The 56,161-nt window shown below is 44.6% G+C and overlaps 1 protein-coding gene and 1 long non-coding RNA gene across 3 annotated transcripts; one reads left to right on the top strand and one right to left on the bottom strand.

The window, feature by feature from the left end:
• The first annotated feature begins 21,720 nt into the window (after positions 1 to 21,720).
• LOC132539950 (uncharacterized) lies at positions 21,721 to 21,954 on the top strand. The gene is made up of 2 exons (XR_009551249.1): positions 21,721 to 21,804; positions 21,857 to 21,954. It is a non-coding gene; the product is annotated as an uncharacterized LOC132539950 (long non-coding RNA).
• A 4,051-nt stretch (positions 21,955 to 26,005) lies between these two features.
• On the bottom strand, positions 26,006 to 33,545 carry GSTK1 (glutathione S-transferase kappa 1). Of its 2 annotated transcripts, none has more exons than XM_007522309.3 (8): positions 33,386 to 33,545; positions 32,391 to 32,472; positions 32,116 to 32,244; positions 31,779 to 31,879; positions 31,613 to 31,648; positions 27,785 to 27,901; positions 26,529 to 26,622; positions 26,006 to 26,316 (listed from the first exon to the last, which is right to left on the bottom strand). In XM_007522309.3, exons 1-8 carry the CDS (start codon positions 33,455 to 33,457, stop codon positions 26,267 to 26,269), a joined length of 681 nt encoding a protein of 226 aa, XP_007522371.1. In that variant the 5' UTR covers positions 33,458 to 33,545; the 3' UTR covers positions 26,006 to 26,266. The 2 variants fall into 2 exon arrangements, with proteins under 2 accessions (XP_007522371.1, XP_060052727.1); XM_060196744.1 differs by having other exon boundaries at positions 31,779 to 31,849; positions 33,386 to 33,544.
• Positions 33,546 to 56,161: the final 22,616 nt, after the last annotated feature.

Below are 56,161 nucleotides of genomic sequence, written 5' to 3'. Positions count from 1 at the left end.
CCAGTGGGGGGTGGGAGTGGGCGGGAGGGATGGGTCACAGTCCTTTGGTGGTGGGAATGGTGTTTATGTACACTCCTAGCAAAATGTAGACATATAAATCACTAGTTAATTAATTTGAGAGGGGTAAAATTAATTGTATGTCTCAAAGTTTCTCAAAACACAAACTGAATCTTTTTAATATATAGGCTGTGTATTTGATATGCGGACTCTCTCAAAAGCCTAGACCAAGTACATTAGAAGCATCCAATAGCACAGCTATATACAAGATACTGGATACTGTACAGCAAACCATAACAAAGGGACTTTTCAAAGTTAACCCAATTAACAAATAATGTGATGATAATATTAACTATCGATTGTCTTTTTGAACCCTAAGACAGCAGGAACCTCACATCTCCACTATAGAGCCTCTACTTCCCCCAGTCCTGGAACCCTTGGATAGGGCCCACTTTCCCGTATGCCTCTCCCAATCCATATCAAATAATATTGCATCCGCCGATCACAACCTAACCAACGCAACGATTGCCACCTCAACATGCTTCACCTCAGACTGTGTCCAGAGACTTCACGTGTGGAATGACAACCCTTCAGCTTCATTACTCGGGTGAGACCTTTCCTTTTATAGTACACTCTAATTTCATCTCAGGTGGTTCACTTTCTAACAAAGTCCCATAACCTAGATATACACCAGTTTCTGTGAGAGAGAGCTTATGTGCACACGTATCCATAAACTACTGCAAAATATATACCTGAAAGCAGAAGTACACTAGAGTTTGCAGTGAATACCTACCTAACACTTCTTCTCCACTATTCCAAGCTTTGGATCCATGATTGCGTAGCAAATTGTTTGGCTTCATATGTTAACTGTCTTTTCAATCACCAGGTTCCAGATGCCACCAGGATGCTGGCCAGGCTTCCCTGGATTGAAGACCCCACCAGTGTGTCCTGGAGCTCAGCTTCCCCAGAGACACGCCCTACTAGGGAAAGAGAGAGGCAGACTGGGAGTATGGACCGACCAGTCAATGCCCATGTTCAGCGGGGAAGCAATTACAGAAGCCAGACCTTCTACCTTCTGCAACCCTCAATGACCCTGGGTCCATGCTCCCAGAGGGCTAGAGAATGGGAAAGCTATCATGGGAGGGGGTGGGATATGGGGATTGGGTGGTGGGAATTGTGTGGAGTTGTACCCCTCCTACCTTATGTTTTTGTTCATTAATCCTTTCTTAAATAAAAAATTAAAAAATAAAAAATAATAATAAAAGGGCTGGGAAGTGGCACACCCAGTTAGGCTCACGTGTTACCATGTTCCTGGACTCAAGGACTTCAGTTCAGGCCCCTATCATCATCTCTCTCTGTGTGTATGGGGAGCTTCACAAGTAGAGAAGCAGTGCTACAATGTCTCTTTCTCCTTCTTTATCTTCCCTCCCCCTCAGTAACTTCTCTCTGTCCAATAAAAACAAAAGGAATGAAAAATATTTAAAAGAAAAAGAAAGAATAAAACTGGATGTGAGGTAAAACTGCTGGTTGACTCCACCCTTCAATATATTCTTATTTATTAATTAATTTATTTTTATTTGTATATTATTGGATAGAGATAGAAAAAGAGGGGGAGATAGAGAAGGAAAGAGACAGACACCTGCAGCCCTGCTTCATTACTCATGAAGCTTTTCCCCTGCAGGTGGGGACCAGAGCTTGAACCTGGGTCCTTGCACACTGTAATATGTGTGCTTAACCAGGTGTGCTACCACCTGGCCTCCCAATATATTCTCTATTCCTATCATTTTTAAGTGTATTTTGTGAAAATCTTATTTCTTGGAGACACCAAAGTGTTACAAAAGACTAAACAGCTGAGGAAAAAGTCACCCACAGTACCGTTGTCTCAGCAGGCCCACTTACAGTCTCTAGACATTTCTCGCAGAGACCCAGAGAATGCTCTCCAGGGACTGCACATATGCTAAAGTGTGTGAGGTCTTGGATTTCGAACCCCAGAATCACATGTAGACAGTACCAGTGTGTGTGTGTGTGTGTGTGTGTGTGTGTGTGTGTGTGGTGTGTGTGTGTGTGTGTGTGTGGTGTGTGTGTGTGTGTGTGGTGTGTGTGTGTGTGTGGTGTGGTGTGTGTGTGTGTGTGTGTGTGTGTGTGGTGTGTGTGTGTGTGTGTGTGTGTGTGTGGTGTGTGTGTGTGGTGTGGTGTGTGTGTGTGTGTGTGTGGTGTGTGTGTGTGTGGTGTGGTGTGTGTGTGTGTGTGTGTGTGTGTGTGGTGTGTGTGTGTGGTGTGGTGTGTGTGTGTGTGTGGTGTGTGTGTGTGGTGTGGTGTGTGTGTGTGTGTGTGTGTGTGTGGTGTGTGTGTGTGTGTGGTGTGGTGTGTGTGTGTGTGTGGTGTGTGTGTGTGTGTGTGTGTGGTGTGTGTGTGTGTGTGTGTGTGTGTGTGTTTCTGTGTGTGTGTGGTGTGTGTGTGTGTGTGTGGTGTGTGTGTGTGTGTGTGTGTGTGTGTTCCATTGTGCCTTAGTGTCTCTCCCTCTGTCATTCTCTTTGTCTCCTCTTCCCTCTCGCTTTTTCTATAAGGATATAGATTTTTTTTTTTTAATTGGGCCTAGTCCTCTAATAGATCTCTCACTTCACCACCAGTGGTCACTTCCATTAAGAACACCATTATAAGCCCTCTTGTGGGCCTCTCCAGGACCTTGCCCTCAGTGTAGAACAACAATGGGAGGGACTGCCCCACTCTCTGAAGGGAGGCTGGGTCAGCCTACTCTGCCACTCAGGGAAGACTGGTTCTGAAATGAGTGCAGCCTAGAATGTTCCTAGCCATGACCATGGACTGTGAGCTCAGACTGACAGGGACTCAGAGGTCACACAGGCTCCTGTGCTAAATATGAATAGACATGGGCCCTGGGTTTACAGTTAGTGGTATTCATATGCTTTCACCGTATTTGGGAGGTACTTTCTGTCCTGATTCAGCTTTCTGGTCCTATTCTCAACTCTGACACCATCTTCCCAGACAATATTTTTAGTCCATCTGCATGTTAGCTATCAGGCTCAGGCAAAAATTACTAAAGTTGTGGGCTCCTTGGAACATACCTAAAATAGACTTCCTAACTTCTTCCCACATGAAGACCCCTATTTTCATCTGTTCTATTCCTACCTTTGGGCTCCTGTTTATTAAACAGTTTGCCCTGCTTTATATCTTATTGCCTTTCAGCCACCAAGTTATAGACACTACTATGATGCCATCCTGACTTCTCTGGGCAGATAACCATACCAGTGTGTCCTGGAATCTCACCTTCAGAACTCTTACCCCACTAGCGAAAGATAGAAACAGGCTGGGGGTATGGATCCACCAGCCAATGTCTATGTCTAGTGGAGAAGCAGTTATAGAAGGAGACTTCCCACCTTCTGCAACTCATAAAAAATTTGCTCCACTTCCAGAAGGATAAAGAATAGGGAAACTTCCAGTAACCCTGTCATCTTACAATCTAGTTCATTGTTAAATCACTAATAAAAAATTTAAAACTATTTAAAAAACAATGCTATTATGGGCATCCTTTGTGTAGTTTCCTTTTTTTGGTTATTTCCACCAGTTGACTTCCAAAGAACTATGATTATTCAGACAGGCACTCTGAGAACATGTCTCTCCAATGCCTCCAGGGGCTTTTCTCTTCCTTTTCCTTTTCCTTCATGGGCTTCACATCCTGAGCAAAACAGGAGTGAACATCTTAATCTGATGGCCATTCTACAGTCCACTTCTCCGGCTTCCACAAACCACCTTGCTAGTGGGTAGGACTCCCTCTCTGCCTAATATTCCCACTGGACTTTCAGGGCTGGGGCTGAAGAAATTGTGTGTGTGTGTGTGTGTGTGTGTGTGTGTGTGTGTGTGTGTGTGCAGGGGTCAGAGAGAAGCAGTGATCCTGGACAGATAAGGTGGGAGAGGTGGGCCTGGCCAGGTTGTGTGCTTCTCTGTCTGCGTTCTGGTGTAATTTTTGTATTTCTGAATTGAGATCTGCTTCCTTCAGTGCACTAGGGGCCAGACTTTAAGCTGTATCTAACAGTAATGTGTTAACTCTTATCACCAATCTCTTTTTAAAATTTTATTATAGTTATTTATTAGATAGAGACATCCAGAAATTGAGAGATTGGGGGGAAGAGAGGGAGAGAGAGAGAGGGAGAGATTGAGAGGGCTGTAACCCCGCTTCACCACTCAAAACGACTGCCACCTCTCCAGATTCAAAGGAGGTCTCGAAACTCTACATCAGGCTCAACCTGACGCTGTTGACTGGCTACGGAAGAAGGGCAAACGCTAGAAGAAGAAGACCACTCAAAAAGTTTTCCCTGTAGGTGGGGGCTGAGGGTTCGAACCTGGGCCTTTGTGCATTGTAATGTGTGTGCTCAACCAGGTGCGCCACCACCTGACCCACACCAAGTAATTAGCTCATAAAAAACAAGCTTCCTGACACAGTCTCCCATCTTCATTTCCCATTTATCTGCTGGCAGCACCTCTGTGCTGCCTTTGTTGTCTGAGGACCCACCTGTTCCCAGGACATCAGAAAACAGGGACACTCCTCCAGAGAAAAGTTTGCAGCATGTCACAAGTGGTTTTGCTTGCTTTTCTTTTTAAAAAATCTCTATTTATTTACTGGATAGAGACAGAAATTGAAGGGGGGAAGAGGAAGATAGAGAAGAAGAGAGACAGAAACACACCTGCAACCCTGCTTCACCACTTGCAAAGCTTTCCCCTGCAGGTGGGGACTAGGAACTTGAACCTGAGTCCTTTTACATTGTAACATGTGTGCTCAACCAGGTGTGTCACCTAGCCCCTCTATTCATCCCCCCCCCCCCAGAGCACTGCTCACCTCTGGTTTGTAGAAGTTCAGGGAACTGAACTTGGACTTGGCATTTATGCTATCATCCCACCCCACAGGTGTCTTCTTAGATTACCACTTGTATTGGATCGACCTTCCTGTGGTGCATCCCGTGAGTACCCATTCATTGGGGAAACTGACGATCCTTCCTAGCCGACTGAATCCACATGGATCCCAGCCACTTTCAAAGCCATTAACTGGCTACGGAAGAAGGGCAAACGCTAGAAGAACCACCTGTATATGTATGTCCATGGCGACTGGAAACGGTGTACTTGATTAAGCATTCATATTATCATGCCCAAGGACACAGGTTCAAGCCCCTGGTCCCCACCTGCAGGAGGAAAGCTTCAGGAGTGTTGAAACAATGCTGTGGTTGTCTCTCTATCTCCCCCTTCCTCTCAATTTCTCTCTGTCTCTATTTAACAAGAGATATTTATAGAAGAGAAAAACAAAAGACGGAGAAAGAGAGAAAGAAAAGAAGGAACAAGGACATAACACTTTCTCTCTTTTTTTTTAAATTTTTTAAATTTATTCCCTTTTGTTGCCCTTGTTGTTTTATTGTTGTAGTTATTATTGTTGTTGTTGAGGCTGTCATTGTTGGATGGACAGAGAGAAATGGAGAGAGGAGGGGAAGACAGAGAAGGTGAGAAAAAGATAGACACCTGCAGACCTGCTTCACCACCTGTGAAGCGACTCCCCTGAAGGTGGGGAGCTGGGGGTTCGAACAAGGATCTTTCCACAGGTCCTTGCACTTCTTGCCACATGCACTTAACCCGCTGTGCTACAACCCGACTCCCAGATATAATACTTTCAACCAAATGTCTCTAGAAGCCTCATGTGCAGGCAATTTCTAATAAGATGCTTTTGGTAATAAAAGTGTGTGTGTGTGTGTGTGTGTGTCTGTGTGTGTGTGTGGTGTGTGTGTCTGTGTGTGTCTGTGTGTCTGTTCAATTTCCATAATCTCACTGGCTGCATAACAGCAATCATACAGGTTGAGTCTGGAGAGCACTTTCATATCACGGAAGAGAAATCAGCAGTTAGAGAAAGTATCTGACTGGTTTAGAGTTGAATCCAGAATCTTGACCTTTCAACTCAAGTTGTTTCCGCCCTGTCACACGCAGTTCCTCCAGTGTTCAGGAAAGTGAATAAATGATCTCACATGAGCCAAGTCGGTGACAGTGCCAACGAATCGCAAACCCTTCAATGCGTAAGATAAATAGGTGTGACCACCCTTCATGAGTAGTTTTAATATTACACAAAGCTTACCCGGAAGGAGCGGAGGGAACAATGGCACTCCTAGTCCAGGTCAGTTCTTCAAGGTTAAACCACAATGAATCCTACCCTGGAATTTGAGGAATTGAGAAACTGAGCCTCCTGGTTGTCCAGTGACAGAACAAGCATTGTGCTTATTAGAAATGTTCACAGGTAGTAGCAACAGGCTTTACGGGAATGGCTCAAAATAGGAAGAAGAAAAAAAAAAAGAAAAGAAAAAAGGAGACATTGTAGATAAGGACTTAAGTACTTATTTCTTCTTTTTTAAAATTTATTTATTGCATAGAGACAGCCAGAAATTGAGAGGGCAGGGGAGATAGGGAGACAGAGACACCTGCAATACTGCTTCACCACTAGTGAAGTTTTCCCCTGCAGGTGGGGACTGGGGACTTGAATCTGGGTCCTTGTGCAGTGTAACAGGTATACCACCACCCACCCCATCTCTTATTTCTGGAGATGGCCAAACCAGATTTCAAGTCTCTGATCTACCCCTGACGTGCTGCTTGGCCTTGGGCAAATTACTTAATCTTTCTGAGCTCTAGCGTTTGTGAATGGGTGGAAATAATCCCAAGCTTTGCACTGCTTACTACGCTGCTCCTGCAGGGTGGGTCCATGAGCCTCACTCAAAGCCAGAGTGAAGGATCTCAGCCGCTGGATCTCACTGTGAAATAGTTGCCATGACGCTAGACATCACACATTGGAATTAGCAATCTTTTGAGCTCGTGTATCTGGGATTTTTTTTTTTTTCTGAGTTGTGGCAGCATGAAATACTGAGTTATGAAAAGCTTTTTGAATTTTAAAAGAGTTCCAGAGCAATGTGGAGGAAGTATCATTATGTGGATATTTTCACATTTCTTTAAAAGAAAAACTTCAGGACAAATTGCTAAAAATGATTATTTTTGTTGATTGGAGAAAAAAAAAACCTACTATATTCATGGCACAAAACTCAATAACCAAAAGAATCCTGATTTTAAAAAACTCAGTTTACTTCATACCTCATAAACTCAGTCTTTCTGTCCTTTCTCCTAGAAACCGTCAGTTTCCCCACTTTTTTCCTCCTGCCCCCCCATCACGAATATGCAAAAACAAGACTATCAGATTCTTTCTCTATGTTTTTGTATCCCCATGGGAACGTACCATAAGTATTAACATTCGGTTTTTTTGTATGCTTGTTTGTCTCTGAGTCTTCACTGCTCAATGAGGGAGGGAGGGAGGGGGCAGAGAGAGAGAGAGAGAAGGGGAAACTGGGAGCTGGGCAGTAGTGCAGTGGGTTAAGCACACCTGGTGCAAAGCATAAAGGCATAAGGATCCTGGTTCAAGCCCCTGGCTCCCCACCTTCAGGGGGTCGCTTTGCAAGCGGTGAAGCAGTGTGGGACTATGTGAAAGCTTGGTAGAGCTTAGGGGAGCTCTCCCATCCTTGGATGGAGGTCTGGAAAGACACCCCACTGGTTAGCCTCCCTCCTTAGAGAGATAAGCCAAGAGGGAAAAGTCTCCCAGACTCAGTTTCTCCCTGTTAGTCTCTCAAGCTCACAGAAAGCCTGCAGGCCTCTCACACTTAGTTTTCCCTGTTAACAGGCCAAAGGCTGCCTGCTTTAGGGTTCACTCAAAGTTCACACATCCACTTCACCTTTTGATCACAAAGGAGAACACACTCTATCATACACCCCTAACACCAGACAGTGAAAAGCCCCCCAAATCTTATTTCCTTTTGCTCTTTGATATCTATGATTTGCATCAAGTTTTGTTTTTCTTCTCTACCTCACCTTACTGGTTTAACCCCTATGTTTCTCTCAAATGCCTTTGGATAATTAAGGTGCCTGCATCATAGAGATTAATTGTTTTGACCTTTATGTATCTCATCAATTCTTGTCATACCAGCCCCCTACCATAGGTGCAAGCTGACCTTTAAGAAACATGTAATCTCTAACATATTTGAAAAATGTTCTTTGTTTAACTGTCTATATAAACCTGTAACCATCCCCAAATAAAACAAGTGTTTCCCCAAAATACTCCCTGAGTCCTCCTGTCTGAATCGCTGGGCCCTGAGAGGCCGCGAGGGAGGATCGGTGGCTTGCCCCTGGCTGGATTCCCCTGCATGGGAGTGCCAGCAAAGCAGGTCTGCAGCTGTCTATCTAGCTGTCCTCCTCTCTGTCTTCCCCTCGTCTCTCCATTTCTCTCTGTCCTATCCAACAACAATAGCAACTACAACAAGTGCAACAACAAGTGCAACAAAATGGCGAAAAATGGCCTCCAGGAGTAGTGGATTTGTAGTGAAGGCACTGAGCCCCAGCAATAAACCTTGGAGGCAAGAAAGAGAGAGAGAGAGAGAGAGAGAGAGAGAGAGAGAGAGAGAGAACAAAAACTCCCTTCCTGTTGTAGGAACTGGGCACACGGCAAAGCACGGCACTATCCAAATAAGTCATTTTTGCTGGCCCTGTTTTATATTGTACTTTTTCCGTTTAATAACATCCGTAGAGGTGTCTCCTCATCATACATGTGTGCCAACACAGACAGACCATGTTGTTGGATTCTTAAAAAGAAGCAGGAAAGAACTTCATAGTGAATAGCCATCCCTCTATTGCCTCCATTCTATAATGACTGTTTCACTATACTTGCTTTATTCCATGCCTATGGATTTTGACTGTCCGTCAAGATATTTTGTTTATTTGATTTTAATGTTTTTGTTGTCACTAGGATTTAACTTTTTCAAATGCAAAGAGACAGAGGGAAAGAAGCCCATAATAGCAACAAAACTCCCTTCAGAGAGCAGGGCCAAGCTCAAACCTGAGTGACATGCACCATAGAAGAGATATACCACCCACATTGGCTATCTTGTTAACCCATATTTGCCTTTCTTTCTTTCTCTCTCTCTCTCTCTCTTTCTTCTTTCTTTCTTTCTTTCTTTCTTTCTTTCTTTCTTTCTTTCTCTCCTCCTCCTTCTTCTTTTTTATTGCCACCAGAGTTATCTGTGGTGCAGGCACTATGAATCCACTCATTGCTCCTGGTGGCTTTTTTTTTCTATTCCTTCTCTTTCCTTTCTTTTTTATTAGGTAGGACAGAGAGAGATTGAGAGGCAAGTGGGAAATGGAAAGGGAGATAGAGATACACCCTCAGGCTTTAAGGTGATTCACATGGTGCTAGTTTTTGGGGGTTCGGATATCACGAGACCCTGGGATAGGAGGACTAATTATTATCAAGTAGGGAGCTGGGCTAGGAGGGAGACTCCTAGAAAGCTGTAGTTTCCCCCGGAATTCTGTGTTTCCTCTTTTCCGACCACCTGTGTTTATTTTGCCTTTTTTTTTTTTTTTTTGCCTCCAGGGTTATCGATGAGGCTTGGTGCTTGCACCACAAATCCACTACTCCTGAAGGCCATTCACCTACCACCCCCCATTTTTGTTGTTATTGGACATGATAGAGAGAAATAGGGAGAGGAAGGGAAGAGAGGAGGGGAGAGAAAGATAGACACCTGTAGACCTGCTTTACCACCTGTGAAGTGATACCCATGTAGGTAGGGAGCCAAGGGCTCAAACTGGGATCCTTATACCAGTCCTTGAACTTTGCGCCATGTGCCCTTAACCCTCTGCACTACCATCTGTCCCCCTTATTTTTCTTTATGTTATTTGTTAGGGACAGAGAGAAATGGAGAGGGGGACAGAGAGGGGGAGAAACACCTTCAGCACTACTTCACCACTCATGAAGCTTCCCTGCTACAGGCAGGGACTGGGGCTTGAACCTGGGTCCACGCACATGGTAATATGTCTGCTTAACCAGCTGTGCTCAAACAGCCTGGCATCTGTATGTCACAGAATCAGGAGCACAGAGGGGCCCCTCCTGACTGGTAGGGAGACTGAATTATAATGGTGGCCTAGTGAGGCTCAGAGTTACCTGGAGGACATGTCAGTTGTCATCTTGGTTCCATTTGAGTTCTCCCAGTTCTTCTTTACTATTTAGACCTTAAAATTTTTTATTATTGATTTAATAGTGATTAACAAGATTGTGAGATCACAAAGGTACAATTCCACACAGTTCCTACCACTAGAGTTCCATGTCCCATCCCCTCCATAGGAAGCTTCCCTATTCTTTTTTAATTAATTAATTAATTAATTAATTAATTTTGGAAGCTTCCCTAGTCTTTATCCCTCTGGGAGTATGGACCAAAATTATTATTACTGTTATTATTTTTTTTGCTTCCAAGGTTATCACTAGGGCTTGGTGCCTACACTATGAATCCACTGCTCCTGGTGGCCTGTTGGATAGTATGCCAGCTCCCCCTGGCTTCTGCTTAACCATATGCCTATATAGGGATAGATTTAATCCCATTCAAAGCTTTGGTCTATTTACATAAATCACTTTTACATTTACATAAAGCACCACACTCCCTCCAGGGCATTGGTGGTTTAGTGGTAGAATTCTCACCTGCTCCACCCCCTCTCCTTGTCACACCCTGATCCTCTCCTTGTCACACTCTGATTTTCACCAGTCACTTTTTGCTCCACCCTCTCTATATCACATCCTGTTTCCACCCTACTTGAAGAGTATAAAAACAGCTGCTCTTCTGATTAAAGACACTTGGAAATTGCTTTCCGGCTCCGAGAGTTCCAAAGTGTATCTCCTGTGAAGTTAGTGCATCACGAGTTCCTGATCCCTCTCCCACGCAGAAGCCTAGATCAGTTCCAGTTGAGTTCTCTCCAACCCAGAGAGCACTAGCTCGGTAAGAAGTACCCTCAGGCTATCCCAGCAGTGGCCATTTTTCATTTTTATTTGATGGGTGAGAGAGAAATTGAGAAGGGAGGGGGAGATAGGGAGAGAGACAAAAAGAGAGCTACAGAACTGCTTCAATGCTTGTGAAGTAACCTCCCTGTAGGTGGGGAGCCAGGGGCTTGAACTGGGATCCTTGCATGATTCCTTGCGCTTAGTACTGTGTGCTCTTAACCTGGTGTGCCACTTCCTGACCCCTGAATCAAAGTTCTTTATGGGGTGCAGAAGGTGGAAGGTCTGGCTTCTGTAATTGCTTCTCCACTAGACATGGACATTGGCAGGTCATCCATACCCCAACCTGTTTCTGTCTGTCTCTAGTGGGGTAGGACTGTAGGGAGGTAAGACTCTGAGACATATTGGTGAGGTCGTCTGCCCAGGAAAGTCAAGACGGCATCACAGTAGTGTCTGCAACTTGGTGGCTAAAAGGCAGTAAGATATAAAGCAAGGGAATTAAAAAAAAATTTATCAGTGATTTATTATTGCTTTACAAAATTATGAGATAACATGGGGACAATTCCCACCACCAAAATTTTGTGTCACCATTCCCTCCATTGGAAACTACAGCAGTTTTCCCAAGGTTACAGATATAAGTTGACTTTTTTTTTTTTTTTGCCTCCAGGGTTATTGCTGGGACTCAGTGCCTGCACTACGAATCCATTGCTCCTGGAGGCCATTTTTTTTTCCCTTTGGTTGCCTTTGTTGTTCATGGTTGTTGTCAATATTGTTGTTGTTATTGTCATTGTTGCTGGATAGGACAGAGAGAAATTGAGAGAGGAGGGGAAGACAGAGAGGGGGAGAGAAAAATAGACACCTGCAGATCTGCTTTACCGCTTGTGAAGCAAACCCCCTGCAGGTGGGGAGCCGGGGGCTCAAGCTGGGATTTTTATGCTGGTCCTTGCACCTCACGCCATGTGCGCTTAACCCACTCTGCGCTATTGCCTGGCCCCTGACTATTATTTTTATAGCTATCTCTCTCTCTCTCTCTCTCTCTATCTATCTATCTATCTATATATATATATATATGACAATTTTTTTCTATGGTCCTGCCTCTATTCCTTTCTTTTATTTTTTTTAAATTTAATTTACCTGTAAAATAAAAACTAGAAAATATCAACAAAACCATAGAATAAGAGGGGTGAAATTCCACACATTTCCCACCACCAGAGTTCCATATCCCATCCCCTTCACTGGAAGCATGGACCCAGGGTCATTATGGGGTGCAGAAGATGGGAGGTCTGGTTTCTGTAATTGTTTCTCCGATGGACATGGGCATTGACAGGTTGATCCATACTTCCAGCCTGTCCCTATCTTTCCCTACTGGGACAGGGCTCTGGAGAGGTGGGGTTCCAGGGTACATTGGTGAGATCATCTCTCTGGGCAAGTCAGGCTGACATCATGGTAGCATCTGCAACTTGGTATTTGGAACGTGTATTCCTTTGTTAACTCCTTTCTTGTGGAACTTGGTTCAGTAGTTCTTATAAAGTGGGGTTGATTCCTTTAGTTCTTGAATATTTGAGAAAACCATTATTTCTTCATATTTGAAGGATAATTTTGCAGGATACAATATTTGTGGCTGGAATTCCCTGTTCTTTAGAACTTTGAATATGTCATTCCACTCTCTCCTTGCCTCTAGAGTTTGTAAAGAAAAATCTGATGAAAGTCTTATAGCTCTGCCTTTGTATGTAACTTCTTTTATTTCCCTAGCAGCCAGCAAAAATGTTTCATCATAGACTTTTGATAATTTTACAATAATGTGCCTTGGTGTTGGTCTTTTTGTATTTATAAATCTGGGTGATCGTTATGCCTTTTGGATGAGAATATTCTGATGGTTTCCTAAGTGAGGGAAGTTCTCAGCTAAAACTGCTCTCAAAATGGACTCTGGGCTTTTGGCCTTGTCCTCCTCTTCCGATATACCTATCACTCTTATATTCAATCTTTTGATGGAGTCTGCAGTTTCACAGAGAGTTGCCTCAGTCTTTCTAAATCATTTCTCTCCCTCATCTTTGAATTGAAAGAGTAGGCTGGCCGTATCTTCTAGATTGGAGATTACTTCTTCTGAATGTGTGGATCTACTTCCTAAGCCTTCTACCTGGGCATGGATTGCAGTTAGAGAGTCTTTTACTCCCTGGAGTCCTGACTCAAGTTCATCTTTCAAGATTTGAAGATTCTTAATGATCTTTGTTATAAGTTCCTCTCTCATATGCTTTAATTCCATAGTAATATGCTCTTTTAATTCTTGCTTAATTTCTTGGAGAGTTCTCACAATGAGCCCATAATCAGTATGTCGATAAGAGTCTCTCAAAATCTGTAATTCCTTTGATTTTCTGTGTTTCATTTCTGTCTGGCTGACAGGGAAACAGAACTGTTTAGTAGTTTCTCTGCTTGCACATTTTTTTGGTGTTGGTTATTGATGGCCAGCAGGTGGTGCTATTGTGATCTCTAGGTTTCTCTTGTTTGTATGATCTGTGGAGAGTGGGATGGGGAGGAGGAGTGGTTTCTTTGGGCTGTCTTGTGGTCACAAATGCCCTGTTTTATGTTGTGTCCTTGCCTTGAATTTAGAAGGCTAAACCCTCCCTGAGTCAAAGACTGAGAGGTTTTAAGCCCCTGTCTCTTTTCTTCTGGAACTAGGAACAATGTTACTTGCTTGCTGCGCTTAAAGTGAAATCACCAAAACGGCACCGCTCAGACCTCTGATTGACTTTGCAGTTCTTCAGCCTGCGCCCCCTTTCACTCCAACCACACGAGAGCACCCGCCTGAGGCTGCAGAACTTTCAGCTGTAGATTATGACTTCAGTTGGGTCTCTTGTATTTATTTGTTGTTTTGGGAGGAGAGGTGATTTGGTTCCAGTTATTCCATGGTCACACTTCCCAGAAGTCCCAAGGCAAATTAAAAAATATATATTTATTTATTTATTCCCTTTTGTTACCCTTGTTGTTTTACTGTTGTAGTTACTATTGTTGTTATTACTGATGTCATTGTTGTTGAATAGGACAGAGAGAAATGAAGAGAGGAGGAGGGAAAGACAGACAGAGAGGGGGAGAAAAAGACAGACACCTGCAGACCTGCTTCACTGCCCATGAAGCAACTCCCCTACAGGTGGGGAATCAGGGGCTCGAACCAGGATCCTTATGCTGGTCCTTGTGCTTTGTGCCATGTGTGCTTAACCTGCTGCACTACTGCCCAACTCCCCCCAAGGCAAATTTTTAAATGAACATGAACCCAAAGGTAGGAAGAGAACAGATGAAATTAGGGGTCTCCATGTGGGAAGAAGCTAGGAAGTCTATTTTAGGTGTGTTCCAAGGGGCCCATGACTTTAGTAATTTTTGCCTGAGCCTGACAACTAACATGCAAGTTGACTAAAAATATTGTCTGGGAAGATGGTGTCAGAGTTGAGAATAGGGCTTGAAATCTGGATTAGAGCAGAGCTCCCAAATGTGAGGAAAGTCTATACATACTTGACTGTTAACCCCATTGATCTAAGCTAGGCCTCATATCTATTCTTATTTAGCACAGAAGCTTGTGTGACCTCTGAGTTCCTATTAGTTACACCATAAAGAATCAGTCAGTCTTTAAAAAAAAGAAAGAAAAAAAAGGGAGTCGGGCGGTGGCACAGCGGGTTAAGCACAGGTGGTGCAAAGGACAAGGATGGGTGTAAGGATCCCGGTTCGAGCAGGTCTGAAGGTGTCTGTCTTTCTCTCCCCCTCTGTCTTCTCCTTCTCTCTCCATATCTCTCTGTCCTATCCAGCAACAACAACATCAATAACCACAACAATGTTAAACAACAAGGGCAACAAAAAAGGGAAAATAAATAAATAAATATATATATATATAAAAAAAGAATCGGTCAGTCTTGTGTCCAGCCAGTTTGACTGCCATTTTATTGATATGGTAGTGGTGACTGACCCTCCTTCCAGACTAATCTAGTCTGCCTCAATAGGACCAGATTGCTCTTAGACAGAGCTGTGGAAGAAACTCCTGCTGATGAGTAAGTACCACCAAGGAGTACCTGCTTTCTTGTACCCAGGCCAGCAGTGAATTATTGAAGCTGCATGGTACCACAGAAAGCAAGCACTTGTTGGCTTTCTGGCAGGGTGATCTCCAGGAGAAAGGTAACAGACTGGTTCTTTCTCGCTCACACAAGGGACAACACAAAATAAAGACACCGGGGAGACTGCAGCGTGCTCAGATCTCAGATATCAGATCTCGTTTATTAGCAGGTGGGCAAAGGTTTAAATAGAAAACCAAACAAAGAACATATTTCAAACATGTCAGAAATTACAGGTTTCTTAAAGGTCAGCTTGCCCCTATGGTAGGGGGCTGGTATGACAAGAATTGATGCAGATACATAAAGGTCAAGAGAATTAGTCTCCTAATGCAGGCATTTAATTACCCAAAGGCGTTTGAGGGGAGAATAGGGGTTGAACCAGTTAAGGCAAGATAGAGAGAAGATAAGCAAGGTTTGATGCAAATTGAGGACATCAAAGGGCACTGCTAGGAGTGTGTGATAAGGTGGGTTCTCCTCTGTGAACTTTGAGTAAATGAACCTTAAGGCAGGGGCCATGTGGCCTGCATTAATGAAGAGAGGCAGTGAGGTTTCGTGGGCCTGAGAGTCAAGAAGGAAAGAACTAAGTCTGAGTTTCTCCCCTTTGCTCACCTCGGTTGAGAGACTCACAAGAGGGTACCTTCTCAGACCTCCATCCAAAGATGGGGAGTTCTCCCTAAGCTCTATCAAGCTTACACGTAGCCCCACAAGCACTGTCACACTGACTTGTGCAAAAAGAGAAAAAAAAATGCTTGCTGATCAGCCATTTGAGCCCAAAATAGAGGTCACAATGATGCTCAGATGAACCTCCCTACTTTGACCTGAGACAGCATTCACACAGGTAAAGGTAGGACACTGACACCCCCCCCCCCCCGTCTTCTTGAGTCAAGACCTCTTGCCTGACTGTTCCATGAACTTCCTATGAGAACAAAGCCTAGAGCAGGTCTTAACTTCTCTTGATTATTGTAAAGGTGCAGTGGAACTAGAACGGGAGTGGGGAGTGGGGGCTGGAAACCTGTTATTGTCCTTTGATTTCCCAACCTCAGTTCTAGCATATTAACTCTTTGTGTTTAACCAGAGTGCTGCTCAGCCATAGCTTATGGTGGTGCAAGGGATTGAACCTGGGACATTGGAGCCTCAGACATGAGAGTCTGATTGCATAACCATCACGCTATCTACCCCCATCCGCATATTAACTCCTGACAGCACGGAAAGTTATCATTTTTTGCTCAACTCAGTTAATCAATCTGAGGTCTCTCCCTCCCTGTAAAGGCCGTGTCAGACTTCCCTGTTCTTCTCAGAGTTACAGTTTCATTATTATTTATTTCCCCCTCCTAGGCTTTTTGTTGTGGTTCAGTGTCTGCACAATTCCACTACTCCCTTGGAATTTTGACCCCTTCTTTCTTAGGAGAGAAAGGGAAAGATACTTGCAGAAGACACTTGGAGTACTGCTCCACTGCTCACATCAATTCACGTCTGCGAGTGGGGGCTGGGGACTTGAACCTGGATCACTGAGTATGGTAATGTTTGTGCTCTACCAGGTGAGTCACCACCTAGTCCCTACAGTTTTATTATTCCAGTTGTGTCTAATACATGTCCATTATTCACATACCAGGGTGGGGGGGTCTTTCTAAGGTCTCTATACTAGGATTCGTCTCTCTCTAGGCACTTGCCAGAGCAAAGACATACCCAAAACTAGTTGCTCAATGTACAAAGTGACAAAGGTGGTGAGGTGAGCAGGGTGCAAAGTGCAGCTGTGGTTCTGAGGAGAGAGTCCAGGTGCCCAGAAGAATGAAAATGAGGGGGCGCTTCACAAAGCAGCATGGGGTTTGCATTCCTTTCCCAATCGTCAAGTTATTAGGTATAGACTAGATGGCAAGTAATTATTTCATCGTCTGTTGGTAATTAGTGAGTACGCACTGATGGAGCGATTCATTATCTTTCCAGCCTTTGATCCTTCTGCAGTTACCTCCCTTCACCTCTGCACAGATGATTCCAGTCTTTGGCAGTCTGGCATCAGCTAGAGACGCCATTGTATTGATCATGGGCTTGGCGGAAGTGAGAGGTGGTCCGAACCCAGCCCAGGATATTGGTTTTTCCCCAGCTCTCTCTAAACAAACAGAAACCATGGGTTTTCCAGGCTGGGATTAAGGGCACAGGACAAGCAAGGAGCTGTGATCTAGAGAACCACTTGTCATACCTTGGGGACCAGATGGCAACTACTTCCTGTTTTGCTTACACCTGGGGCCTGTAGTTTACTGAAGGGCTGTGATTCTTTGAATAGGAGAATGAGAAGTAACATCTTCCACCTGGACTCCTAGATGCTCTCTGACCCTTCTTGACCCTGCAAGAGTGCCATTTCCTGGATGCCTGTTACATTTTCTGCTCTGTGACTTGATCCCTCTCTCCTTTGACCCTGTTATCTGCTCCTCCTACGTGCTGTGTCTGTCTGTGTCCTTCTATCCCTCCCTCGCCCCCACTCCTCCACTCACTTTGTCTTTGCTTCAGCTATTTGATGAGCCTTTACTCAGCACTTGTCACGTACTTACAAAGATCACCCAGAGCGGTGTGACTTGGGGGATCCAGGCACAGAATGAAAATGCAGGGGATGCTCGCTCAATAGTATTAAACTTTTGTAGAGAATGACAGGTGAAGCTGGCTGTGAGACCCAACGGGAGCGCAGGTGTTGCGAATGTATGCAGCCAGCCCTCTGGGTTTATGGGCACAGCACTGTGGGCATTTGGCAAAACTGCTTGCTTTCACAGAACTACGGAATCATCACACTTTTCTCTCAGAAGCATTTCTTTATTATGTAAAGGCTTTAACACATCTCAGAGAGAAAAGGGAGTACAATGAACCTCATACTCATCACTCAACTTCAATGTTTATCAGTCTTTTGCCATTCTTGTTTATTGTTTCCTTCTATCTTTTTCTAAAAATTTTTTAAAATTTATTCTGTAGCCCACGAGGTGGTGCAGTGGATAAAGCATTGGACTCTCAAGCATGATGTCCTGAGTTCCATCCACAGCAGCACATTTGCCAGAGAAATGTCTGGTTCTTTCTCTCTCTCTCCTATCTTTCTCATAAATAAAATCTTAAAAAGAAAAAATATTTTTATTTACATGAGAAAGATGTAGACAGAAAGATACAGAGACAGACCAGAGCACCATTAAGTTCTGGCTTATGGTGGTATGAGGTACTGAACCTGGGGCCTTTGGTACCTCAGCCATACAAACCTTTTTTGTATAACCACTGTACTAGCTTCTCAGCACTTCTTCCTTTTGAAAGTGTTCATGCTGTCTATGGACATACCACACTGAACATGCCTGATCTTGGCTGAAAGACTTCATACCAAGTCTACCCTAAGTGTTTCAGTATGCAATTCGACATTAGAACTTTCCCCTCTCTCCCTCCCTTCCGATCCCCACCCCCACCCCTCTCTCTTTCCTTTTCTTTCTTTCTTACCAGAGCACTGATTAGCTCTGGTTTATGGTGGTGTGGGGGACTGAACCTGGGACTTTGGAGCCTAGGCTTGAGAATCTCTTTGAATAACCAATATGCTATCTACTCCCACCTTCCTTAAAACTTTCTTGTGCCCAGACACAAGCCATTATCACATTTAATGACATTAACATTCATTCAAATCATCATGAAAAAGCCTTTGTTGCTAAGTGAAGGTCGCAGCTTTTAGTTAAAGATGATAGACAAGAAAAGTATTGGCCTCTTCTGAATACACACACACACACACACACACACACACACACACACACACACCTGCATTCACAGCCTTTCTCTAATATATAAAATTAGAAACAGCCTAAATGCTCTCTAGCAGGTTAAACAACCTGGTAGCACTTCCTGGTCCTGGAACACTACTCATCAGGAAAATGAGCAAACCATCAGAGATGCATCACTGTGGATGGGTCTCAAGAGACCTGTACTGAGTGAACATGGCACATCTCATTCCATTTGTACAGCACTCTTGAGATGCTTAAGGAAGAGGGGGTGAGAAGGATGGACGCTGAAGCTACTGAAGGGTAGCATGGGGAACTGCCATGCTAGAAATGCTGAGTCCTAACTGAGGTGGTGTTTACATGAGTCTATGTGTGACAGAATTACGTGGAATGGGGCTGGGAAGTGACACACTCAGCTGAGCACACGTTTCTATCCACAGGGACCTAGGTTCAAGTCACAGGGCTTCGGCTGCATGGAGGAAACTTCATGGGTGGTGAAGCAGGTCTGTAGTTGTCTCTCTCACTCTCTTCCTCTCTGTCATGCCCCTTCATCTTTACCAGTAAAAAAATGAAATAAAGAAAAAATGGCCACCAGGAGCAGTGGACTTGTAGTGCAGGCACCAGGCTTCAATAATAACCCTGATAGCAATAAAAAAAATAACATGGGAACATACAAATGAATGTATGTAAAAATCAGTGATGTCTGGGACAGGGTGGTGGTGCACCTGGTTGAGCGCACATGTTACAGTGCACAAGGACATGGATTGCATTCATACATACCACTGACTTTCTTGAGACTTGTTGCTGACAGAAGATTGTGGACCTTTTCCTTTAAATATATATTTATTAGTATGAGAGAGGGAGTGGGGGGGGGAGGGAGAGAGAGACAGAGAGAGAAAGGAGCGCGTGCGTAAGCCTAACTCTGGCACATGCGATGTTGAAGACGAAACTCTTTTAAGTCCATAGTTCTAGCTGTTGTGCCACCTCCTGGCCCATGAGTGTAAGACTTCTTATTCTCTATAACCATGTGAGACAATCCCTTACAACCAGTTTCATTCCATATACTGATAGTTTGTTGGTTCTCAATTTATAAAAATTATTTTTATTTATAGGATAGAGACTGCCAGAAGTCGAGAGAGTAGGGGAAGATAGAGAGGGAGAAAGAGAGACACCTGCAGAGGCCGGGTGATAGCTCGCCAGGTTAAGCACACATAGTATGAAATGCCAAGGACCCACTCAAGGTTCCCAGTTCAAGTCTCTGGCTCCCCCCTGCAGGGGGGGGGTTCATTTCACAAGCAGTGAAGCAAGTCTGCAGGTGTCTTTCTCTCCTCCTCTCTGTCTTCTCCTCTTCTGTCAATTTCTCTCTGTTCTATATAAATAAATAATAAAAATGGGGGGAAAAGGCCTCCAGGAGCAGTGGATTCCTAGTGCAGGCATCAAGCCTTGGTGATAAACCTGGAGACAAAAATAAATAAAATAAAATAATATAAGAGGCCTGCAGCACTGCATTGCCACTTGCAAAACTTTCCCCCTGCAGGTGGGGGCCAGGGCTCAAACCCAGGTTCTTGTTCATTGTAACATGTGCTTGCAACCAGGTGCCCCACTACCGAGATTCTTATTCTTTAGATTAACACACTTGTTTTGGATCCTGTTTGGGAGAAGGACATAGAAATTATAGTCAGTATCACGCCACCTTAACCCGCTGCACTACCACCCAACTCCCAGGATTTAATTTCTGAAAGAATAAGCCACACTTTCTAGACTAACCCTCATCCTCACATACATGATACTGAAAACAGAAGTGATGGGGGATAGAAGGGTGAAGTGGGCCTGAGGAAGGGTCAAAAAGATGCCATTTGATCCTACAGTCACTAATCATGAAACTCCATCATTCCCAGCAAGTGTCTAAGTCAGGCTTCTTCTAATAGCATATTCTCAAAGATGCCAAACTGTTACTGAAGTATCAGTGTACTACTGTGATTTATAAGAAACAGATATATTTGGTTATTCAGATGACCAAGAAATAGTTCTCAAATATATTTGGTCTTAGACCATGGTTCCTGGTTAATGGTTTCCCAAAGCCTTAGAAATTTCTGTGTAGCAAGGCCAGGCAGTGGTGGACTTGCTTGAGTGCACAGGTTACCAGGACAAGGGTCTGGGTTAGAGGCCCTGCTTCCCACCTGCACGGAAGGTGTGTGTGTGGGGGTTTCACAAAAGATAAAGCAGGTAGGTATATAGGTGTCTGTCTTTCTTTCTTGTTGGCCTGCTTCTAAGACTCCTTCTGTTACATTGTTTGTGGCCTATTTACATAATCATTGTTTTGCCTACACTGGTTTAATCCCCACTGGTTCTCAAGCTTTTTCCTTCTCCCCACACCCTATCCTACATACATCCTCTTCTGACCTGACACTTCTGCCTCAGGAGATATATATAGGACAGGATTGTGATTAGAGATAGCTAGATCGAAACGCATCCCCACTCTTCAATAAAGATTGAACTGCGTCCAGCTCAGCCATGAGTCCTTGGTTGTCTCCCGCCCGTGAAGCTAGACCGGCACTTTCTCCTTTTCCCTTCTGTGTTCTATCAAACAAAAAAAGAAAAAAAATTGGCTCAGGAGTGGTTTATTTATAGTGCCAGCCCCAGCAATCACCCTTGTGGCAATTAAAAAATAACGGAAGATATAAGGGAAGGAAAGAAGGGAGGAAGGAAGGAAAATTCTTGTGTAGAGTGATAAAGCTGTCTTCTGCTATGTGGACCAGGTGACTTCTAGAAATATGTGAGTAAATAAGGATGTGAGTCGATGCTACAATAACCAACTAGGTGGGGCAAAATAGCATAATGGTTATGCTAAAAGACTTTTATGCCTGAAGCTCCAAAGTACCAGGTTCAATCCTCTGCACCACCATAAAACCAGAGTTGAATAGTGCCCTAGTCTTTATTTCTCTTTCTCTCATTAAGATAAAATAATAAATTAACCAGGTGATTAGAAGACTAGGATTTCTAGTTCCATAACCTCTGGGGAGGGAAAAAGGGCTGGAGAATGAGTTCAGTTGCTATCAGTGAGTGTTTTAGCCAAGCACGTCTATAGCATGAGCCCTCCATGATTATCCAAGAGGCCAAGATGACATGGAAGCTCCAGGTGCCTCCTTCATGCCTTGCTTCATGCCCCTCTCCCATCTGGCTGCTCCCAGGTCCCTCCTTCATGCCTTGCCTCATGCCCCTCGCCCATCTGGCTGCTCCCAAGTCACATGGTTTTGTAATCAAACAGTGTTCTAGTTAGTAAATGTTTTTGTTTTTTTTTAAATATTTACTTATTTCCTTTTGTTGCCCTTGTTGTTTTATTGTTGTAGTTATTATTGTTGTTGTCATTGTTGGATAGGACAGAGAGAAATGCAGAGGCGAGGGGAGACAGAGGGGAAGAGAAAGACACTTGCAGACCTGCTTCACTGCTTGTGAAGCGACGCCACTGCAGGTGGGGAACTGGGGGGTTCGAACCGGGATCCTTAAGCTGGTCCTTGCGCTTTGTGCCACCTGTTCTTAACCCGCTGCGCTACTGCCCTACTACCAGTAAATGGGTTGAGTTCTGTGAGCTGAGGGTTTAGGGGAACCTCTCTCTCTCTCTCCCTCTCTCTCTTTAGCCAGTCAGAAATACAGATGTTTACCTGGATTTGCTTCAGGCACCTGAAATCTAGAGGTGGGTGTGGGGTCCTCTAGTTTGCAGCTAGCTGATCCCAAGCACAGGTTAGGGCAGTCTTGGAAAGGTTGAGTCCCTTATCCATGATGTCTGATACTGTCTTTGGGTTGACAGTGTCCAAATTGAGCTGATAGATTTTTTTTTTTTTTTTTTTAAATAGAGAAAGAGAAGGTAGAACAGCTGAGAGAGTGAGAGTGGAAGAGACCACAGCACCAATGTCTCCTTCAATGTGGTGGGAGCTAGGCTCGAATCTGGATCATGCAGAGCAAAGCAGCACACTATCTAGGCGAGTTATTTCACCAGACCTCTTTGAACCTTCGCACACATTGCTGGCATGTGAGAATTGCTTGTGGCTGTGGGAAAACCTACACACACACACACACACACACACACTCTCTCTCTCTCTCATATCATATCTGGGTCCAGGAACCTCTTTCAACTTGGGAGTTCATTCTAATCCCTCCATCTCAGGCGCTCATAGAACAGGGACTTTGGATAAATAATCAGGGAAAGGGGGAAAGTACAGGCTGTGTATGAGAGGGTGGAGCTGGGTTGGGCCAGGGCGAGAGGGTTGGGGCTTGGTCTTGTCATGGAAACACATTGAGGGGTCTGTGAGCTAGGTCTCACTCACCCTGGGAGGCCTCGGGTCTTCCTCAGGATGTGCACAGCAAAGAAGCAACTAGAAAGGAATGGGCAAAACTGCTGCCCACCACCCAGCCACAGCACCTCCAGCTGGGGGTCTCCCACACTGCCCTGCCCTGGTCAATACAGCTGAGTCTTATTCAACCACTGGGGTGCAAGCTCAGCCTTACATGGCTTCCCTCCAGCCTTCCCCCTGGTGAGGGAGAATTTAGTCAGGCAGAAAAACTCTGCCTTCCCTTGGAAGCCATTAAGCAGCATCTGCAGGCCCCTGAGAGGTCACTCTGGAGCAGGCTGTGTGCCTTGCCAGATCCTTGGGCCCAGGTTCGAATCCGTCCTCCACTGCATTGAAGGAAACTTTGGTGCTGTGTTCTCTTTCACTCTTGTTATCTCTGACTTTCTGGTAATCTGTGCACTTACCCGGCTGAGCCACCACTCAGCCACAGGAGGCAGCAGTCTGTAAGGAGCTGGGCCTTGGGTAGAGGAACTTGACCACTGTCTACCTGCAGTATTGCACAGAAAGAGCTAAGTACTCTTGACTCTCTTTTCTCTTTAAAACTTTTTGAATTATCTTTTCTTAAAAGATAATTTTATTGTTGTAGTTGATGCCGTTGTTGGATAGGACAGAGAGAAATGAAAATAGGAGGGGAAGACAGAGAGGAAGAGAGAAAGATAGACACCTGCAGACCTGCTTCACCGCTTGTGAAGCGACTCCCCTGCAGGTGGGGAGCCGGGGGCTTGAACCCGGATCCTTATGCCGGTCCTTGCGCTTTGCGCCACCTGCGATTAACCCGCTGAGTTACTGCCCAACTCCCCTGAATTATCTTTATTTATTGATTGGATAGAGCCAGCCAGAAATGCTGAGGGGAGGGGTTGACAGAGAGGGAGAGACAGAGACACTTGCAGTCCTAGTTTACCACTCGCAGAGCTTTCCCCCAGCAGGTGGGGGCCTGGGGCTCAAACCTGGGTCCTTGCACATTGTGACATGTGCGCTTGACCACCACCCCGACCTCTCTGATTCACTTTTCCTCCTACCTTCGGATCTCCTGTGATGTGAGTCCCAAGAAATTATGGTACAGGCAGCCCTTAATGGAGCCTGCAAAGTTCAGACCCTTGGGTGTGTGGTAGAGGAGGTCAAGGGGTATCTAGGGAGGCCGTGGAGATCCAGCGTGGTATCTGCTTCACTTCTTGGTTTACACCTTTCTATGTCGCTGTGCTTAATGAAAGCAGTGTTACTCTTCATGTCTCAGGCATGAAGAGTCTGGCGTAACCATCCTGCTATCTCCCGGCTGGTCATTTGAACCTAGAGCATGGGGGAGGGGCGCATCTAGAAAGACACCATTCCTACCCCCACTCCTCAAAAACACACCGCTCCTGCTTATTTGACAGCAAGTGGTTTCCAGTCCCTATAGACTGCTACTCTGAAGGCCCAGAGGGATGGGGGGTTTCCTCTCAGCACCCCAACACCAGATGCTTCCTCTGAGTTCTTCCAACAGGACATGATTTAAGGGAACGCCATGAAATCCAGGCACACAGAGCTTTACCAGACTGTCATCTGGGACTGGTTTCTACCGGATGGTTTCTGTCAGCAAGTGACCACCAATTTGTCCCTGGACCCCTAGTCACACATACACCCATTTGCCCTTTTCCTTTAACGGCCACCCCCCCCCCCCCAGCCTGCAGCCAGGGGGAAATAGCTTAATGTGTTAGAGCACAGTGTTATGCCTGAGGCTCAGAGGTCCCAGGTTCAATCCCTGGTACTACCATAAACTAGAGCTGAACATGTTGCACACTGATATCTCTCTCTTCTTTCTCTCTCTCTCTCTCTGTACCTCTCATTAGAATAAATTAATCTTTGAAAACAAAGAAATTAAAAACACGAACAACAACAACAAAAATACCCTCCCTGGGCTAGGAAGACAGCATAATGGTTCATGCCTGAGACCCAGGGTTAATCCCCAGCACCACCACAAACCAGAGCTGAGCAATGGTCTGCTTTCTGTCTGTTTCTCTTTCTCTCTTTATAATTCTTTTTAAACAAAATTTTTATTTTCTTTATCTTATGTAATAGAGACAGCCAGAAATCTAGAGGGAAGGGGGTGATAAAGAGGGAGAGACAGAGAGAGACCTTTAGTACTGCTTCACCACTTGTAAAGCTTTCCCCCTGCAGGTGGGGACCGGGGGCTGAAGCCCGGGTCCTTGTGTGCTGTAACGTGCACTCAAGCAGGTGCGCCAACCCGGTGTGCCGCCCCCTCACCCCCAGCCCCTCTTTAAACTAGATTTTAAAAGGAGGGCTGGATGGTGGTACACCTGGTTGAGAGCACATGTTTCAATGTACCAGGACATAGGTTCAAACTCCCAGTCTCCACTTGCAGGGGGAAAGCTTAGCAAGTAGTGAAGCAGGGCTGCAGTCACCTCTCTTTTTCTCTCCCTCTCTATCTCCCCTTTCCATCTCCATTTCTGTCTTTATCCAATAAAGAAATTATAAAAAAAAATAAGTATAAAAAAAGAAGCTATGACCTTAAAAAAAAAAATTCATTAACTAAATCAAAAGCCCCTTCCTGCCTGCCTTCCAGAGGCTGAGATGGTCATTTCAAAGTTGCCAACAGGCCGTTCTCTGGAGGAGGAGCCCTCTGGGATTCTACAACTTCTGTGAGGAGCTCCCTTGCTGTCACTTTCGGTTTCTTGTGTGACGAAAAGCAGATATGGTTTTCTGTAAGGACCAGACGGAGCTCTGTCATGGGCATGAAGCTCGTCAGATGACATTAAGTGCCAAAAGTCAGCTGGAAAAAATCCCTCTGGCTTTGTTTTCTGTCCCTGACAGGGAGGAGCTAGGGCATTTCTGTCGAAAAGCAAGAAGCAGGCTGGTCCTTCTAACCAAGCGGCTCCAGATGGGGACTCCGGTGAGGACCACAGGAAGAGCTGTTTCCTAGCACCTCCAGGAGGTGGGGCGGGATGCAAGAGTAAGAACATAAGAGGTATCAGGGAGGACACAGACCCACACCCATTGTGACTTGACTGAGAATGTGAGGTTTATTCTGTGAGCCTGTGGAGCTGGAGGCTTGAGAAGGCACTACAGAGTGAGAGGCAGAGAAGTGACAGCAAGCCTGAGAGGACCATGCAGCCCCCCCTCCTCAACACGCACCCCTGGGAATACAAAGGAACCCCAGCCAGAGAGGAAATCCAGAGACCCCCAGGGCATTACAGTAGTGGGGAACAGAGCAGATGGCCGGTCTTTCAGTACCAACTCTTTCCTCTGGGCGTCCTTTTAAAGCCTGGAGTTTGCGGCTGGTGGCACGGGGCCCATCCACTTCTCTCCTGGATGGGGGAAATCACCCACAGGTCACACGCTACCTTAGCCAAGCCCCTTGAATTTTCTAGGAAGAGCTCAGCTTGGGTACAAGGTCAGAAAGCTTCCCTGCTGGGAGTGGCCCAGGGCATTTTGGTACCCGAACCTGCCCTTCTGGTCAGCTGAAAACACAGGGCGGGGACTGGGGTCCAGGGCAGGTCAGGGTACACCTGGGACTTACCCAGCAGGTGTGCCAGTAGCTCCATCCGGTCAGAGCCAAACAGCATGTGGGTTTGGTTATCCACGTGGGCCACAGTGACAGGCAGCCCAAAGGCCTGCAGCAGGGGGTTTCGGTGTGGGGAAGAAGAAGATAAAGCAGGTGTATATTAGCTTGAAGGTGAAGGCTGTGAGCCAATCATGTTCTGAGGAAAAGGGAGATAGCTCATCCAGTAGAGTGCATGCTCTACCACACGAAGCCCTGTGTTTGCACTTGAGCATGGAATAGGAGCACCACAGGCAGCTGGGGAGGGGTGGTAGTGTGAGGGTCTATTCTTTCTCTGTCTGCTTCCTCCCTCACCCCCCCCCCATGACTCACAGGCTCTTCTCCCTCTCTCCCTCACAAAAAACCATTTTTATAAAGGAGAGATAGGCTTTAAAGAGATGGCACATCTGGCTGAGCAAATATGTTACAAGGCTCCAGGACCCTGGTTCAATCCCCTGGTCCCCATCGGCAAAGGGGAATTTTCAAGAGTGGTGAAGCAGGGCTGCAGGTCTCTTTCTGTCTCTCTCTCCCTCTCTATTTCCCCTCTTCCCTCTCAATTTCTGTCTCTATTCAAAACAAATGCACAAGGACCCAGGTTCAAGCCCCCACTCCCCACCTGGGAGGTGGGGATGAGGTGATTCATGAGTGAAAGGGCCTGCGAGTGACTATTTCTCTCTCTCTCTCTCCTCCCCTCTCAATTTCTGTGTCCTAGGAAATAAAATAGGAAAAAGAAAGAAAAAAAGAAAGGAAGAAAGAAAGGAAGGAAGGAAGGAAGGAAGGAAGGAAGAGAAGTAGTTTCTGGGAGCAGTGGATTCAGCATGGACACCAAGCTCCAGTGATAACCTTGGCGATAACAAAACAAAATTTAAAGAGTAGAACATTGGGCCAGGGAAGCCACTTTGTGGTGCAGTGTATGTACAAGGCCCTCAACTAATTTTCTGCATAAAAAAGAAAATTATATGAGGTCACAGAAGAGGAAGAGCTAAAGGGTCCAGAACTGCTTTATATGAAGGCCCTGGGTTCTCATTAGGTTTTTTTTTTCTTTATTTTTTTAAATGTTCTGAGAAGCTCTCTCTCTCCTTTTTTTCTTTCTCCTCTCTTTCTTCCTTCCCTTGGGCTCAAGGAAAGGCTGAAGTGTGGGGCTCCAGAAGAGCCTGAGACCTTGACTTTGGGGGTGGTGTGTAGTGAGGAGGACACACCTCCAGAATGACTCAAATGACTCACTCCATACTCACTCCATATTTGCAGACCTTCTCAGTGGTCTTCTTGAGCTGGTTCGCCACCTTCGGGGTGGACATTGCTTCCAGGAGTCCTCGGGCTTGCTCAGCTGACAAGCCAGCCTTCTCTGCAGCCTGAGTGGGTGGGGTAGAGAGCACAACTGTAATTCCATTAGTGGGAATAGTGAGGTCAGGGAATGCATAGCAGAACACGGGGAACAAAGACACTGCTGCACCAAACCAGAACACATGTTCCTCAGGCACACGTTTCCCATGCCAGGGGGAAGAAAGTAAATGTTGCACGGGAAAATGGGAGTGGTAACAGGTGTGGATGTAGCTTAGAAAAAAAGTGAAAGTAGGGCTTGGAAGTTTATAAAAGCTTTGGCTCTCTTTCTCTCTCTGCCAAGCTGGAAGCATCAACATTTGAGTAAATTGCTCTCACACTGCTTCTCTCTCACTGCCCACGTGTACTCCAACATGCGTGTGTTCTCAATTTTCCTGAACTGTCAGGTTGCTTCGCTGGGGAGAGAACTCCACCGGAGCCAACCTGGGCTGCTGCTTACTCAGCAACGCGGGAGAGGAACCAGGAACTTGTGGCTGAGCGGGAATGCAATGCAATGCCTTTACTGATCAGAGAAAACGCATTTATATCTTTTGAAATGAAAGTGGCAGGTTGGAAAAGGAAATGGCTAGGATAGGGGGTAGAGAGAAGAAAAGAGCATAAAGGTAGCAAGCTTCCATCTAACCAGTGGGGATTAAACCAATACCTTGCAGGCAGGGTGGGTCTCAGGCAAAACAATGATAATGTAAATAGCCTACAATGCAGGGGACCTGTGTAATGACCAGCACTGAACAAAACTTAAAATTCCTGTTGGGTGGTGGGAATCGTGTGGAGTTGTACCCCTCCTACCTTATGGGTTTGTTAATTTATCCTTTCTTAAATAAAAAATAAATTAAAAAGAAAAAAGAAAAAACATTCCTGAAAATCATGCTTTCTCCTCAGTTCTTTGTTGAGCTGAAGTGTGATGAACCTACCGGTCATGTGGGGAACTAAGGACCATACTTCCCAATACAGTAGCATCATCCTGGGAGCCAACACTGGCTTTATTTATTTATTTTTGCTACCACGGCACTAAGAATCCACTGCTCCTGGAAGACATTTCTTCTTCTATTTTTTCCCCTTTCTTTCTAGTTTATTTGATAGGACAGAGAGGAATTGAGAGGAGAGGGAGAGCGAAGGAGAGAGAAAGACAAGAGACCTGCAGACCTGCTTCATGACATGTGAAGCCTCCTCACTGTGGATAGGGAGCAGGGCCTTGAACCAGGTTCTTTTCATGATACTATGTGCACTAAACCACGTGTGCCATCACCCCCAGCCCACCGGTGTGCTATCACCCACCCACCCATGAGGATCTGACTTTGTTAACAGGACCTTCTATCTGTTTCCTTTAGAATCTTAAATGGAGGGCGAGGGTAGACAGCGTAACAGTTATGCAAACAGTCTCTCATGCCGGAAGCTCCAAAGTCTCAGATTCAGCCCCCCCCCCCCCACACGCCCAGCACCACCATAAGCCAGAGCTGAGCAGTGCTCTGGTAAAAAAAAAAAAAAAAAAATCTTAAGCTAGGTAGAAAGAACAGGGGGCAGAAGGACATAGGTAGAGAGTAGATACCAGAAGACATGGTAGAGACCAGCTCCCTAATCTGATCATTAGCAGCATGTGGGGAGATTGAAGTTTGGGGGGGGTGCACCCACAAACACCCAGGACTTGGTCAGCATCATAGAGTGGAGCTAACATTAGAATTGAGGCTTAGAATCAAATGACTCCTCCCTTTCCTTCTTGTAGAATTTCTGAACATTTCTCTGCATTGCATGTTGTGCTGAATCGAGGGCTAAGCGCTGCTTCCCAAGGAATGTTCTGGGGCCTGTGGAGCAGGGCGAAGATTGCAGCCACCTGCCTGATTGAGCAGTAAAGGCTTCAGGTTGGGGCCTGCTGTAAGAGTTTGTGACCAGTGGGTTTCAACCCTGGCTGCTCCTTCAAATCCACAGGGCAACATTAAACACATGCCAGTTCTAGGGTCACCTCTTCAAGAACAAAGACACTGAAATTTCTTCTTTCCTTCCCTCCTTCCTTCCTTCCTTTCTGTTTCTAGGGTTATCCTTGGGGCTCAGTGCCTGCACTATGAATCTGCTGCTCCTGGAGGCCATCCCCCCCCTTTTTGTTGCCCTTGTTGTTGGAGAGGACAGAGAGACAGAGAAGGAGAGAGACAGAGAGACACCTGCAGACCTGTTTCACTGCTTGTGAAAAGTACCCCCTGCAGGAGGAGAGCCGGAGGCTCGAACTGGGATCCTTACGCCAGTCCTTGTGCTTCGAACCATGTGTGGTTAACCCACTGCACTACCAGCCAGCCCCCTGACACTGAAATTTCTAGGGGTGATGCCCAGGTGCCCCCAGGTGATTTTAATATGCAGCCAGAAGGACTCTGACCTTCTCAGCCCAAAGGGAACACTGAGTTAGGTGGTGCCTGTCTTTGACTTAGTTAAAGGACAGAACAGCCCCAGGCCAAATGCTCCCAGGTGGGGGAAAGGTTGCAGAACCAAAAATAGAGCCAGTGAATGGGATGCTGTGCAGAACTCAGCTAAAAGGGTGGGTGGCATTTGCACACAGCACACAGAGATTACGACTCCAAACATCTACCGGCCATTCTCTGTACATTTATGCTGAAAGGGAAGCCCTTTTGAATTTCTGACTCAGTATCAAAAAAAAAAAAAAAAGACACTTTTACCTTTTTACACCTCATCTAAGGCTGTGCACATTTCAATGTTCTGAGCTCTTTCCACTTGTCTCACACACACTTCTGCAGGATTCTGGCTTTGGTTAGTTACTTCTCATTCTCTTAATTTTTTCTTTCTTTCTTCCTTTCTCTCTTTCTTTCTTTCTTTCTTTCTTTCTTTCTTTCTCTTCCTTTCTCCCTTCTTTCCTCTCTCCCTTCCTTCCTCTCTTTCCTTTGCTGTCAATGTTATCTCTGGGGTTAGGTCCCTGCATAGCAAATCCACTGCTTCTGGTGGCCATTTTTTTTCCCCTTCTCTTTTGGATAGATAGAGAAAAATTAAGAACAAAGGGGGAAATAGAGAGGGAGAGATAGAGAGACACCTGTAGCACTGCTTCACTGCTCATGAGGCTTCTCCCTCAGCAGGTGGACACTGAGGTTTGAACCTCGCATCTGTGTACACATGGTGATGTGTACGCACTACCAGGTATAGCACCCCCTTCTAATTTGGATGTCCTGAAAGTCTGTATTAAGATTTTTGGGGCTAAGTTTTATCTTTACCTTAAGTCACCCCCATCCAATCTGGAGGTGGTAACACCCAGTTCTCTAATCAAATAACCTCGTGTGGGATTATGCTCTCTCCCTTTCAGCCTGAAGATATTTTTCCCTGGGTCCTTGGCTGTGCAACAATTTCATGATTTGTCCTTTCAAATATAGTTTTCCTTTCTACCCAAATAAAACAGGAATGACCTCTTCCTCCCCCACAAGAAAACAATGTTCTCTTGGTTCCAAAATGCCAAGTATTACCAGACTTCCTCAGGCAGTGTGTGTGTGTGTGTGTGTGTGTGTGTGTGAGAGAGAGAGAGAGAGAGAAACAGAGAGACAAAAAATGTGTGTGTGTATGTGTGAGGGGGAGAGAGAATATGTGTGTGAGAGAGAGGTAGAGAGAGAGTGTGTGCATGAGAGAGCATGTGTTTGTGAGAGATAGAGAATTTGTGTGTGAGAGAATGTGTCTCTGTGTGTGTGAGAGAGAGTGAGTGAGTGTGTGTGTAGAGCAGGATAGAGCAGTACACTCACCGCCAGGATGCTCTGGGGCTCTGTGATGTCTTCATCCTGGAATGGAGAGCATACTCAGCAGAATGTGGGTACCCAGGCACTTGGAGGGCGGGAAGTCACAGTGAGACACACAGGCATGGGCAAGGACTGGGGCTGGGGTGGGGGGGAGGCGGAGGCTTGCCCTCACCTGGGACCAGATTCGCATCCACAGTTCTCTGGACACCTTCTCCAACTTCTCGGGACACTCCATGTTCACAGCTGTGAGGAAGCACATGGCCGACATACTTCCTGTGGGGACCGGATGTCAGAGGAGCTGTCTTGCTTGGTGGTGGTACAGAGCCAGCTCAGTCCTACTTGGGGATCCCCTGCACCCCAAGCTCCACAGCTTTCAGATCTCTTCCCTTTTGTCTCATGTTTCCCCCTTGTCTGGCCCTCCCCAGAGCTTTCTGCTTCGTATAGTCAGTCTAATCTCCATCCCTCCTTTCTGGCCTCCCAGACCCACCCGTACCCCAGGGTCTCTTCACCTTTTTCGAACATCACAGACATGAAGTCCTTGGGGGCACGGATGGGGACCTGGACATGCTGTTTCAAGCGCTCCAGGTCTTTTGCCAAGTACATGGCTTTTCGGGGAAGCATTGCTGGAGGCTTGTTTCCTGCAAGTGCAAAGGACTCTGTTTTTTTTTTTTTTGGGGGGGTAGGTTTACCTGAATTTTAGGTAGGTGGCAAATGGCTTTCTGTGACTCAACTGAGGCCAGTCCCCTGGGCCCATCCCTGCCGGGAAGGCCCCTTCTCCTCTTACCGCTGTCTTTCATGATGGCTGCAATGAGCGTGGGGCGCAGCTGCAGGTCCACATTCCAGATGTTCTTGTACCGGCACAGGATCTGGAGAGTGGGGGTGGGGGTGGGGAGAGGCAGCACCACCGGAGACAGTGAGAGCAAGGAGGGGGCTCTGAGGAGAGCTGGAGACAGACACGAGTGCGCGCGCGCGCACACACACACACACACACACACACACACACACACACACACCTGGACGGTTACATAGGGCAAAATTCCAGAAAGGGGGTAGAGAAAGATGCTCTATCCTTAGAACTGGAACCCAGAAGCATTGCTCTGTGAACAGTTTCCAGTCTGTTCTGCACCCCTCCTTCCCACAAGCTGAATAAAATCCCACAGCTAGCAGGGAGGAGGGGCTCAGCAGTGCGTGGATGTCCCCTGGCATTCTCTTTGCTGCGGAGAAAACGCTGCTTTGGGATGCCAGGCTTCCATCCAGAGCCTGTCCTCATCCGGCTTAGAACTACAAAGTGACCTTCAGCCTGGGCGAGCACCCCGCCCCGCGGCCAGGTCTCTTTGCTGGTGTCCAAGTTGGTTGGGCAGCAGCAGGAAACGCACGAAACCAAGGGCCTTGTGCCTAGTACCCTGCGTCCTGCATCCAGAACCCAGCACCCAACTCTCCAGAGCCCTGCACTCAGCGCGCAGCACCCACTTCCCAGCGCCCTGGACCCTGAGACTAGCACCCACTCTCCAGCGCCTAGCACTCACTCCCTGTCACCCAGTACCCAGCGCCCACTCTCCAGTGCTCAGTACCCACTCCTCAGTGCCTTGTACCCATCGCCCACTCCCCAGCGCCCTGCACCCCGAGACTAGCACCCACTCCCTGGCGCCCAGTACCCAGCACCCACTTCCTGGAGCCCTGCATCCAGCACCCTGCTCCTAAGGCCCAGCTCCCTTCCGCACCCCGCCCCTGCCTCCCTGCCTCGCCCCACGCCCTCGCGGAGGTTCCCCCCGGAGTCACCTCAAAGCCCAGCCATGAATAAGGGGACAGCACGTCGTAGTAGAGCTCCAAGGTGCGCGGCAGGGACCCCATGCTGCAGTGAGGAGGGGAGGCGTCCCAAGCACTTGCTTTTCTAGGGGCGCGGTGGTACCGCCCCCATTCCCGGCCTGCCTCGGAGTGCGGTCCAGAGCACCGCCCGGAGCACCCGCCCCGAGCATCGTCCCCCGAGCACCCGCCCCCAGCACCGCCCCCCTAGCACCGTGCCCGAGCACCCACCCCCCCCAGCACCGCCCCCGAGCACCCGCCCCGAGCACCAGGCCCCGAGCATCCAACCCGAGCACCGGGCCCGAGCACCCTCCCCCGAGCACCCGCCCCGAGCACCGCCCCGAGCACCCGCCCCCGAGCACCGCCCCCGAGCACAGCCCCCGAGCACCGCCCCCGAGCACCCGCCAGAGCTTGGTCCAGCTCCGGCCTCCAAGGCCACGGCCACTGCCGGGGCTCTGCGCCACGTCCCGAGAGCCCCGGGCTGCTGGGGCGCTCCGCCGTGGACCGGGTGTGTCTCTTTCACTGTGTGAACTTTTTGCCAAGTCCCTTGACCTCTTTGAACCCTGTCCCCAGCCACCCCTGTGTCCTTTGGTTCCTCGTAAAAACAAAAACCAACCAACCAAACAAAAAGGGCGGGGGACACTTGACTCCATCATGTAGACTTGTGAGGCAGGAAAGAAGCCCGGCAAACTTTGCTTACTGGGTTACTGAGTAGCTCCACAAGAAGTTCCCAGATTCCATAGATGCTGTCTGTCTCAGAGTTTAGCACAATGCCTAGGACTTTTTTTTTTCTTTTCTTCCTTTTTCTTTTTGGCAACTAATGTTTATCTTATCAGTCATTGCAATAATAAAGGTAGGGAGAGTGAGGAATGGTCTGCCCTGCTGATTGCTTGATTAATTGACTGATTGATTGAATAGAGACAGGGAAATTGAGAGGGAAGGAGGAAACAGAGATGGGGAAAGAAAGACAGACAGACAGACAGACACTTGCAGCACCACTTCACTACTCCTGAAGATTTCCCCCTGCAGGTGGGGGACAGGGGCTTGAACCTGGATTCTTGAACATTGTAACATGTCTGCTTTACAGAGTGGTCCATCGCCTGGCCCAGGGGTCTACCTTATTTGTACTTGGAGGAGGGGGGATGTCATATTATCTTATACTGAAGATACTGAAAAGAAGCAAAATTTAAAAGAAAACTCACGCCATTTTATTCCCATTATTCTTTACATTGTTATTTTTATGAATTGGAAAACCATGACAATAAAGACCCCAGTCATGGGGCTAAGTGGTGGTGCACCTGGTTGAACACACGTGTTACCGTGTTCAAGAATCCGGGTTTGAGCACCCAGTTCCCACCTGCAGGGAGAAAGCTTTGAGAGTGGTGAAGCAGTGCTGCAGGTGTCTCTCTGTCTCTCTCCCTCTCCATCTCCCCATTCCCTCTTGATTTCTGTCTCTATCCAATAAATAATGATTAAAAAAAAAACAGATTCCAGTCTTTATTTACACTCACTAGGAAAACTACTCCAAACTATTAGAACAGAGGCACAGTAGAAGCCTTGGCATAGAAGGAAGCATGTAAGACAGAATGAGAGATGAGGTTATCCTCAGCCTGCCTGCAGACTAACTGCACAATCATTTCAGAAATAGAAAAATTGTACTTTTCCTCCTTGAATTATATATTCTCCGGTAATGTTGATCCAGGTAACTACCCTGTTAATGGAGATAAGAGTTTATGTTAAAAGAAAGTCATCACTTAGTTAAAAAACAAAACAAAACAAAACAACAACAAAACCCCCTTATATTTGTCAGTCATTGGAGATTTACAGTCGTTATAAAGATGAAGAATCTTCAGTAGCATTTATTTGTCATGTCTCTTTTTTTCAGTTGTTACTAGGGTTATTTTTTTTTTTACTTTTAAAAAATTTATTTATAGGGGGTCGGGCGGTGGCGCAGTGGATTAAGTGCATGTGGCAGGGACCAGCGTAAGGATCCCTGTTTGAGTCCCCAGCTCCCCACCTGCAGGGGAGTCGCTTCACAGGCAGTGAAGCAGGTCTGCAGGTGTCTGTCTTTCTCTCCCCCTCTCTGTCTTCCCCTCCTCTCTCCATTTCTTTCTGTCCTATCCAACAATGAACAGCATCAACAATGACAATAATAATGACCACAACAAGGCTGCAACAACAAGGGCAACAAAAAGGGGGAAAAAATGGCCTCCAGGAGCGGTGGATTCACGGTGTAGGCACCGAGCCCAGCAATAACCCTGGAGGGAAAAAATAATAAAAATAAAAATTACTTATATAAAGGAAACACCAACAAAAACATAGGATAAGAGGGGTACAACTCCACACAATTCCTATCACCAGAACTGTGTATCCCATCCCCTCCCCTGATAGCTTTTCTATTATTCTTTAACCATCTGGGAGTATGGACCCAGGGTCATTATGAGATGCAGAAGGTGGAAGGTCTGGCTTCTGTAATTGCTTCCCCGCTGAACATGGGCATTGACAGGTCGATCCATACTCCCAACCTGTCTCTCTCTTTCCCTAGTGGGGCAGGGCTCTGGGGGAGCGGGGCTCCAGGACATATTGGTTGGGTTGTCTGCCCAGGGAAGTCTGGTTGAAAAAGAGGGAACATACAAAGCCGAACAAATTGTTGACTAATCATGAACCTAAACGTTGGAATATTATAGATGAAGATTTGGGGGTCTCTATTTTGTAGATAGCTAGTAGGCTTATTTAAGCTATATTCCAAGGAGCCTATGGCTAAACTAGTGGGTTTTTTTTTTTTTTTTTTTGAGCCTGACATCTGATATGCAGGTCGACCTAAGTTATTGTCTGGGGAGATAATGTCATGGCTGGAAAAAGGGCTAGGAAGCTAGATCAGCAAAGAAAGCAACTTCCAAATATGGGAAAGGTTTATAAATGTTGTTGCTGAAAACCCCACTGATATTCAGTTTAGGAGCCTATGTGACCTCTGCATCTCTGTAGATCTGAGCTCACATTCTGTGGTCATGAGTAGGAACGTTCCAAGCTGCCCCAATTTCTGGACCCATCTTCCTCAGGTGGGAGATAGAGTATGTTGTCCAGCCTCCCTTTGGAGGATGGAACATTCTCTGCCGTTGTTGCTCCACATTGAGGGCAAAGTCCTATGGGTGCCCACAAAGGGGTCTATTGTGCTGTTCCTGATGGAGATGACCAGTAACACTGGAGAGAGGGATCTAATTGAGGTTAGGCCCATCTTCTTTGTTTGGGAATCTCAGGATTCCCCGGCCAGTGTCCTATTTCTCCTTATTTACACTGTCACTCACCATTTTTAAAATAGTATATATATATATATTTTTTTCCCTTTTGTTGCCCTTGTTTTATTGTTGTTGTAGTTATTATTGTTGTTGTTATTGATATCGTTGTTGTTAGATAGGACAGAGAGAAATGGAGAGAGGAGGAGAAGACAGAGGGGGGGAGAGAAAGACACCTGCAGATTTGCTTCCCAGCCTGTGAAGAGACTCCCCTGCAGGTGGGGAGCTGGGGGCTCGAACCAGCTTCTTTACACTGGTCCTTGTGCTTGGTGCCATGTGTGCTTAACACGCTGTGCTACCGCCTGACTCCCCACCTACCAGTTCTATCCTTCATCAGGGAAGCTTGTCTGCAGCAATAGTTAATGTAGTGTGCTTAATGGTTTCTTCTGCATTTATTAATTGGAATTCTTCTGAATTGAGAACTGGCTGATTTATTTATTCATTCAACCATTTACATCAGTGTGGATTCAAGAATATTCACTACAAGGCCCAGAAAGAGGAAAGAGTTGATTGAGTCTATATTTTGTCATCTTACAGCATTACTGTCATTGTTATTATCATTTTAACTATTTTGTGCCTTGTGCATAACCCCAGTGGTAACAGCTATATATATGTGTATTCATTTGCACGTACATACTTATACACACACCTCTGTGTTGTCATCTTCATATTTTTGAGAGACAGAACAGCCTAGGTATTGATTAGAGTTGGAGCATCAAGAAATAGTCTAAGATAATTATTTAAAATAGCAAAATGTACTTAACATAGCAAAAGTAGCAGTCGGGTAATACAGGAATTGCATGGGAAAACTTCCCAGTTCCCAGGCACCACAAGCTCTGGCAGAGTGATCTTCTTTCCTTTCCCTTGGTACAGATAATTCTTTTTAAGAAATTGCAAATGTAGGGGACCATGTTGGTACACCCAGGAGAGTGCACGCATCACCATGTGCTGGGATAGCCTGAGGGTGCTTCTTCCCGAGCTAGTGCTCTCTGGGTTGGAGAGAACTCAACAGGAGCCAACCTAGGCTGCTGCGTGGGAGAGGGATCAGGAACTCGTGCCTGGGGCTAGCATTGCAGGAGAGAGACTCTGGGACTCTCAGAGCCAGAAGGCAATCCCATAGGTGTTTAATCAGAAGAGCAGCTGTATTTTTACTTGCCAAGGAGGAAATAGTAGGGTGGAAACAGGATGTGATGTAGAGAGGGTGGAGCGAAAAGAGTGCAAACTATTGGTGGAAAACACCGTGTGACTAGGAGAGGGGGCGGAGCAAAAAGGGAGTGCCAACCAGTGGGGATCAAACCAATGCAAACAAAACAATGATTATGTAAATAGAACACAGCATCATGCAATGCAACAGAAGTGGTCTGAGAAGCAGAATTTAGAAGCAGACCAACAACCATGTGCAAGGACCAGGGTTCAAGCCTCCAGTTCCCACCTGCAGAAGGGGATGATTCATGAGTGCTGAAGCAGTGCTGCAGATGTCCTTCTCTCCCTCTCGCTCTCTCTCCCTCTCAATTTCTCCCTGTCTCTATCAAACAATAACAGTAAAATAAAAATTAAATTAAGTAGAAAATAAAGGGGAAAAAATGGCCACTGGGAACTGCATTGAGCCCCAGAGATAACCCTGGTGGTAAAAACAAAGAAACAATAGCAAATGTAACTCACAGAGGAACTAAGCATGGTGCAGTTATCAAACATGGGAGAAGGGAGAAGGAATGGTGTGTATAAGCCAAACCCTCAGCTTTCATGGCCGAGCCAATGATACTTATCACTGAATAGAGTTTTAATTGGGTAATTTGTAATTAAGTATTGAAAAACCAGTTACTCTTTCTTAAAAATTCCATTTTTTAAGAATTGTACTGAGTTACATTTTCAAATCTGTGAAAGAAGGATTTATCAGTAAATAGTATTGGTACAACTGAGAGATTTAAAAAGAATGCCTTTGGATGCATATTTAATACCAGGAATGTTTCTAGAAGGTTCAACTATTTAAAAATAAAACACTAAAATATCTGAGGAACACATAGAAAAAATTTGTATTAATAAAAAGAGCAAAATAATAAATAAGATGCATAAAGAAAAACATGATGGGCTGGGGAGACAGCATAATGGCTATGCAAAAACACTTTCATGCCTGAGGCTCTGAGGTCCCAGGTTCAATCCCCAGCACCACCACAAGCCAGAGTTGAGCAGTGCTCTGGTGTCTCTATCTCTCTTTTAGCTTTTCTCTGTCTCTATTAAAAATAAATAAATAAATAAAAGATTTAATTTAAAAACCTGAAAAAATCTGGGAGTTGAGAAGGCCTTGCTGACTTTAATGTCAAATGCTCAAAACCTTCAAAAAAAATTTATACATTCAATTATGTACAATAAAAAATATCATGGTGAGATCAGGCAACAGAACGAGTAACTGGTTCTTTTCATGATCAAAAAACGGATTCTTATATTATAGAAAGAGCTAAAAACAAAAATCAAGAATGCCTTTCTCTCCCTCTTTATCCCCTTCCCTACCCAGTTTCTCTCTGTCTCTATCAAAAAAAAAATTAAATTAAATAGAAGATAAAGAAAGGTGCAGGTGGTGGTGCACCTGGTTAAGAGTACACATTACAGTGCACAAGTTCCAGGGTTCAAGCCCCTGGTCTCCACCTGCCATGGAAAAGCTTCACAAGTGGTGAAGCAGGGTTGCAGGTGTCTCTCTGTCTCTTTCTTTCTCTCTCTCCTCCTCTCCTCTCAGTTTCTCTGTCTCCATACAATAATAAATAAATAAATACACAAAAATGTTTTTTTTTAAATGAAAAGACAATAAAGGGGGGAAAATGGCCACCAGGAAAAAACAGGCAAATCAAATGAACAGAACATTCACTAAATGGCTGTGCAGGTGGCTCTCAAACTTAAAGAACCCTGCTCTTGCAGATTTGTGAAACTTGTGAGTTACAATCACAGCATATGTTTTCATCTATCCTACCGGCAAAGATAAAAAAAGAGTTGATGACTCACTATGTTGGCAGGGACCCTTGGCAAGTCATTGCCTGGTGGAACTGGTGGGAGTGGAGATTTATGACACCTCCAACAGGACCGTTGTGCAATATTTTTCTGGTTTACACACGCATATGCCCTTTGTCCTAGAAATTCCATCTTTAAGGACTTGTCCTATAAACACCATTGCCTACCAGCAGTATGGGGTGTTGTGGAGTTATTCCAGTGCTGGTGGCAAAAGATTGGAATCTACCTAGGTGTTTATCAAACTGGAGCTGATTCAGTACACCAAGATTTATCATGTCTCTAACTTTAAAAAGAATCTAAAGTTCTTCATAATGTTAACGTTGGATGACAACCTAAGGGAAAAAATAGTCAAAAAAGCATTAACATTCAGTTTCTTTAAAAAACATTTTACTTAACTATTAAATGAGAAAGATTCAGAGACAAAGATGTTTGTCGATTATCTGCCCTGTAGAAACTTGTTCGGGCAGAAGGGAGAAAGGATTCCATGGAGACTTGATGTAATTTATGGCCAGTTGCATATTTAACTTGGATTTCAGAAAAAAAAATCAATCATGAAGGTCACACAACACACGGGGCTCTGTTTTTCAAACTCCAAGATACAGACAAGTAATTACAGCTCTGCTTCTCGGCAGCTGGCATTTTCCATGTGTGCTTAACCTGCTGCTCCACCGCCTGGTTGCCAAGCAGCTGGCATTTTCTGAAGGATTTGCTGAGAGTCATGTAACCTTCTGTGCATTGGTTTTAGCTCCTAAGAAAGCACACACACAGATGCAAGGCAGTGAAGCCACCATTGTTCTGGATCTAATCGTCCATAGACTCTGCTTCATTCAAAGTGATATACTTTTGTGAACTAGGGTACTACACTTGGTGAATCATAAATTTAGTGGCAACATCTCCTCTCAGTGGCACACAGCAGTGGAACAACATTAAAGCTGCCACCAGCTAATACCTGCTGCCGCTGTACCTAACAAATGTCTCAGTACCTGTGGATATAAACAAAACAGAAAGAATACAGATATGTCTTAGTGGTTAGGCATGCTTTTTCTTAATTTCTCAGATTCTCCTCAAAGCTTTGATCTTATTTATTAATCAACCCTGGTGATCAACCCTAGTGATCTATTAATCATACGGAGCTATAGTGAACTAGACATATTGAAAGTATTTGCTTTCAAAATTGGAAACTACAAACAAGACAGTGAAAGTCATCCATCATCCTAGAAAGTTCCCTGGTGTCCTTTGGCAAGCCCTCTCTTTAGCCCTCCCTCCCTCCATTCCCAAACAACCACTGGTCTGCTTCCTGTTATGGGGGTAAAGCCAAGGTCTCTGCATTACTTTTTTCAGTTAGAAGACAGAGAGAGTGAGAGTGAAAATAACATGAGAGCTTCCTCCAATGCCATAGGACCTCCCTTGTGCTGTAAGCACTTGAATCAGAGCTGCAGGGCACCTGCCTTACCCAGTGAACTATCTTTCTGGTCCAGGTCTATCATTAAAAAAAAAAAATTACTTATTCCCTTTTGTTGCCTGTTGGTGGCTGAAAAGAGAGTTAACATACAAAGCCAAACAAATTGTTGAGCAGTCATGGACGCAAAGATTGGAATAGTGGAGAGGAAGTGTTGGGGGGGTACTCACTGCAACACTGCAAACTCTAGTTTACTTCTGCTTTCAGGTATATATTTTGCACTAGTTTATGGATACGTGTGAACTTATGTTCTCTCTCACAGAATCTGGTCTATATCTAGGTTTTGGGACTTTGTTAGAAAGTGAACCACCTGGGATGGAATTAGAGAATACTGTGAAAGGAAAGGTCTCACCCGAGTAATGAAGCTGAAGGGTTGCCATTCCACACCTAAAGTCTCTGGACACAGTCTGAGCTGAAGCATGTTGAGGTGGCAATCGTTGTGTTGATTAGGTTGCGATCGGCAGATGCAATATTATTTGATATGGATTGGGAGAGGCATATGGGATAGTGGGCCCTATCCTAAGGTTCCAGGACGGGGGAAATATAGGCCCTATAGTGAAGATGTGAGGTTTCTGCTCTCTTAGGGATCAAAAAGACAATGGATAGTTATTGATATCACCACAATATTTGGTAATTGTTAACTTTGAAAAGTCCTTTTGTTAGGGTTTGCTGTATAGTACTCAGTATCTTGTATATAGCTGTGCCACCGGTTGCTTCTGATCTACTTGGTCTAGGCTTTTGATAGAGTCTGCATATCAAATACACAGCCTATATATTAAAAAGATTCAGTCTGTGTTTAAAAAACTTTGAGACATACAATTAATTTTCCCCCTCTCATGTTAATTAACTAGTGATTTATATGACTACACTTTACTAGGAGTATACATAAACACCATTCCCACCACCAAAAGACTGTGTCCCATCCCACCCACCCACCCCCAACCCCCCGAGCCCAGGAAGCCACATGTCTACCCCTCACTACAGGGTTTTTACTTTGGTGCCCTAGTTTCAATTTAGTCAGATCCTGCTTTTAGTTTCCCTTTCAGATCTTCTTTCTCAACTTCTGTTGATGAGTCGGATCATCCCATACTCATCTTTATCTTTCTGACTTAGCTCACTTAACATAAGTCCTTCTAGCTCTGTCCAAGATGGGTCAGATAAGGTGGGTTTATTGTTCTTGATAGTATTCCATTGTGTATATATACCACAGCTGTCTCAGCCACTCATCTGTTGTCAGGCACCTGGGTTCCTTCCAGGTTTTAGCTATTATGAATTGTGCTGCTATGAACATAGATGTACACACCTCTTTTTGGTTGGGTGTTATGGAGTCCTTGGGGTATATCCCCAGGAGAGGAATTACTGGATCATATGGAAGGTCCATGATACCAAAAGCAGATAGAGACACAACAAAAAAGGAAAACTACAGACCAATATCTCTGATGAACATAGATGCCAAAATATTAAACAAGATCTTGGCCAACAGGATACAGCAGCATATCAAAAAAATTGTTCATCACGACCAAGTGGGATTTATCCCAGGAATGCAAGGCTGGTTCAACATATGTAAGTCTATCAATGTCATTCACCACATCAATAAAAGCAAAGCCAAAAACCACATGATTATCTCAATAGATGCAGAGAAAGCCTTTGACAAAATCCAACACCCAATCATGCTCAAAACTCTACAAAAAATGGGAATAGAGGGGGAAATTCCTCAAGATAGTGGAATCCATATATAGCAAACCTATGGCCAACATCATACTCAATGGACAGAAGTTGAAAGCATTGCCTCTCAGACCAGGGACTATACAGGGCTGTCCACTATGACCATTACTTTTCAATATAGTATTGGAAGTTCTTGCCATAGCAATCAGGCAAGAGAAAGAAATCAAAGGAATACAGATTGGAAGGGAAGAAGTCAAGCTCTCACTATTTGCAGATGATATGATAGTCACATAGAAAAACCTAAAGAATCCAGTAGAAAACTACTGGAAGTTATTAGGCAATATAGCAAGGTGTCAGGCTACAAAAACAATGTACAAAAATCAGTGGCATTTCTCTATGCAAACACTAAATCTGAAGAAGAAGACATCCAGAAATCACTCCCATTCACTGTTGCAACAAAATCAATAAAATACCTAGGAGTAAAGCTGACCAAAGAATTGAAAGACTTTATTACTGAAAACTATGAGTCACTCTTCAAGGAAATAGAAACTGATACCAAGTAATGGAAAGAAACCCCATGCTCATGGATCAGAAGAATAAATATTATCAAAATGAATATTCTCCCCAGAGCCATATACAAATAATGCGATATCCATCAAAGTTCCACCAAGCTTCTTTAAGAAAATAGAACAAACACTACAATCATTTATCTGGAACATGAAAAAACCTATAATTGCCAAAACCATCTTGAGGAAAAGAAACAGAAACGGAGGCATCACACTCCCAGATCTCAAACTATATTATAAGGCCATCATCATCAAAACAGCCTGGTACTGGAACAAAAATAGGCACACAGACCAGTGGAACAGAATTGAAATCCTAGACTTAAACCCCCACACCTATGGACATCTAGTCTTTGATAAGGGGGCCCAAAGTGTTAAATGGAAGAAGGAGTCTCTCTTCGATAAATGGTGCTGGGAAAACTGGATTGTAACATGCTGAAGAATGAAATTGAACCGCCTTATCTCACCAGAAACAAAAATCAGCCCCAAATGGACCAAAGATCTGGATGTCAGACCGGAAACTATCAAATACTTAGAGGAAAACATTGGTTAAACACTTTCCCACCTAAACCTCAAGGATAACTTTGATGAAACAAACCCAATTGCAAGGAAGACTAAAGCAGAAACAAACCAATGGAACTACATCAAATTGAAAAGCTTCTGCACAGCCAAAGAAGCTATCACACAAAGAGACCCCTCACAGAATGGGAGAAGATCTTCACATGCCAAACATCAGACAAGAGACTAATCACCAAAATATACAAACAACTCAGAAAACTTAGCACCAAAAAAGCAAATGACCCCATCCAAAAATGGGCAGAGGATATGAACAAGACTTTCACTTCAGAGGAGATCCAAAAGGCTCACAAACATATGAAAAACTGCTCCAGGTCGCTGATTGTCAGAGAGATGCAAATAAAGACAACACTGAGATACCACCTCACTCCTGTGAGAGTGGCATACATCAAAAACGACAGCAGCAACAAATGTTGGAAAGGCTGTGGGGACAGAGAAACCTTCCTACACTGCTGGTGGGAATGTAAATTGGTCCAGCCTCTGTGGAGAGCAGTCTGGAGAACTCTCACAAGGCTAGACATAGACCTTCAATATGACCCAGTAATTCCTCTCCTGGGGTTATACCCCAAGGATTCCATAATGCCCAAACAAAAAGATGTGTGTACATCTATGTTCATAGCAGCACAATTCATAATAGCTAAAACCTGGAAGGAACCCAGGTGCCCAACAGCAGATTAGTGGCTGAGAAAGCTGTGGTACATATACACAAGGGAATACTATGCAGCTATTAAGTACAATGAGCCCACCTTATCTGACCCATCTTGGACAGAGCTAGAAGGAATTATGTTAAGTGAGCTAAGTCAGAAAGATAAAGATGAGTATGGGATATCCCCACTCATCAACAGAAGTTGAGAAAGAAGAACAGAAAGGGAAACTAAAAGCAGGATCTGATTAAATTGAGATCAGGGCACCAATGTAAAAACACTGTAGTGAGGGGGAGGGTGGCCATTGGGCTTCCCCGCATGGTGGGTGGGTGGGATGGGACACAGTCTTTTGGTGGTGGGAGTGGTGTTTAATCCTATTAAAGTGTAAACATATAAACCACTATTTAATTAATATGAGAGGTGAAAAACTGATGATATGTCTAGAACTTCTTAAAACACAGACTGAGTCTTTTCAATTCATAGGCTGTCTTTGATATGTTGTCTCTGCCAAAAGCCTAGACTAGGGAGAACAGAAGCAATTGGTAGCACAGCTATAAACAAGATGCTAGGTATTATACCCCAAACCCTAACAAAGGGACTTTCCAAAGTTAACCCTATCACCAAATAATGTGATGATAACAATAACTATCCATTGTCTTCTTGAACCCTAAGACAACAGGAACCTCACATTTCCACTATAGAGCCTATATTTCCCCCAGTCCTGGAACCTTAGGGTGGGGCCCACTTTTCTGCATGCTGCTCTCAATTCAAATCAAATAATATTGCATCCGTGGATCGCAACCTAATCAATGCAACGAGTGCCACCCCAGCATGCTTCACTTCAGACTGTGACCAGAGACTTCAGGTGTGGAATGACAACCCTTCAGCTTCATCACTCGGGTGAGACCTTTCCTTTCATAGTATTCTCTAATTCCATTCCAGGTGTTCCACTCCCCAATAAAGTCCCCGAACTTAGATATAGTCCAGGTCCCCTGAGATAGAGCGTAGGTTCACCCACGCCCATAAACTAGGGGAAAAATATATACCTGAAAGCAGAAGGACACAAGAGCATGCAGGGAATACCCCCAACACTTCATCTGCACTATTCCAGTCTTTAGATCCATGATTGTTCAACAATCTGTTTGGCTTTGTATGTTAACTCTCTTTTCCGACACCAGGTTCCAGATGCCACCAAGATGCTGACCAGACTTCCCTGGACAGACAACACCATCAATGTGTACTGGAGCTCTGCTTCCTCAGAGCCCCACCGTACTAGGGAAAGAGAGAGGCAGACTGGGAGTATATCGACCAGTCAACGCCCACGTTCAGCAGGGAAGCAATTACAGAAGCCAGACCTTCCACCTTCTGCAACCCACAACGACCCTGGATCCATACTCCCAGAGAGACAGTGAATGGGAAGGCTATCAGGGGAGGGGATGGGATATGGAGATTGGGTTACGGGAATTGTGTGGAATTGTACCGCTCTTATTCTGTGCTTTTGTTAATGTCTCCTTTCTTAAATAAAAATAAAAATAAAAAAAGATTATTCCTTTCATCTTTCAAAGGTTATGGTCTGGATATGGGGATCATTGTCAAAACATACATCTTGGTTGACTGCAGCAATCGCAAAATCAAATAATCATATTCCAGCAAATTCTTGGAGGCCTTAAAAATTATTCCCATTATGTGCAGACAGTTACAATTTTAACTATAAATCTAGACCTTAATTTTTAAAAAGCACTCCTATGTAGCCGAATATTTCAGTGGGAAATTATTCTTTGTGGAAATTGACTATGGGTAAGGTAAGTTATCTGCTCTGAACTACCATGTTTCTGTTATCATGCCTTCCTGCCAAATCATAATACATATTATAAGCATCGTGTACTCTGTGAGCGACTATCAGAATACTCACTGATGATCAGTGACATACTAGGAATGTTTTACCTGTGTTTATCACTGATTGTCTTTACACTAGACAAAAAATACAGTAAATCACTTCTCCATATATGTTAATTTTGAAGTTAAGTCTTGTAAATAAAGTCAGTAATTAAGTTAAACAAGCCATATTTATGTAGTGTCTTTTTTCTTTTTTTTTATTAGTGATTTAATATTGATTTACAAAATGATGTGTAACAGGAGTATAATTCCAATTTGTTCCCACCATCAGAGTTCTGAATCCCCAGTCCGTCCATTGCAAGCCTCTGCAGTTCTCTCAAGGTTGCAGACATGGGTTAACTGTCACCTCTATCTGTCTGGATTTGAACATAATTGCCCCCTTTTTCTTTCAGGTCCAGTCTTCCCTCCCCATCCAAGCCACTCATGACTCTATTACTACATTCAAATGGTCCTCTCTTTTTCCTCCTCTCTCCCCAGGTCCTGATGGAGTTGGAGTTCAGAAGTATTATTATTATTATTAATTATTAGAAGAGCATAGGATGTCTCTCAAACTTTTTGATGCATAGACCCCAGTTCTGAGTACATATTCCTTTAATCTAAGCAATTAAGGTTTCAAATTGGTAACTGGATTGGATTTTAAATTAACAGTTGACTTAAATCATTAATACATGTTTTAATATTTTATTCCCTTTTGTTGCCATTTTTATTGTTGTAGTTATTGTTATTGATGCCATCATTGTTAGATAGACAGAGAAATGGAGAGAGGAGGGGAAGACAGAGAGGAGGAGAGACAGATAGACACCTGCAGACCTGTGTCACCACTTGTGAAGCCACTGCCCTGAAGATGGGGAGTGGGGGCTCGAACTGGGATCCTTCTGCCAATCCTTGCGCTTTGCACCAAGTGCACTTAACCCGCTGCACTACGGCCTGACTCCCCATTAATACATTTCTAATTATGACTTTTTCTTTGAACTATTAAGTCACCTGTAATCTTAGACCAGGGAGACCAGAAGAAACTAGCCGTGTCACTCTATAAGATACAGCTCTATGTAAATAGTAATTCCTAACCATATGATTTTCAAATTCAGCCAAGTTCCCAGATAACGTGTTTATAATAATACCTATTGCCTTCTTAAACTCTAACACAGCAGGAGCCTTTCCCATTCTCTAGAAAACCCCTATTTCTCCCAGTCCTGGAAATTATGGGGCATGGCTCATTTTCCTGCAAGCTTCTCTTGATCCATACCATTTGCTACCGCATCTGCTGATCTCAACCAAATCAACGCAACCAGTGCCACCTCTACAGATTTCACTTAGGATTGTGTCCAGAATTCCCAGGCATGGAATTTCAACCTTTCAGCTCCATTACTTTTCCAGCAAGTTGCAGATACCACCATGACACCAACCTGACTTCCCTGGGCAGATGACCTCACTGATGTGTCCTGGAAGCCCACCTCTCCAAAGCTGTGCCCGACTAGGGAAATATAGGGACAGGGTGGGAGTATGGATCAACCTACCAATGCCCATTGTTCAGTGGAGAAGCAATTACAGAAGACAGACCTTTCATCTTCTGCACCTATAATGATACTGGGTTCATGCTCCCAGGAGGATAAAGAATAGGAAAGCTTTCAATGGAGGGTATGGGGTACGGAACTCTGCTGGTGGGAATTGGGTGGACTTGTGCCCCTTTTATGTAGTGTCAGGAAAAGTTCTGCACACATAAACCCCAAGCATGAACAAATAATTGTTTTAACTTAAAAAAGCATACACAAAGAAGATAACTGTTGAAATGAAAACATCTAATAGTGAGTAGTATTCCATTGTGTATAAATACCACAACAGTTTCTTAACAGGAAAATTTTTATTATATGAAATCACTGACGAATGTAAATAAATATATATAGTTTGGCAAATCACTTTGCTGCAAAGTACTCTTGGAATAGTGTACATGTCTTCTTTTCTGAAGGTATAAAGTATGTCATCTCTATTGTCAGAATCCTATGACAGTTATTTCTACTTGAGTTCTTGTAGGACCACTCTGGTGGTGCTGTTAGGAGATGCTGGCAGAGTTGTCAACTTGGATAGCAGATCTCATAGGAGTAGAGGCCCAGCCTGTCAAGTCCAGCTGTACAGCAGCTGATAGGAGACTAAAATTGGAGATACACCTGGTTTTCTATTAGATTTCAGTTGTTTGTAGTTTGAGACTTTCTAGGTCATTCAAACCAGCACGTCTACTTCTGGATGCTGTAGTGATTGGCTTTGTGAGTCGAATTCTACTTTCAGTAATTTTTGAAAGAGTCCTAGGAAAGAATTCTTAGGTGCAGGTTGTTGACATGGTCTCTGGGGTGTAACAGTTTTAGACTCTGCTCCAGGACAACCTGTGACCAATTTAATACTATCCTGTTCTTCAGAGAGTAGCCCTTCTAACAACTCCTCCTTGATGCCTAAGATGTTCCCCATCAATCTTAATACATGGATGCGCTGGTCTTTGGGAGTTTTCAAATGACCAATGAAGAGATTTCTCATTAGTGTTTTGTTGACTTTTTCTTCAGAGGGTGTTGTTAATTATGTCCATGGGTTTCTTCTGTGTAGTACAGAGCGTTTCTGTCTTTTGATTGAGTTGCGATTCTTGGCTATGTAAGTTCTGAGGTTCCTCCTGGAGGGCACAGCTGTCAGTCTGCTTTAGGTTTAGGGACTCTAGGAGTTGTTCCTTTTCTTGAGTCACATGCAGTGCCTTCTCTGTTTCTGAAAAGTGATGTGCCTCCGTAGTCATCTCCTGTCCTTTTACTTTCAGTTGTTGCTCAAGAGTAAGTGCTTTTTTGTTTCGTGATTGACATGCAAGCACTTTTTCTTGAATCCTAGTAGAAAAAGCAAGATTAGCCTTTTGTAACTCTTGACACTTCGCTTTGTTCTTCTCACACTGCTCTAGTAGGTTTTTGTTTTCTCCTCTTAGTTCATAAATAGACATTTCTAAATTGGCTATTCCTCCCTGTAGGTTTGTTTCTGCCTCTCTTAAAACTTTGTTTTCATTCACTATTTCTGTGAGATTTCCATTTAAAGCAAGTAACTGATCACATTTCAGGCTGAACATGACTTCCATTTTGTGAACTGGGTTTTGCAAACTATGTTCTGTCTCTTTCGTCTCATTTCGTCACCTGTTTGCTGACGTCCTGTTCTTGAGGTGCTTGAGCTCTTAGCGATGGCTTCAGACAACAGCTGGTTGTTTTGGTGAAGAAGTTTAATGGTAACATCTTTGATTTGGAGTGATTTCCTTAGCCCTTCCTCAATCAGAGTTGACTTAAATTGCATATCATGTACCCTGATCAAGATTTGCCGTTTCCACTCTCCCATATTCTCTACTTCCTGTTGCATTTTGCCAAGTTGCCACAGAAGGTCTTCAAACTGCCCGTGGCTAATGCCTCCAAGTTTACTTCCAGTGATTGGTGTTTGTAACACTGTCGGTGAAGCCTGAGATTTTTGATTCACAGCATCAGTTTCCATGTTTCTTCCTTGCATGTTCTGTGATAGATTCTGCACAGTTGGATTAGGCAGGTGATGGCTACTTCTCTCAATCCTAGTAGACAACTGCATATTTAGATTTTCCAGCTTAATGAGGGTTGCTTCCTTCTCGGTTCGAAGTTGTGTCAGATGCTTCTTCTCTTCTAAACTAGATGATAAAACAGTTTGTTTCTCTGTCATCCATATCCATCTTCTCAATTTTCTTTTTGAGTTCCTCAATTTCAAGGTCTTTCTCCTCATTGATTTTCACTAAATAGTCATGTTTCTGCTGTAATTCAGAGGTTGTCACATTACATGTATTTGACAGTTGTGCAATGGTTTCCTCATAGGCTTTGGCTTCCTCAGCCCTTTTCTTTCTGACCTCACACAATTCTGCTTCCAGCTGTGCTGTTTTCCTTTCTAGAGCCTCCAAGTGACTTTTTTTCTTGGGAATTCTGATGGTGAAGAGCAACTGACTCTTCCACCTGATGCAGTATGGTTTCACAGGCTAAAATGGCACTCTCTTTTTCCAGTTTAAAATCAGAAGCAGCTTTCTTTAAAGCCTCACTGGCCTGTAGCATTTCTGAAAGGTTTTGCTGCAGGTTTTTTACTACAGCCTCCTTCTTTTGAGTGATGTCCATTTTCCCCTCTTCTAGGTCCTGAGCTCTTTGTGGCATCCCTGAGGTCTCTGTTCAGTTTACTGATGACACTTTCATTCTCATTCTTCTGTTGTCTCTCCTGATCTACAGCCAACAACAAATGCTTTTCTGTTTCTTCACTTTGCTCATACGATTCTTGTAACTTTCTTCTTAATATTTCCTTGTCATTGATAATTTCCTTTAACTCTGTTTCTGTTGCCTTCAAGTGAAATCTTAAGTCATTGAGTTCTGCATTCAGATCCTCCTTGTCTTTTGCAGCCAAGCTTTTCAGTAGTTCATTCTCACAACTTACTTTGAAGAAAGACGACTCAAGTTGATTTTTTTGTTGATTCAGTGATGATTTTTCTCTCTCTAAAGCTTGGACATGTGTCTTTAATGCTAAAGTCTCTTGAGCAAGGTTGGCATTAATTTGGTCTGAAGATAATTTCTCACTTAAATCTTTAATTGTATCTTCCATCTCTTGGATTATTTTTGTACACTCTCCCTTTTCAGCTTGCAATGCGTGTATAGTTTCTTCCATCTTGTGGACTTCTGAGTGATGAGATACAATTTGGGAATCACAGTTTTGTAAAAGACTCTCTAGTTGGGCAATTTGTCCTTTGTAGTCTTTTATTTCCTTTTGATGTTGAGAAATAACTTCTTCCAGGTTCTGTTGATAGTTATTCTTCAAAACTGATAGTTTGCAGTGATAATCATCAGCCTTCTTGCTCTGTCTCTGTTTCAGTTTCTCAATTTTATTTTTTAGCTTGCATACTTCATCTTCCTCTGATATCTTGCCTCCTTGCACAGTATACCCCTGTGCAATCTGCCACCAGTGAGCTAATTCACATTGTAGTCTGGAGTCTTTGGTGGCCAACCTGTCTTCTTTTACTTCTTCTCCTTCTTCTTCTTCTTCTTCTTCTTCTTCTTCTTCTTCTTCTTCTTCAGAAGAAGAAGAAGAAGAATTTAAACATATCTCAGTAAAGTCTGTGCTGTGAATGTCTGAGACTTGGTTAGTGCTGTCACAGCTGAGGGAGGCTGCAGGGGCTGCCCTCACAGGTGCTTCACTAGCTCCTGCGTACCTGGGCTGCCCTGCTGACTGCAGCATCCTTGTTTCATCCAGTATAAGAATCTGTTTTGTTTCCAGCTGGCTACCTTCTTGAGGTAGCAGCTTGTTTTGGAAATGTGAAGACCACTGATCTTTGTGAAACCCTACAGGCTCACACGACTCTCCGGACTCTTCTGGAGTGCCTCAGGGTTCTCACTTTCCATCAAGAAAGCCACAGGCCTGGCTTCAATATCATGGGTCAGAGCAGGAGATGGTTCTACCAGCATATCCTCCATGTTCTCTGCCACAAATTCCTTTCTCAAATTGGAAAGTTGGCCAGCGATACTCACCAGGCCTTCCCCGGCTTGGCCAAGAACCTGGCTGAAGCTGGAATGCAGGTTTCCTAGCCACGACTTTGAGGATTCATAAGTGAACAGTTGAGCTCCAAGAGAAGCGCCCACCAGAATCAGACAGTTCCAAGTGTCCTAGACCCTCTCACCAGAGGATTCTGGATCAACACATCTGAGCGCTGACCTCATAGGTGAGGTTGCTTGGCAGCGGGGCTGAAGGCTTGCATGTGGAGGGGTGGGGGGAGGGCTGCACTCGGGACTCCTTTGAGGTCATACCATGGGAGGCAGGGCATGGGATTCAGCGCCTGGGGTGCGGTAGGGTGGCACAGGGCGTTCTCTGAGGCCAGGCTCCCACCTACTGCGTGGTTCTACCTGAAATTGTAGGTGCCTAACTCTGCATTCTGAGGGATGGTTGGCTGGGCAAGAGATGACATTGGGCAGAAATCTGGAGTTCATCAGCCACATTGTAAATGGTTTAGACCTCGTGGACTATAAATTTTTACTCAGATGTCCCCTAGTCTTTTTGTTTGTTTGTTTTCCCACTACAATTATAAATGACATCAATTTATTCTCACTTGGTGACTGCATAGAGGAATGCCACTGATGTTTCTACCTTCATTTTGTAGCCTGCCACCTCCGGCGGCAGAGTCAGGAACCCAGGAAGTACCTATCATAGAGGGTGGGGAGAAGCAAGAAGCACAAAAAGACAAGGACTAAACCAAAACCTCTCTGAGGCAGGGGGAGTGAGACCAAACCAATGTAACAGAATGACCTTGTAAATAGACCACAACGTCAAGCAATGTAACAGAAGAGATCCCAGAAGCAGAACTAGAAGCATACCAACAATTCCCCTTTTTCTTTTTAACTAATTGACCATAGTATTAGGAGTGTGGGGTGAACAGAAACCTATATTGTACAGGCATTTTCAAAAAAGAAACTGGCACAACATGGAGAACAAGTAAGCGAGCAACAAGAACCAGTGTGATGCCAAGGGAAGGCCTTAGGGGGGTGTTTCTTGCCTCTGTGAGCAAGGCTTTATCAAGCTAAAGGACATTTTATTGCTTCTGTGGGCTTCTCTTGCCTTGATGGGCGTTTCCTGCCTCTGTGGGCATTACCTATCATGGAGGGAGGGTATTGCCTATAGAGTCCCATGGCAGCTGGCTGCAGTCAGTCTTTGAGAAACCCAGCAGCATAAAGGGAAGCTACTGTAGAGTTGTGTACCAGTAAGTCCGATGGAAGTGCCAGTCCAAAGCAGATGTCCACTGAAGAATTGCCGGGGGGTGAATTGTTGCATGAGGAAGGTCAGCCGCTGGAATTCTGCTTTTCTGTAGAAAACTTGACAGCTGAAATTTACTTACTTATGAAACAAAACTTGTAGCAGGTTATAAGTTTATCACAATTGATAACTCAATGATTTTAATTGGTTTAAGTATCTTTATAAATTTGGAAGGTATTTCTCATTTCATTTTAAGGCTGCTTAACCAATTTAAGCACAATAAAATGCAGTAAGGCAAAGAACCTCTGTTAGAGCCTCAGGCATGAGAATCATTAGCATAACTATTGTGCAGTCTATCTTATGCCTGGGCTGGTTCTAACTCTAAATGAGAAGGTATTTGAGAGCTTTACATATCAATAACGTCTTATTTAACCTTTTGTTACACCTCTATAAGATGGAGACACACCCTAGGTGTACACTGGTTTTTTAGACCAACTTAGTTAAAATATATTGATTTTTAACTAATTTTTACCTCAGACTTTAAATGTAAGTTAATTTTACCTTTATGGGAATTATGTTGAAAACCTTTTTCATTTAACTTTGCCTGGCAAGAATGTAGCCTTAAAGTTATATTTCTAACCTTAAAGTTAATGTTTACCAAACTTCAAACACACATATAAACATGGTCCTCAACACACAAGGAGAAAAACCTCTGTCATGAAGACATGTCACTCTAAAAACCTCTGTCATGAAGACATGTCACGAGTTTAGATCTGTACTGTCTTAGTTGTTCGGGGGGTGCATTGTCTGGCGGCTGCGTATTCTAGCTCCTCTGCCTTCAGAGCCGAGCTGGGGATCTCAGCCAGGGGGCCCAGTCCCGGCAGGGAGCCCATGGTCTCTGGGTGGTCCGGGATCTGCCCAGACTTCATAGCAGGAGGGTGAGCGGGCCGGCCATGCAGAAGGCGCAGGCCGAGGCGCCCCAGGTCGGTGGCCAGAATGGGCTGCAGCTCTGCCCACCACGTCTGCCGCCCTGCTCCCAGTGGCCTAGCAGTGTGGATGGAGCCCGCTGCAAACACTTTCCCCCACGGCGGTGAGTAGGCTCCGGCATGCTGGCGGTGGGCAGAAACCAAAGTGTGGCCCAGAACGAAATGTTCCAGAAACAGAGAAACTGTCTCATGAAGAAAGAGCAGAGGCCTTTGAAACCTCTTCACAAGCAGAAAAGCAGCCCACAGTGGATAGGTAGCCAAACATCTTTATTTATCTGAGGGACGGGCAGGTCAGGTCCCACGTTGTGGCACCATTTGTAGTTTAAGTTCTGCACACCAGTATGCCAGGCTAGCTTCTCGGTGGTAGACAGACGACCAGGGACACATGGCTGAGCAGAGAAGCAGTATTTCTTTATTCATAAGCGAACACTTCAAAAAACTAATCTAATCTAATCACCACACAATTCTGTCCTGGTGGCAGAGTCAGGAACCCAGGAAGTACCTATCATAGGGGGTGGGGAGAAGCAAGAAGCAAGAAAAGACAAGGACTAAACCAAAACCTCTCTGAGGCAGGGGGAGTGAGACCAAACCAATGTAACAGAATGACCTTGTAAATAGACCACAACGTCAAGCAATGTAACAGAAGAGATCCCAGAAGCAGAACTAGAAGTATAGCAACACTTTGTTTTTCTTTTCTCTACCTCACCTTACTGGTTTAACCCCTATGCTTCTCTCAAATGCCATTGCATAATTAAAGTGCCTGCATCATGGAGACTAATTGTCTTGACCTTTATGTATCTTATCAATTCTTGTCATACCAGCCCCCCAACCATAGGGGCAAGCTGACCTTAAAGTAACCTGTAATTTCTGACATATTTGAAAAATGTTCTTTGTTCTTTGTTTAACTTTCTATATAAACCTGTACCTATCCCCAAATAAAACGAGTGTCTGTACCAAAATACTCCCCGAAGTCTCCTATCAGAATCACTGGGCCCTGAGAGCTGGTGAGGGAGGTTCAGTGGCTTGCCTCCTGGCTGGATCCCCTCCACAGGAGTGCCAGCAAAAGTATACAGTGTCATCTTTTTACATTGAACTTAGTATTCCATTGACAACATGTCCCATGATTTCTTTATCTGTTGATGGGCATTCAGGTTACTTCTACCCTTCGACTATTGTGAATAATGAGGGCCATGGACATATGGGTATATGTATCCCTTTGAATTAGTGGTTTCATGTCCTTTGGACATATGCCCAGGAGAAAAGTATTGCTGGGTCATGAGTTATTTCTATTTCTCTTTGTTTAAGGTCTCTCCACACCATTTTCCATAGTGACTGTATGAGTAGGCATTTCCAGCAACAGTGTAACAGAGTTCCTTTTTCTCCATATCCTCAATGTGATTTTCATTTGCATTTCTCTTAGGATAAGTGAAGTGGAACATTTTTTTATATGTCACCACACATCTTCCTGTTGTTAAAAAAAATGCACACAGAACTTTCTACATGTCAGATCACCATCTAAGTGTTTTGTAAACATTATTTCCCTCACAAGAATGTTACAAAACAGGTACTCTTTATCTCAGCAACTTTTGTTTTCAATGTAACTTACATATTATAACATTCATTCATTGTAAGTGGACATGTCAATGTTTTTCTTTTTCTTTTCCTTTTAATTAAGTATATGGAAGCATGCAACCCTCATCACAATCCAGTCTTAGAACATTCTGGCACCTCAAAAATGTTCTTCATGCCTGTTTGCAACTCATCCTACCCAACCTCCACCCCTTCCACCCTAGGAAACCCCTGAGCTGCTCTGTCTTTACTTTCCTGGTTGGTCCCAAAGCAAAGTTCAGGCCATGTCAGTATTTAAATTCTCATGTTCCTTCTGGGAGAAAGGTGAACAAAAATGCTCTCTGTTGAGTG

The sequence above is a fragment of the Erinaceus europaeus genome, chromosome 8 (assembly GCF_950295315.1).
Source record: "Erinaceus europaeus chromosome 8, mEriEur2.1, whole genome shotgun sequence".
Classification (NCBI taxonomy): Eukaryota; Metazoa; Chordata; class Mammalia; order Eulipotyphla; family Erinaceidae; genus Erinaceus; species Erinaceus europaeus.
Note: the sequence above shows the minus strand (reverse complement) of the source record. Positions and strands in the feature narration are given on the sequence as shown.

Bases quoted from the DNA above. Each gene is read 5' to 3' on its own strand.
- GSTK1 (XM_007522309.3), bottom strand. From the start codon at position 33,457: ATGGGGTCCCTGCCGCGCACCTTGGAGCTCTACTACGACGTGCTGTCC. The intron at 31,880-32,115 runs GTGAAGAGACCC...CGGTCCCCACAG, and splicing joins GTCTGTGATGTTCGAAAAAG to GAAGTATGTCGGCCATGTGC. The intron at 27,902-31,612 runs GTGAGTGTACTG...CCACCCACTCAG, and splicing joins AGCCCCAGAGCATCCTGGCG to GCTGCAGAGAAGGCTGGCTT.